The 60,948-nt window shown below is 33.5% G+C and overlaps 6 protein-coding genes across 6 annotated transcripts; 1 reads left to right on the plus strand and 5 right to left on the minus strand.

Moving 5' to 3' along the window:
* Positions 1–18,954: 18,954 nt before the first annotated feature.
* Positions 18,955–29,192, minus strand: LOC113693378 (topless-related protein 1). The gene is made up of 23 exons (XM_072053747.1): positions 29,116–29,192; positions 28,829–29,008; positions 28,633–28,746; positions 28,374–28,532; positions 28,139–28,215; positions 27,741–27,811; positions 25,915–25,999; positions 25,706–25,752; positions 25,496–25,565; positions 25,327–25,403; positions 25,162–25,257; positions 24,990–25,085; positions 24,742–24,875; positions 24,441–24,675; positions 24,151–24,315; positions 23,742–23,873; positions 21,628–21,738; positions 21,203–21,382; positions 20,769–20,897; positions 20,585–20,680; positions 20,246–20,437; positions 19,937–20,103; positions 18,955–19,196 (listed from the first exon to the last, which is right to left on the minus strand). Exons 1-23 carry the CDS (start codon positions 29,190–29,192, stop codon positions 19,025–19,027), a joined length of 2,862 nt encoding a protein of 953 aa, XP_071909848.1. The 3' UTR covers positions 18,955–19,024.
* A 1,717-nt stretch (positions 29,193–30,909) lies between these two features.
* LOC113693376 (putative lipid-binding protein AIR1B) lies at positions 30,910–31,236 on the minus strand. Its single transcript, XM_027211925.1, has one exon. The coding sequence runs from the start codon at positions 31,234–31,236 to the stop codon at positions 30,910–30,912; it is 327 nt and encodes a 108-aa protein (XP_027067726.1).
* Positions 31,237–37,887: 6,651 nt separating this feature from the next.
* On the minus strand, positions 37,888–38,214 carry LOC113691755 (putative lipid-binding protein AIR1B). Its single transcript, XM_072053748.1, has one exon. The coding sequence runs from the start codon at positions 38,212–38,214 to the stop codon at positions 37,888–37,890; it is 327 nt and encodes a 108-aa protein (XP_071909849.1).
* Positions 38,215–44,282: 6,068 nt separating this feature from the next.
* On the minus strand, positions 44,283–44,609 carry LOC113693375 (putative lipid-binding protein AIR1B). The gene has a single exon (XM_027211924.2). The coding sequence runs from the start codon at positions 44,607–44,609 to the stop codon at positions 44,283–44,285; it is 327 nt and encodes a 108-aa protein (XP_027067725.2).
* Positions 44,610–50,858: 6,249 nt separating this feature from the next.
* Positions 50,859–51,185, minus strand: LOC140008848 (putative lipid-binding protein AIR1B). The gene has a single exon (XM_072053749.1). It carries the CDS (start codon positions 51,183–51,185, stop codon positions 50,859–50,861), a length of 327 nt encoding a protein of 108 aa, XP_071909850.1.
* A 7,359-nt stretch (positions 51,186–58,544) lies between these two features.
* LOC140008849 (putative lipid-binding protein AIR1B) lies at positions 58,545–58,871 on the plus strand. The gene has a single exon (XM_072053750.1). The coding sequence runs from the start codon at positions 58,545–58,547 to the stop codon at positions 58,869–58,871; it is 327 nt and encodes a 108-aa protein (XP_071909851.1).
* Positions 58,872–60,948: the final 2,077 nt, after the last annotated feature.

Raw genomic sequence — 60,948 nt, forward strand, 5'->3', positions numbered from 1 at the left:
TGCGGTTAAAACAATCCGTGGTTAATTAGCAGCATGCGTTGGAAACATGCCTACAAAAATGGATATCTAATATCTGATTTTCTTGATCGACTAATTAGTACGTTTACGCTTGGTAAATGTCACCTGCAACTTTCCAACCAGGCTTCGCAGCACTCTCCCGTGTACCAACCAGGCTTCGCAGCACTTCCCTATCCTCTTGGACAGACTGTGAAATAGCAACGTCCTAGAAAAATCTGTCCTTTGCCTTTTGTGCTGTTGTGGCTGAGAAAGTGAGAAAACATCAAAACTATGGTGTGATTAAGTTACTCGGATGTTATTTTGGTTTCGGGATAAATTCCTTTTGCCTACAAGCGGCAAAATGGACAAATGATTGATAGACGGATCTTGTTAGATGAATAGCCGACCAGTTTAATCCAATCCAATTATAAGCATTTAATAAATGGATGCAAAGAGGTATAAGATTTAGATGGATAGTGCAAAACTATAATCCATTCATTTGACTATCTATTAGTCCTAGGACTAACGAGATTCCTGTACACTCTACTATACTCTTTTTTAATTCATACTGTACGCTGTTTTTTAGTTACAGTCCGTACAATATCTCTTTGTCCGTACAATATCTATCTCTCCTTCTCTCTCTCTCTCTCTCTTTAATTTATTCTATTCCTAGTTATTGAATTAATAATTGGTTAGAAACCACCCTCTCTCGCGCCAACGCTGTCATTTGCTTAATTTAAAAGCAATGATAAAGTACCATAACAAGTTATGTCATCTATGCTGCATTGATAGCAATGACTGGCAATATAGATAGCAGTGACTGGAAATATAGATGGTTTCGTGAAAAGAAATTGTTAAAAGTGGGATGAGCCGATGAGGGAACATGGTTGTAAGAGCTAGAGAGGGAGGGCGAAGGGGGAAAGCTAGGAGGAATGAAACAAACTTGTGTCATTCCAAAACATAAGATGAAGTGAAAAAATAAATTTTTCCCAAAACGAGAGGTAAAAGAAATAAAGTCAATGCTTATAACCTGCTGCATGGCATTCTACCCGGGCGCTCCACATGGCATTATCTAATAAACCCAAAAAAAAATTTACTCTTCACATGGCATTCTACCAGGGCGCTCCATATGGTTGGCAAATGCTGTCGGCCTTATGGTAAAACATAAAATCATACGGGATTAGATTGTCATGCATATTATGTTTATATATTTTGGCCACTTCAACCATTTTAATTTTTAAACAAGAGTAATTTCGATATTTTCATAGGTTCCGTTACGAATAATCATTTCCGTTAGTTTGACACTTTAATCCAAATTACAATTGGATTATATGTAGTTTTTGAAACTATAAGGGGTTATGTGAAAATTAACTGTCGGCCTCATGGCAACAAATTCAACTATAAAACCATTGGCGCGATCTAGTGTGATTCTATTGTTCATTGATAATGGATTTACGTGGATGACATGGATAATGCACTTAAGTCCACCAATGTAATTGGTTATAAATAGTCATCCATTTAAAAATATTATGTATTTTTTAGTCATCGAAATCTACTTAGATTTATTTGGATGGATAAATAGACATGGATTCGTCGCATTAGCGTTCGTTTTTAAAATGCTAAAATCAGGAGGAACAAAAAGGTACATACAAGGTGGACTATTATATAAGTTTGGACAAGAATATCATCATCATTTAAAAATGAATCTAAAAATTCTAGGACATTGAATTGAATTAATTCTAACTCTAACTTTCAAATTTCGTAGGTAAATAGTGTTGCTTACACTCCAAGAGTAGTTATCACACTCCACTTTGACATTTATTAAGTGAAAGAAGATTGATAAGTGCATATTTTGTGCATTTTAAGTATTTTTTATTATTTAGTTTTGGAGCGTTTAAGTTATTTTCAAGCTAATAAACTAGATTTCTAGTGAAAATTTGCATTTTTTTGGTTTCATTGTGAAACATTGCATTTGTATGGAGTGAATTAAGAAGATATTTGGATAATGGTTGATGATTTGAAGTGATATAAAGAGAATATGTAGTGCAAAATGTTCCAAAGATAAAATGCAATCAAGTATAAAGGAAGAAATATTTGACAGTTTTGACACATTTTGATATTTTGGCTATATCTTGAGTTAAAAGTATCAAATTGAGATAATTCTTGAATCGTTTTGAAGCTAAGAAATATTTCTACATTTCTTATGAAACATCAAAGTCCAATTCATGAGTTTTCGTGGTCAAAAAGTTGAAATACAGTTGGCCATTTTTGCTACCAAAAGTTAAAATATGAGATTGAGCAGCCAAAGATATTTTGATCATTTCTTAGTCTACAGGACTCCAAATCAGATGATTCTTGATACACTAAAAACTAACTCAAAGGATTGCAACCTTCATGTTTTGCACAAAAATTAGTTCAATCTCCATCATCGAAAAAATATCAGTTGAACTTGGTGTAAAAATTGACTGATCAAAAAAGTTCAAACCGGCAGGGAAGGCAATACGCGGGTACAGTACGCATCCTTAAGAATGTGTATTCTATAAATGTATGTGGAACTTGCACAGCCACTTATTTTGATTTTTCACAAAATTTTATAGCTCAATTTCAACAAGAATTTCAACTGTAGTTGTAAAGAAAAACGATGAGGGGACATGGTTGTAAGAGAGAGGGAGGGGAAAGGGGGAAAGGAGGAATGAAACAAACTTGTGACGTTCCAAAACATAAGATGAAGTAAAAAAATAAAAGTTTCGCAAAAAGAGAAGGAAAAGAATTAAAGTCAATGCTTATAACCTCCTGACATGGCATTCTACCTGGCGCAAGATTTTTTCTTTCCGTCTCTGCTGCATTTTCCTGTTTCAGTGGCACCTTTGAATCTGCTGGGAATGAGCTTTGAATGGGTTATTTGTTTGCGCGTTCAATCCAGTGTTTTATCATGTTTTTCTGGAGTCTAAAGCAAAGCTCTTTGGGTTGTTAATAAGCTGTAAAGTTACAGATTGCTTGCTGCACTTTTGTTTCTTTCTTTTGCTTTTACTTCTGGTATCCCCGACAGTTATCATCCCGGTTTTTCCTGTTTTGATTCTGCGTTAAGGTTGGAGTAGTTTGGTTTGCCTGATAAGTGGGGTGTTTGTATCTTGTGTTTTGTTGATTCGAAGTTGATGTGTTGTGAGTTGGTAACAAAGCACAGCAGATTGCGGAGAGTAGCAAAGAGAGGTGTAGGAAAATTTCCAGCAGCCTGTCCGTGTTGATGAAATAGTTGCAGCAGTTTTTGTTTCTTCCAATGTTTTGCATGTTTTTTCAGAATTTTACATGAAATCTTCCAAAGATTTGCTGCCTGTTTGGATAATAGAGAGTATGTAGCTTGTGTCTAGTTTAAAGCTATGTGTTTGGGTTTGAAATCTGAATTTGAAAGCAAGCTACGTTCAGATTTTGTTTTGGCTGCTGAAAGCTTATGGACAAAGTGTTCCAGAAATTTGCATGATATCTTCTTGGGTTTCTTGTTTGTTTGGATTATGATGGTGGTTTAGTTGCGGGCTTGGTCTAAAGTTGTGACGTTGGGTTTAAATACATCTAATCAAGGTTGTGATAAGAATCTGAGTTTATAAGAAAATTGCTGCAAAGTTGTTTGGCCGGAAACATTGCTGAAGCTGAAACCTTTTATCGTTGCCTGCATGTTATTTCAGACCTGAATATGATGTTTTTCTGAGTTGTTTGCTTGCTTGGATCATGGTTGCTCAAGCCAAAGTTGTTTGTTGCTTAATCTTAGTCGAAGTTATGTATTTGAACCAGAAAATCTGAGTCAGTTTGCAAGCAAAAAATGCAGCAGATTTCACTTTCGGTTGTAGCAGTTTTCATTCTTCAATGTTTGCATGTTCATTCTTCAATGTTTGCATGATTTCCTCCTATGTCTTTGCTGATTTGGGATGTTAAATTTATGTTTTTTCTGTCTAGTTTAAAGTTTTGGATGTTAGCTTTGGTTAAGGTATGTAGTTGGATTTGGAGTTGGCATTTGGGAGTGAATCATAAAAGAAATGCAGCTGAATTGGCGCAGAAATGAAAGGCTTCTACGTGATTTGCATGCATGGAACTTTCAAAAATTTGCACTTTGGCCCCCCAAGTCTCTCCTTGTTCCACTAGAACCCAATCAATTAAATAATTTCATCAATTTGGTCCTTGGCAATTTTAATTTGTGCAACTTCATGGCTTGTTTTGTTTCAATTAACTACCATGCTTTGTCAATTGCACTTAAGTCATGACTTTAGGGGTTTTATGACCGAATGAGCTCATGTTTGCCTATTTTCTTTAATTTCCCTAAATAAATTGGTTGTTTAACCTTTTCTTGGCTCTTGGAACCTTTAGAGTGCTTAAATGTTTCAATTGAATTCGAATGGTTGACTAAGGTTTGCAATTGGGTCTTTAGTTTGTAATTGGGTCCTTGGTGGGTCATTTTCTTGAAACTTATGCATTATTTGATTTCATTTAAATTGCAATTAGGAGAGATTTGGTGACTTTGTTATACTTTACTATTTGAGGTACCTTAACTTTTTTATTGTTTTGAAGCCATTTTTCTTTCATTTGGACACCATTCAAAGGGGCGGTATAATTTCTTTTATCCCTTTTGTTTCTCTCCTATGTGACCCAACGTGTTAAGTGAATTGCATGCCTACTTTGCTTTCCTAGCTTTTCCTTAATTCCTTTTATTTATGTCATTTACTTTTGCTTTTTATTTAAGTTATTCTTTATGGGGTATGTGTACACCTCTTGGCTTGTAATAGATAGGGCTTTGGCGAGCAATTTGGTCCATTTTCCCCTTCCACTTTTGTTTTAGTTAGTGAATGTAATAGGTTCATTAGCTTGGTTGCATGCCTACGTGTTAAGTGCTAATTTGCGTTGTTAGGGCCTTGCATCTAGTCGAGCATGCTAAATGTTATGTGCTATGTGTTTATGAGTGTTTGGCATGTCTACTCGCTTTTCATAGCCATGAATGAATGTGATGGATGAAATGTACGTTTTCCGCTAGTCCAACGCTAGTCGGAATTCATAGAATGGGCTAGTCCAACGCTAGACCCTTAGGGATTTCCCCTCGTTAGTACATGTTTGCATGTTCATTACATATCATGCATTCTTCTTAGTTTTATCATTTGGCATGCTCCTCGAACCCCTTTTCCCTCCATTTTAGGATTTTTGCATTTCATGCTAGTTATAGGGTTCATTTGCTTGAGAGTCCCCTTAAATATGGGATATATACGAGTGTGGCTTTTTCTAAGCCTTAGCACGCTTGTATTCCCTCTATAAAAGGGCAAATTGAGTCACGATTTAGGTCTCCCCGTACCCAATATGCATGAATTCCCTAGGCTCATGCATTTCTAAGTCCACTCTATCATTACACTTTCACTTTTCCTCCCATTTGCACACGTACACCTTTTATCCCTTCACTTGCACACTTTCACTTTTGTCTCATTTGCACACATGCACCTTTTTATCCCTTCACTTGCACACAAACACTTGTAAATACATTTGCACACCTCTACTTACATCCTATTATTTTTATTATTTTTTCTCACTTCACATATCATCACATTGCATACATGCATTCCATTCATTTGCATCCCACTCGCATTATTCGTGACTTCTTCAAAGGATCGTTATTGGGCTTCACAATTAATGTGATTGGCACCACTCAACCTTTGAAGAGAAATTTCCCCCAATACCCCTAGGTCTAGGGTTTGCATTCATGTAGTGCATCCAAATGTAATAAATTTTTTGGTTAAAACAAGAAAATCTTTGATTAAATCATGCAACTAGCCTTGGCTAGGTCAAAGGGGTGCCTTGGATTTTATCCTTGCCTTCCCCTTTGTCAAATGTGACTCCCGAACCTTTTTCTTTGATTACGTGGATTAGGAGTCGTTTAAAAGGGGTTTTTTACTACTTTTTCCTATTTTTCCTTTAAAAATTCATTTTTTGGTGACTTGGTACACCTTAACTCATTACCAAGTGGCGACTCCAATTTTTATTTCAAAAAACCCTTTTTAAACTATAATTATGGGTCAAATCGTCGCATTCTCAAACCCCTATTTAGACCCACTTTTCTTTTAAATCAAAATTCATTTTTCAATCACAAAAATACATTTTTTAAAACCATTTTATTTATTTTATCAAAAAATGGGGCGCGACACTTATATATACCATATATCATCCAAACAATAGAAATTTCAAGTGAACATTCAAAACCCTAACTCAAAATTCATCACTACAATCATCCAAAATTACATGAATTAAGCATCACAAGTAAGATTACAAGTTACTACTCAACTTAGACAAGACTAAGGGAAATAAATGTGATGGTCAGCCCATATACCCCTCAAAGATGCTTATAAGAGTTATCCACCACCTCCTCTTGTAAACCTCTTGCACACCAAGCTTTCCAAGTGCTCAAAGAAGGATTTATCGGTTTAGAATCTTGTTTTTTTTTTTCACTCAAATGGTTCAAACTCAAGATGAATTGAAGTTGCTTTCTCTTGCTCTCTCTCTCTCTCTTGCTCAAGGCTGGTAGGAAGAAATGAGGAGCAATTGTGTGTTTTGTGATGATAAATATGGAGGAAAATTAGGTTGGCAAGAATCCATGGATGGCCGTCACTTGTCGCCACCAAAATCCATCTCAATTTTTTTCCTTTTCCTTGTATTTTTGGGTCAAAAATTTCGGCCAAGAGAGCTAAGGATGAGGGAGATATTTTGCAACAATATCAAGGATATGTGATGGTGGGGTAAGTGGTAGTCAAGTGGGGTGTTCAATCGGTAGTGAGCGATACCCGTCGGTTCGGGCTGATTTTTCTTAAATCGCGTATACTAGGGTTTTAACTTATAGTTCACTAACTTATTATTATAACTTTTAATCACACACTTAATATCATCTAAAACTCACTTTTAATCACCAAATTAGATACACACTCCGTATCGGATAGTCACACTGCGGATAGGCGTAAAACCCTAATTTTTTTTATAACGTGAAAATGAAAGGAAAAACCCTTAATTTTATGTTCATTTACACTTATTGTGGGGTGATTGAGTAGTAAGGTTATTCTAAAGTAATATTTTTCAAATAAAAGGGGATTTTTAAGAAAAATATAAGGAATTTTGCAAGTCCTCACACTTGATATATTCATTCTCCTTGTGAATGGAAGTAAAAATGAATAAACATAGTAAAATTAATCCATCAATACTCAAGTATTATTTCGTAGAAAAAGTACCACTTTAACTCTTGGTTCTAAAAAAATGACTTAAAACCAACTAAAAGAGTCACAAAATATCGAGCATTTTAAGCACTTGTCACGTATCATATCAAGTCAGTTTTTCAAACATTATAAAGAAGATATTGTGATATTGTACATCACAAGAAACTTAGACTTTGGTGACTTGTTAGATTTCTGTGAGTCGCAAAAACTTTCCTTGTCTAACTTGAAATTGATGGTGATAGAAATAACTTTTTTTAATTATAAAAAGTACGGCTTTAGATCACAAACAATAGTATGAGATTCATTTACGAGTCATAATTGACTCTGGCACCATGTAGAGAGTGACCTTCATTTGTCACTTTGCCATGGTGCACAAAAATATTTTGGTTTACATGTGATAACATTATTCTTGGATCCCTAAACAACACAAATAAAATCTATAAAATTCTTCCACCTATAAAAACAATTCATTGCAAGAATATCGTATTCATAGATGCTTTAACTGCATGAGCAGCATAATTTTATTTCAGAAATCTAAACAACAAAAGCTTAGTGATTTATAATATTCTTGTATCCCAAAAAATAATTTGATCTAAATGATTGTCCTCAATTCCAAATTTTGATTCTTTGGTAGTCTTAAACACTCTCTCCCTTCCATAAACCCTAGAATCAGCCTTCCCTCATTTCTACCTCTAAAGGAACAAAGATGAACTCTGAGAGAAATCTTATATGTCACAGGCTATCTTGATGATAGTTTATGCCATAGATTATTTAGTTAGAAATAGGTTTTGAGACCAAGTAAGTACATTTGTTATATGTCATAGACTATTTTGCATTGTTTTATATGTGAAGGATAAAAAAATGATTTTTTTTTGAAATATGAGGGACCATTTTGGTCATTCTCCCAAAATATAAATATTTTTTTAGTTTTTTCCAAGAAATAAATGTTAATCATTCGTAGTGGTGAACAAGGAGCAGAAGAATAATGGCCTAATGAATTCGTATCCGAGATCAGCAATTGATAGATCAAATAGCAAAGAAACAACTACATCAATGCACAAAAAAGAATAAAGATATAAATACAGTAAGACCTCTGTAAATTAATACTCAAAAAATTAATAATCTCCATTAAATAATAATTTATTTAGTCCCGACTTGGGTTAACAAGCTAACTTAACAAATTTGAAAAAGTAATAACATAATAATTTTTTAAAAAAAACCTTATATAATTCTTTGGTCTCATTCATATAATAAATTAATAATTTACTAAAATTACAAATCATATTTTCCTAAAATGTGAGCCTATTGTTGTTTATTTTTTCTTGAAAAATAAATTTACCTAAATCTCATCCCTAATTTTTTTTATTTCATCTAAAAGTGCTGGACTTGAATTCCCATATTGGAATAAGAAATTTTGAAGACTTATTGAAGATTTGAGTTTTTCCTTCTGCGTAACATGGCTCCATCTGTATCACTCATAGCTTCATCATTAACAGGATTTTCAAGGATGCTAGCAACAATTTTTGTAAACCAAATGATTGTTTATTTAAGTTGTAAGTATATTCGAATGAATGAAATGATTATTTCTTTGAAATGCAAGTACACTTGATAAATTAATAAATTATTATTTTATCGATTAATTAATGCCTCTTTAAACTAATAAAATTTGTATGGTTTCAAGGTTTTTAATCCCTAGAATTGATGGACCATTAGTATACTTAAATCCTAATTGAGGTTGGTTGAAATCTGCGGATAAGGCAAGAATGCCATAGTGCTCTCCCTACTAACTTTCTGCCTACAAATATGCTTTGGCATCTTGAGAATTTTCAAAAAACCACGCCTCTAACTTGAGGAAGCGTTTTTAAAACCGCAGCCACTGATGATCGTCCTAAATTCAAGGCAATTCGCCATTATTTCTTCCCCTCCTGCCTATTGGTAAAATGCCTCTCACAATTAAACTACAATCGACAAAGATATATTTTAAAGGCGTGAACCTAAAATGTATTGTACTTTTCATTCTTTTTTTTTAATATTGATTTTTTTATTCTTTTTTCATAAATAAGGAATCACTTCCAGAAAGGCAACTTTTTAAAGTTTATTATAAGTCGGCTTCTATAAGGATGAAATTGTGCTTCGAAATGTTAGAAGTCAATGATATTTAATTCCCCTAAAATTTAACAAAACTACTTATGAGTCTCTGAGTTTATGGTTAAATTACGTTTACCCCCTATTAGTAACCACGTTTGTATCTGACATTAGATATATTGAAAACAAAAATTATCAAAATGCATTAATTGTAAACAAAATATGATAAATGAATTTGAACTATAAAATTGAGAGTAAAAGAAAAGGAAAATATTCAAAAAATGCAGAAAAACATAAATAATAATAATTTTAAAATCATTAGCTGAACCTACCTATTCCCCTAGAAGATAAAGCCAAAGAATATCTTCGCACCCGATCTTTGTATTGACAAACAAAACACTAACATTGCCTTAGTCAAACTCAAATCTTTGAGGAAAATTCCTAATATGTCATTCACCAGATGAATGTCTTTGAGGGTAGGCACAGGAGAACTATATGCTGGTTATGTCTACATTAGAATAGTGTAGAGACAGCGGTCAAGCTCGACCGGCAAATCCCGCTTCATACTCAGCTCAATCTTTTTTCGAGACGTTTTTGCGTGAATTTGAATCACTTCAGGTGCGTTAAAAAGAACCACTTCAAAACTTGCAATCTAGTCCTTCATTTCCCTTATTAACAAATAACAAGGATTGATTTTATAGGATTAATTACATTCATTTCCCTCAAAGTTTGACCAAACTACCAAAACCGACCCTATGGTTTAGCCAAATAACACTCATTCCCTTGTCATTGACGTTGACGGTATGTAAGCCCAATTACCAGAAGTCTTGAAATGACAAAAGTGACTTAATTTATAACCCAAAAAAAAACTTTATGTATTACTACAAGATTGATATATTAGAAAAAAAAAAAGAGAGAGAAGAAAGGATTACTTAAAAAAAAAAAAAAGGGTAAATTATATTTTAGCCTCCTGTGGTTTTCGCAAAAACCACATAACCCAAACCACAGGGAGTTTATATATAACTTTTTGAATCATGGGGGGTTACGTGGTTTTTGCGAAAACCACAGGAGGCTAAAATGTAATTTGCCAAAAAAAAAAGAAAGAAAGAGATAAAGATAAAGATACCAAAGATGAAAATTTTCTAGATTATATGCCCATAAAAATGAAGAAAGAGAAATGAAGAAAGAAAGATTAAGAAACAGAAACAAATGAATAGATAAATCAGCGCATGCAAAAAATAAAAGGAAATGATGAAAAAAATGAACAAAATTCAATCTGCCTCCTTATTCTCTATTCCCGCTTGTATTCCTTTACCAGGTCAAACAATCTATTCTAACAACCGCATTTTTTTTTCAGACTTCTGATATGTTCAAAACCCTCTCTTGTTTTCCCACAAGACCTCAACTAACCCCAACTCTATCGAGTCCAGATTTGACACCATCCAAACCATTTCTTCCTCGGTATATCTCCTTCGTTGTCTCTGGATTTTCTTGTGTTTCAGTTTCGAAACATAAAGAGAAACATGGCACTTAAGCTGAATAATTTCACAATATCAAATTTATTTTGGTAGGGTTTTGAGAGTCAATGAAGAAAGGAACCAAGTCTGCCAATGGATGATTTTTCGTTGGATAAATTAAAAAAGTCGTTGGCTTGGATATCAGTAGATTCATGGATTTTGTGTTATTTTGGCAGATTTTGAAGCTTGGAAGTTTCTGGATACCGTAGCTTGACAAATGGGTCTTACCAAGGTTATGATGAATTGAAGCATCTTGTTTTTTGGATTATGGTGAATTGAAGCTTTTTTGTTTTTATGTGTTTTACCAAAGATTTGGATTGTCTTTCTTCTAATTAATGAGGTATGATGACAGATGGCTGCCATGCAATTGCAAGCAAAGCCTGGTGGAATTCCGTCGAAGTATTGCTGAGAAGGTGCGATTTTAGTTAGACAAGCAAAAGGAAGAATATATTTGGATTCAATAATCATGGTGTCGCGCCCCATTTTTTGAAAAATAAAATTACAAGTTATAAAAAATGAATTTTTGATTTCTGAGTGAAAATGAGTTTTGATTTTTAGAGAATAAATAAAGAAAAAGAGTCTAAAATGGAACTTAAAAAGTGCGACGATTTTGACCCAAAATAATAGTCTAAAAAAGATTTTTAAGAAAAATAAGAGTCGCCACTTGGTATCGAGTTTAGGTGTACTAAGTCATCTAAAATTTTTTTTAATAAAAACTAAACAAAACTCTTTTTACACAACTCCAGGTCTTCGAAAAATAAAAAAAAAGAGTTCGGGAGTCACGGTTGAAAAAAAGGGAAAACAAAAATTTGATCAAAACACCCTTTCAACCTAGTCAAGTCTAGTTGCGTGATTTAGTAAAAAATTTTCTTAATTTAACCTATAAAACTTATCACATTTTGGATGTTACTATATGAATGCAAATCTAGATCTAATGAATATCGAAAGGGTCGAAATATCTCTTCAAAATTTAATTGGTGCAAATCACATTAATTGTGATGCCCAAAATGATTCTTAGAAGATGTCACGAATTTGCAAAGATGAGACTCGAAGAAAAAGAAGAATTATAATATATAAATATACGTGACATAAAAGAGAGGTATGCAACATAACGGGTACGGAGGACTAAGATTCGTGACTCAATTTTCTTTTTTATAGAAGAGATACGAGCGTGTTAAGACTAAGAAGTCATACTCGTCCATTTCTCATATTTGAAGGGTGACTTCCCTAACCTAATCAAGTAAATGAACTAACCTACTTCTAATTTCTTAAATAGAATGCAAGTCTAAATGTCATGTTTCGCACACATAGGGGGAAGTGAGATAATATATAGAGGAAATATCATGCAAGATGAGAAGAGACCCTAAAAATGAAAAATATGTATGAAATGCGATGAATGTCATGCAAAAACTGTGAATCTAGCGAAAACGGCCTAAAAGGTCTAGCATTGGACTAATCCATTTCTACAAGTCTTCACTAATGTTGGATTACTGAGAAATCGAGGAGAATGACCACAAATCGCTTTTGACTAGTGTGGTAACGTCATACATTTATTATAACTAAATAAATCATATAAAACATAATTTAAACAAGTAAACACATAAAACACATAGCGCACATAGCACGTAGGCATAATATCTAGATGCAAATGTCTTAATAAAAGTGAATAAACACGTAAACACATAAGCATGCAAACACTCAAGCAAATAAACGAAAATAAAATTCTAATTATTACATTCGGAGCCCTAACTACAATCTAAGGGGGAAATTCTAAAACATAATAACCTAACTATTACATTCATCTAACTAAATACATTTTTAGCAAAAAAATAAAACCTATCTATTACATAGACTAACTAAATACATGTTTTGAGCACCTATCTATTATAACTTGACATTTTAATGCCTCTCAAATAATCATCAAAATTAAATAAAACAAATGAAATTTAAAATGAACAAGAATGACTAATTAAAGAAAAAGCACTGAAAACATGCAATTACACATAAAATCACATTGGAGCACATAAAAGAGTTTAAAATAATAAAAGAGGTTACCTCCCTTGAAGTGATGACTAGATAGGGTGAAATTTGTTTTATTTATACTCCAAAAATCAACAAAATGGTCAAGACACTAATTTTATTATAAAAAAATAAAAATAATCATGAAATCCACCAATTAGAGCACTTAAATGAAGTATAATTATCAATTAAAGAAGAAAAGCAACTTGTATTTAAACAATCAAAACTATCATGGACCTAATTGCAAAAATTAAAAAGTCTTAAGGGTTAAATTATAATTATTATAAAGATTAGGGGTCAAAATTAAAAGAAAATAAAATTTAGGGACCTATTTAAAATTAAATTAAGAACCTATTTGAAAGAAATCAAAAGTTTTAGGATTATATCAATATAACGCAAAAGTTCAGGGACTGAAATGCAATTTCCATATCAGATCCCTTTGAAGAACAGGCCAACGAGCCGTTTTATTTATTTCTGTTGGCCAAGATTGCCCTCGGCCCATCAAAAAATCCAGAGAAAACGGACGGGTTAATCCATCTAATGGTCCAACCAAAACACCAAGGCCTTGCCTCCCAAGCCCAACAGAAGGTCGAAGGCAAAAGGAGCAGGGCAGTCCCCCATTTTGACCCCAAAATAATCCAACAAAACTAGGGCTTTTAACTTGCAAGCCCACGTTTTAAACCCAGAAAGCAAATAACCAAAATCCAAACAAAAAAATAAACCAACCCACAATCAAAACCCAATTAAATTAAATCTAATGCAATTCTCATGTAATTTTTATTAAAACCCAACAAGATAATAAAATAACTGAAAATTATCGAAATCTAATTATATCATAAAATCTAGAATTAATCTACCCAACAATAGGGGTGAGCAAATTCGGTACATACCGAATTCATAACCGAATTCAAATTCAATTTTGTAATTTAAAATCGGGTATTTGATAATTTGGTACAAATTCGGTACGTACCGAATTTACCGAATTCTAATATGGTATGAAATAAGTAATGAGATTATGAATTTGGTAATAACCGATTTTGCATTCAAATTCGATAAATGAAATAGGGTACCGCATTACCGCATTCAAATACCAAATTAGTTTATAAAATTATATAATATATAGATAAATGCTATTTAGTATTAGTATATACTACTAATATATTATTATATTATATAGGTAAATGCTATTAATAATAGTTAGGACATGGTATTATCACGTACTTATAATAATAATAATATATAATAATGTACAGCATATTTTAGTATTTGTTAATTGTTATATGACTATAATAATACAAATATATAGTAATACATAACAATATAACATAACTATAATACTTATTATTTTATACATGAGTAACATGACTAGAATTAGGTAATAATTAATACATATATGTATAATACTAAATATTAAACAATAAACATAATTAGTAATTAGAATTTAGATATTGGTAATTTGATACATCATTCATGTTTGAATTATTGAATATTTGAATGTGTAACCTGTAACTTGCAAGTATTAGTATGCTCTAAATTTACATTACATATTTAACATAAAAATTCATATTCTCTATTCACTAATCTTAAGGTTTTAAGTATAGACAAGACAACTAAACAGTGTAAGTGAATGCATATGAATTGCAAAATCAATGTATTAGTGTATTGGTTTTCACAATAACATATGTAAGTAAATAAGTTTCATTTTGATTTGAAATAAATTATAAGTTTGTAACTAATATACCTTTTTATTAATCATTGCAAATTATAAATTCATAAATTATCACTAATCATTGTACAGTCTAAGGTTTATTCTAATTTAAATTAATCACTTTTTATGTGTTCCTTAAATCATAGACTAAGGATTCTAGGTATAAGTGATCAAATAAATGCCAATTAAACCGCAAAATGATTAGAACATAAGTAATGTGTTAAATTACGAATAATTTTGGGGATCAAATTAGTAATAATTTTTAAATCATTAAGGAGCATAATGAATGTAGTATAATTTAGAAGCCCTAATTTGTAAATTAAAAATTACACAATCACTTACTTCAGGACCATAACAGGGTTATCTTATCAGTTTTTTTTTAATAAATGAATTCGGTCTAACCGAATTCATTACCATTTCCAAATTCGAAATCAGTTGCAAAATGAATTCGGTTATAGCGAATTCGAAATTGAAAGCGGTTATAACCGAATTCACAGAATTTAACTAACTGAATTACCGAATTTGTACTGTTTGCTCATCCCTACCCAACAAACTCACTGAAAGTATAAAAGGAGGATTAAAACTTAAAAGGGCAAAAATTGGTCCCAATATTCAGATTTTGGGCCATAGAGAAATTAGTTAGAAATTCGAGGGGTAAAAATGTAATATTTCAAATCTTTCATGCATCTTCTTCGCTGGTTTCTTCTTCAGCCTTACTGGGTTTTCATGTCAAAAACGGAAGAAACCAAAATCCAAACAAGCACCAAACTTTCAAGTCAAGACAACGACGTTACACAATCCTATCATCAAACTCGACCTTATTACATAAATATCACATCTTTAATCAAACATCAGAGCAAGAATCTGAGCTAAATGATGCATAAAAGGAAGAAAAAAAATATCATAGGATGAAACAACAAACACAAGTGCGTGCAAGACTTGACAGATTGGGTCAGGATTTAAGCTTATAGGGAGATGAAACAAGCAAAAGGAGCTACCTTTTGATGAGAGGATGCAATAAACTTCGAAGTAAGATGACAAAGTGAAGCTGCAAAACTTCCAGGAACCCACTTCAAGGTTGGCGTGGATGGCTGGTTTAAACCCAAATTTGATGATATTCCATCCGTTCTTTCTAGAAATGATCAACACAAAACTTCCTCTCCAAACACCGTAGATTATCCAGAAAAAATATCTTCCCAAAAAAAGCACTTATGAGTTCGGAAAATGGCTGGGAAGGTCCCTGAATCTCCAACCCTGGCTCACCTTTCTGTAAAAAAATTCTGCCCTTCTTTTCCTCTTGTTTTCCCTTTTTTTAACTGTTTTTTTCTCTCCCTTCGCTCTCTCCGCCGCCCCTCTACTGTCTCATCTGTTGTTATGCCTCTCAGACCCCGTTTTTATCTATTTATATGGAATCAAAGCTCCCTCCAACATAATGTCAATGGGTGTGATGAAAACAGATTTTTCGGGACTATTTTGAGCCGTCAGATGGCAGATTTGGGATAAAGATTGGAAGATGATCTGTCCCCCCAAAATTGAGTGGAAATGGGATAAAACATGCAGCTGCAATTTGCTGTACTATTCATCCATGGCTTCTGGTACGAAGCCATGGGAAAGGATTGGCGTGTGTGCATGTGGATTGCTTGCTTTTTTTTTTTTTTTGGCAAAAATTTTATTTGATTTTTTTTCTTTCCTTTTTGATTTTTTCTAAAAATGATTTTTTTCCAAGAGATAGAAGTGAAACAAATAAATAAAATGATAAAATTTTGGTGTCACATGAATACTTTAGGAATTGTGTCACAATTCTCTGTTGACTCTGTTACAACATACTGGTCAACGTCAGTAGAATGACAGCAGGGACGCATATGCTATAGAGTTTGAAACAGAGGGACCTTTTGTGGTTTTACCAAACCTAAGGGTCCAATTTGTAGTTTGGCCAAACCTCAACGGAGATAAATGTAATCAACCCAATTTTATATACACTGATAGTGTATACACTTTCATTATTAGATGCATGACACATAATTCAAATTTGAATTTAAAACTCAAATTTTGCATATATATCATATATCCAACTATGATAATATATACGCTGTTAGTGTATATAAAATTTACTTTATTAATAAATCCATACTAATAAATCTCATATTCCCTCCACCCTTTCCCTTTTGGGGCAACATTGCCTTCAAAGGAGCCCTAGGTTTAACTATCATTTGTTCAAGAAAAAATAGGGTAAAATATAAAAAAAAGCTTCTTATGATTTGTGAAATATTCAATTTAATTTCCTTTAGTTTGGAAACTTACACTATGTCTTCGTGTGATTTTAACTAAATTGAAAATTGGACGAAAAACATCCAATCTAACAGTTATACATAAAATGTCAATATTACCCATATATAAATGAACTCCTTATAATTTGTCGAATGTTTAATTTAATTCCTTCTGATTTAAAAAATTACATTATAGTTCATTACGATTTCGATTAAATTAAAAATTGAATGAAAAGCATTTTACAGGAAGCAAAAACTTGTGTAGACTCGGTCTATAAGCACACCGGTAGACCGAGCGGTCTAAAGTTTGCCACGTTATCCTGGCAGATTAAAAATGAAAAATCTCTAGACTAGAAATAGAAGGCTCCTCAACAGCCCCTCGTTAGACGAAAGGACGGTTGCTTGAACTCCGCCTCAGCCCTCCGCCACCATCCGCGGGTGTCCAATTAATCCTATCAAGGAGCCAATCATAGAAATTGAAGTTGCAGTATTTGAAACCCTTGAGCAGGAGTTCAAGATTGGGGAGGACAGCCTGTAGAGCATTGTTATGTGCAAATGCTAGAGCACTAGCTTGTTCAAAACAGCCAGCATGGTGGCCTTTAGGATTGAGAACTCGGAGGGCTAGCAAGCAACCCAAGGGGCATAAAGCTCAGAAATCCAAATTTTCTGGCTCTGACCATACAGCTCCTAAATTGAATAAAGCACGTGTCTACTTTCATTATTATTTCTTGTTTGTTTATTTGTTTTTTTTCTTAAGTTGGGTAATGGATGCCTAACATAAATGCTCAAATCATCCAAAATATATATGAATTTTTATTATCCAATCCAAAATTGACCCAAAACCCAACTTACCCAACCCAACCTCTTAAATTAATGGGTGGATTGTTGGGTTTTGAGCATAATTGCCATGTCTATGTAGACCCCCCAAAGCCCCGCATTCTGGTGCCACTGCTTAATACTAATCATTCAAATACCAGCTGAAGCCCAAACAGCACTTGGATCCTTCCTCATTATCTCTCAAACTTCCGCTCCATCACTGCCATTACCTAGCAGCCCTTGCTCGGGAGGAGGTAGCAGTTGCCAGCCAAGAGAGATTCATAGCCAACCGTATGACCCCTTTTTTCAGGCACTCTCTCGTTTTGAACCCAAAGTCCTCGTCGCTCTTTCTCGCCAATTTCCAACTGTCACTATCGCTTTGTTCTACTCCATGTCGCCTTCACCTCTTTCCCACAAAAACTAACGTTAGGTTTCAGATAAATTTTAAGATCTATAATTTTGAAAATAACAACAAATGTTAAATCAAAAGAAATAGAAAAAAAAATTCAAGATCTTAGGGGATTTAACGATTTTTTTTATCTTTTTTTTTTTTTTTTTTTAAATTTTGGGTTGGGAGATCTTAATACAAGGATAAGATGGAGTTTGGGCAAAAAAAAAAAAAAAGGAAGAAGAAAATTCTGGAACATTATTAAAACTAGTTATTGATTTGTATGTATATGGCTATGGCTAGTAGCCATTGTTTGGAAAGATTATGGCTAAAATGTTACTAGAAGATACCTTTGGAAAATTGACTGGTTGATATCTCATTTATTGATAACTTTGTGGACTGCTTTTTAAATATTGACTTGTTTATGTCCATACGCATTTGAAGATTTGCTGGACATTCTTTGCGATAACGGTGCTTAAAGTGAAATATCTGCATACTGGAAAGGCCTTCAAGGAGTCAAAATAATTTTGGTTTGAAAAATTCTGCCATGATGATGTGGCATTTTGTGAACCACTCGGTCTATATGTAGGGCCGCGGACCAGGTCTACACAAGTTTTTGCCTTTACGTATAATAGGACTAATATTGACATTTTACGTATAATCGTTAGATTGAATATTTTCTATTCAATTTTCAATTTAATTGAAATCACATGGAGTTATCGCGTAGGTTTTTAAATCAGAGGATATTAAATTGAACATTTATCAAACTATAGGGAGTTTTTTGATATTTTATCCAAAAAAAAAAAAAACGTAAATGGCAATGAGGAGGTTTACATCTCCATACTTCGGAAAAAGTTAATATAGGCATAAAACAATTACACATTCAGCTACATAAGCCGTTTTATTGATGTTATTGCCAAATCTCGGCTAATTATTTTGAAATCTGAAGTATGCAAACTATGTTGAACACATCATCTTTTGAGAGGATGGACTGAACTTCAATCTATGATTATCCTATTTCTTGGTCCATTGTGAAATGGTGGTAATATTGTCCACTTTCCTTCAGACTCATGAGGCTCAACAACGATTACATCGCCATTACTCAGCCCCAAGGCGAATTGGTTCGACTTCTGTGGATGAGCTGCTATCACCACTGGATATACATGATGACTGCATCCAGAGAAGCAGATTGTTATGTTCAAGATGATCCAACTAAATTGAATAAGATTGAATAATCAAGGCAAATAAATAGTGCTAAAGGGCATATTTAACGTCAGACGTAATGTGATGAAGAGGAAAGTTAAGGGGTTCATGAGCAAAAAACTACCCAGATTTTATATATGAAACTTGGTGAAAATGATTGTAAGATCGATGAGTTAGTTTTATGCGGGTATAGAGCATGAATGTAAATATTACATGCAAGTTTCCTTCTTTATTTCTTAAGTTGAAAATCATTAATTAGACCAAATGGCAAGCCCGTCCAGGCGTAAGAGACGAGTAGTATATATTTAAGCACAGCGTATCTTGTGTTCCACATTCTGTGCTACTTCGTGTCCCACTTTTTATTATATTGTTATTTCTCTTTCATAAACATCACATTTTAGTTTTTTTTTTAAGATCCAATAACTATTAATTGAATAATACACAAAAATTAACAAACTCAAAAAATCAAAATGCATAAAATAGGAGATTTTTATGAATTTTCTGCTGTATTTTTTAATTTTCTATTATATATTACTTTTTTAAAATTGTTTTATTTATTTTTTACTCAATCAATAGTTATTGGATTTTAAAAAAACTAAAAAAGAACTAAAATATAATGTTTATTAAGAAGAAAAAATAATAATATAATAAAAAGTGGGATGAAGAATGGCACCGCGATATTTAAGCTTGTAGCTAGTTATACGTACCCACTACTAGGCGGAAGGTAAGCAGAAGGATCAATCCGAAATTTTGGACTCAGATCTAAGGCGCTGAGTATCATAACAATTCCATCTCTCATGACAACAAATACCAGCTGGTTGTCGCATGAAAATGTTCCACTCGAAATCCTTGCACAGAAGTCTCTCGTGTTCCACTACAAGCAATTGAGAAAAACGTAGTCTAAAGAAATTAAAACCAGTGCATACAAAAACAAGTTGCTATATATGTATGCTTCGAGTGCTTGTGGAGAGTGAATGGGTGAAAAAAACTAAGAATGAATGGGCGAAAAAACTGACCTGTCTGATGCGGTCTAGACTTCTTGATTCATACATTGCAAGTTGAGTCTCGTGGATTGCAAGAAAGTGCAATTGATCCTTGTGAAATTGGATAACGGTCTCTGAGGTTTCTGATGGCAGCCACCACCCAACTGATATCTGCATCGAGATGCTTTTCTTTTTCTCCCACGCTATTGTATCCCAGACAATGATCTGCAACAAAAGGGAACAATATGATGGATTCAGGAATTTTGCATGTGAGATGGGTCGGATTAGGAATATTATTACTGCACATTGCAGCTAATAACAACAATTCTTATGAGGACATGAGTGTGACATATGTTTTTATTTAGAACAGACCTGAGAATCTACTGCAGCAGAGACCAGCACTTTTAATGAGTTCGAAAATGCTAAGCCGCTAACCCTTTTCAAGTGCCCAGAAAGCCTGTTCATAAGCTGTAATATGTATGGAAAATGGGTAAATTGATCGCTACGACTCTTTCATCATTTGAAAAGTTTTACACACACGATATAAGTGTTATACCTCAGAGTCTCGTACGTTGTAGATGAGAACAGTTGAATCGTCCATGCCAATAGCAACTAGGTTGTTATCTAGAGGGTAGAATGCCATGCATGTAGCTGTAGGTGGAGGCAGCAGGCAACGCCTCACTTTCTGCAGTTAACATCCAACAAATTGAACTCGAAATCAATGGGAGGGACGATTCATGTAAAATGGTGCTCTAACAATAAAATTAGCAATTTATTTTTTCCACATGTTCAAGAATGCAAATTAGATTTGCCCTTCTATAATAGTTATTAGATAGATAGGATAAAGGATATACAATGATCAGCGGGAATCACACACAGCATTTTTCTTCTGCATGACTGAAGTGTTTTGGTTAAACATTTTCTGCTGGCTTTTCCATTTCTATCAGCTCAAATTAAAAAATTTTGACAAATAAGTTATCACATGCTTACCTCAAAGTTTACAATGTTGAACAATGAAACCATCCCTCCTGATGCTGATACAAGATAAGAGTCGTTCTTGGATAATGCAAAGCATGGTGAGACTATTTGATATGGGTCATTGTTGAGGTCATTGACCATAACTGATCCAGTCTTCGGATGCCAAAGACAAGGGGGACGATTTGTTGTTGCCTGCGGCAATGAGCATATTGCTAAATAACAGAACTGTAATAATTAACTATTCCAATTCTTCCCTACTGGCGAATCTGGACAAGAGTTAAAAATTTAACTAAAAATCAACACACGAGAAAACAAAGATACACATACAGAACAAAGAGAGAGAGAGAGAGAGAGAGAGAGAGAGAGAGAGAGAGAGAGAGAGAGAGAGAGAGAGAGAGAGAGATGCAGAAGAAAACAGAACGCATCAACTGTTGTACCTGGCCATAATTGTTATACCCATTTCCTGGCCACTTCCAGAATAGATGAATGCCATCTGCTGCTAAAGCCAATATTCCGTTACCTGCGTTAGTGTATAGCAACCTACATATCTGAGATCAATAAAAGTCAATAAGTAACTTCAATTTGACCCAAAAAGGCAGAAGAAGGGAACTGCTCATACCTCCAGCTAATTTCAGTATAATAATATTTGTACGATTGTACCAGAAGAGCAGTACAAGGAGTGATCAAGTTTATCTTTCTTAGCATTACATATGAAAAAGATTATCAGTCAATGGAGAAGTTCCATTGCGCTACATAGAGTGAGGGTGCGTTTGATAAAACGAAAATTTAAAAAAAGTCTAAAATCTGAAATTTGAAATTTGAAATCTGAAATCTAAATCCATTAAGTTGTTGAATTGTAAAATATTAAATCTAATACATTTGAGTACATATCACGTTAAGTGATATGTGAATAGTTTATCACTTCATGTTGGGAGCAAGTTTTGCCTAGAAGATTCAGTATTACTTAATTAATTCAGATGTTGAATTTTTAGTTATCAAACGGTTGAAATATATTAAGATTTGAATCCATTAACTTTTTAAGTGCTGAATTGGGTTCTCAAACAGGTCTGATATTTTCTTTGTTTTACTTATCTCTTTGCTTTACTAAAGAATACGGTGTGCTCGCCGCAATTAGTGGCATATGCCAATTTTTGGAGAGGTGCCACCTGTTATTGGGTGGCCCTCTACAAAAAAAATTAAAAAAAAATCTCGTGGTGAATGCAAGAAATGTGTCGTAGTATAATTCTTTACATAGACCATAAAAGACCATACTTAGAGTTAGAATCATGACATTTTTATATTTTTATTTAATTTTGTGGTAGAAAAATAATTAAAGTATGTTATATTTTTTTATGGGTAAAATACACTTTCCTGTGATTTAGCATTTTTTCACATTATTCCCTTGAGGTTTGAAAAACTATATATAACCTCCTCATAATTTGGATTAAAGTGTCGAAATCACGAAATTTGCATTATAAAATGGAGTCAACTAAAATATCAAAAGTACCCCTTTGTGAAATTGAAAATTATTAATTAACCACATGGGCATTATATATATATTTTGAAAACTATAAGGGGATTATATGGTAAAGTACTAAACCATAAAGGGGTTATGTAGTAAAACATAAAATCATAAGGAGTTAAAGTGTCATGCATATTATATTTATATATTTTGGTCACTGAATCCATTTTAATTTTTAAACAAGGATATTTTCACATTTCCTTAGGTTTCGTCACAAAGGATCATTTCCGTCACTTTAACACTTTAATCCAGATTATGAGGAGATTATGTATAGCTTTTGAAACTATGAGAGAATATATGAAAAATTGCTAAACCACAAGAGGGTAAAGTGTGTTTTACCCTTCTTTTATTGTACACCTGGAATGACATCTACCCACTCAATTAAGTGCTTCAACCTTTGTACTTTAGTAGCAATGTTTTTTTTTGCCCCCTTCCCCCAAAGATTAAGTAACCTACATGATAATTAACCTACACATCTGTGATAATTAAAAGCCAATAAGCAACTTTTGAATCCTAAATTTAGCCCAAAAAAACAGAAGGAAAATGCATACGCCCCAACTAAGTTCAGGTCAATGAATACTAGTACGGTTATACCAGAAGAGGAGCATACCGAGTAATCAAATTTATCTTTCTTAACATCGCATGTGAGCAAGATTATCAGTCAAAGGAGAAGGAGAAATTTGATTACTACACAGAATGGAAACTTTTTTTTTTTTTAATTTTCTACTGATCATCTCTTGTGGTGGTTAATGCAAGAAAGGCATATATCATGGTATAATTTCTTACTAAGAATATAAAAGACCATATCTAGAATGAAGAAATTTCTATATTTTCATTTAATGTTTGTGGTAGGAAAATAGTCGATGTGTAGTATGCTCTTTTAATGTACGTCATTGAATTAGGTTAAAAATGAACAACTCTAGAAAATGAGATTAAAAATATAAAGCCAACTCCTAGTGGTGCCTCCAACACCAACGGTTAAGTGTAGCCCTTAATATGAACGAAGACTTATGCAACACAGAATCTTACCCTGTTTGTCTTAAATTCAGCTGTGAGCCTCAGGGATTTGCACTGCGAAACTTGCGTAGGTTTTGCATATTCCTTAGTGCTCAGTTGGTTGTTTAGCTCTGAAATTCCTAGACATTTCATGTTTTGATCATCCTGTTTTCAGACGGTTCAAGTTTACATATCAACCATGCTCGAGCAGTAAAGTTAAACAAAAGAAGAGAAAGTGAAAATCAATGTCTTGTAGATCAGAAGAGAAAAGGAAATCTAAAGAAAAATTCGCAGACCACGCCCCCATGGCCATGGGGATGTTTTCATCCTCAACTTTAATTCAGGAGGGTGTCACTGGCCTAATTGTGCACTGTTAATGTAGCAAATAGTTGCTTCTCGAAAAATAACAAAAAAAAAGAAAAGAAAGGTTTTAGTAGCTGACCTTCCCTGATGATCTGCAAGGACGTCCTGTCGAATCAACAGAGCCAGAAGGCAAAGTCTGCAGCAATTGGGTACCAATATCATTTGCCAAGATTTTGATCTTACTATCATCAGCAAAGACAGCCAAAAGAGTGCCTTCTTTGTTGAAGCAAACATAAGGCTTTGCCTTGACATAGAGAAAGAAGTTAACAAGTAAATGAAACATCATTTTTATCATCACAAATGATTGAAAATCTATAATACTCTTATAGCAAGTAAAAGCATAATTCCAAAAAGGTGTATAGATCATACAGGTAGGCCCCCATCAGCGTCAAGAGAGACTAAAATATTGACATTGTCCATGTCCCAAAATTTGAGTAAATGCTCGTCACCAGCAACCAAAAACCTGTTTCTGCATGTGCTGAATTGCACTATGGCTGCAGAAGACTTAGAGAGCCCATCGTAGCTTTGGGTTATAAAACCTTCAGTGTCTTCCCATTCAACTAAATATGAGTCTCCATCTTCGTTTGTCCCGCAAGAAAACAGCCTGACAATGTTTGGTTGATTTAGTTTCTGGAGAAACACCAAGGACAATACTATATCTAGGACTTACCTTTTACCATCAGCACTATAGGCCATTCTCATGCAAGAATGGCCAGGTGCATCAAGGGCAACCCTTGGTCCTGTGTTATCATTGTCAAACATCCACGCTTTTATCTCACCATTTGTTGATGTAGAAAATACAAACTGCAATGCATCAATTAGTAAAACCATTAGAAAAAAAGAAAAAATATACCAAATCAAGTTAAAAAAAAAAGTAGAGAAAGGAAAGTCTTTAATGGTAACAAGGAGAAACTATACATGGATATCTTCCTTCAGATGAGCGCACAGCGAGTACACAGGGGCACCATGACCTTCACATATGTATTGTTTGGAACCAGTCATACTATCCCACACCTGGCACAAACTATAAATATTATTACCTATTTCATTTAACTAGTAAAATTACTAGAGTACAATTTCATATTTGGACCTTAATGAGTTTGTCCTCTCCACACGTAATTACAAGAATTTGATCGTATGGCGAAGAGAATGCAAGATCGTGTACCCCTCCCAAGTGAGCATCGATCTTCAAAGTTAAAGTGGTTATCAGAAGGTGAACAACTTTAGAATTTAAAAGAGAACAGAATAGATATACCTCCAATTGTTTTTCGATGTAATTACCAGTAGCATGATAACAATACAACTGGACAATTTGTTTTGAGTATGCAACACCTATTATAATGGGTAAAAGAAATTATACTTTTAACAAAATAAATACTTAGAAGATAGATGGTAAAGAGGAAGTTCAACTCCTGTGTATTTACCAAAGATTGAACCATCTGGGCTCCATAAAACACGATTAACTGAAATTTTGGGATTTTGATTATAATCAATCTGAAATGAAAGGTTCAAATAGTATCAGGACGACTCCAAGATGAAGATCAATAATGATCAGTAATTAATTTATTTACCAGGAATGATGAGGAGATGGTCTCTCTCTTCCAAATCATGAACGCATTCCAAAAAAATTTTACCTCAGAGCGGACATCCCACAATTCTGTTTCACCATTGATGCTTCCAACTGAAAAATTAGAACAATAATACACATGTCAATAAAGTTGATACTTGATAGTAGAACATTAACTTAGTAAAGTAACTTAGTCGTACGACAATTGACCTAATAAGAGAGTTGCTTTCAAAGGATGAAAGTCCATGCTAGTCGGTAAGGAGCTCATGTCCATACAACGTTCAACCTTTCCAGGTAAGTCCTCAGGACAATTAACATCCAAATTCTGGCTTTGAACTGGAACATTTGTTTGTGACACAACCTAAACCAGTACAATTGCAAACCAAAAGAGCGATGATTACATGTAGAAGGAGAAAAGGCAAGGGAAAGATAATACAAGTGCTCACTAGCTAGCTTGGTAGAATAAGGTGCACGCGCGCACACACACACATACATACATATATACTAGGGGGGGAGTACCCATGTTTGATACCTATGGTTAGAGAGAATTTTTCATTGGACAAATAATAGTACATTCTGCAAAGAAATAGCCATTAAATATGACAAACATAATAATAGTACGTTCTAATTGCAACACACACTTGTACACTTTGCTTTATCAATATTTTTACAATTTTATAATTCCCAAAAGACCCATACAGATATCAGTTGAAAATTGTTCAAGAGCAGACATAAGTTGTTTCAGACAAAGAAATATTCTCCAATGGTTAGTTATAACAATGTGTTAAATACACAACATGTTAATATGTCTTTGTGTTAATTGCACAATAAAAGCCACACTTCAATTAAATGTGTCTATAATACAATTTTAGTAATTATACCAACACATAAGTTTATATGAGTTGTACTTAATGCAAAAAAGGTTACAAAATAATTCCATATTCTAGAAATACCCAGATGTTTCTATAAATCAAAACTTTAAATATACCAAAATGAGTATATTTTGGTAAATATACCTAAATACATGCTGCCCTTAATTGTACCAAAAGTTTTTAAAAAATTACACAACATTTCACATTCCCAAAAAGCCTCTATCCATGTGGTTAAAATTCGAATCCTCTTTGACCACAACTCATTATTATATAGTATAAGGATATCCTCCAATGACTAGTTATAACTATGTGTTAATTGCACAACGTGTTCATATATTTTTGTGTTAATTGAACAACAAAAGCCACACTTCAACTAAATGTGTCTATAACATCATTTTAGCAATTATACCAACAAATAAACATATATAAGTTGTACTCAATGCAAAAACGATTGCAAAATAATTTTATATTCTAGAAATACCCAGATGTATCAACAAATCAAAACTTTAAATTTACCAAAATGAGACCATTTCGGTAAATATACCCAAACACATACTATCCTCAGTTGTACCAAAAGTTTTAAAAACACTACACAACATTCCACATTCCTAAAAAGCCATATCCATGCGGTTGAAATTTAAATCCCCTTTGACCACAACTCATTCTTATATAGTATAAAGATATCCTCCAATGGCCAGTTATAGCAACGTGTTAATTGTATAACGTATTAATATGTTTTTGTGTTAATTGCACAACAAAAGCCACACTTTAACTAAATGTGTCTATAACACCATTTTAGTAATTATACCAACAAATAAGCTTATATGAGTTGTACTCGATGCAAAAATGGTTGCAAAATAATTTCATATTCCAGAAATGCCCAGATGTCTCTATAAATCAAAATTTCAAATTTACCAAAATGAGGGTATTTCGATAAATATACCTAAGCACATACTACCCTCAATTGTATGAAAAGTTTTAAAAAAACTACACAATATTTTATACTCCCAAAAAGCTCCTATTCATGCGGTTAAAATTTAAATCTCCTTTGACCACAACTTATTCTTATATAGTATAAGGATATATATATATATATATATATGCACGTATATATGTATGTATGTATGTATATATGTACAGAGAGAGAGAGAGAGATCTATTAAATGTGATTTCTCATTCACCTCATAATCACTTTAGTAATGACAAGCTTTATCAAACATTTGTAAATACCTTATCCACAGGCATCCTCGAGAATATTCTAAAGGCATTGGTGGAATCCTTGATAGCCTCCGAAGTCACAACTAAAAATGCGGTTCATGGTTAGTAAGATATTTGGAAGTGCATAATAATAAAATATTAATAAACATATGGGATCAAAAGGTACCGAGGTTGTTTTGATTTGTAGGGTTGATAGCACTGGATGAAATTTGAGAGTCAGGCAACCTAAATAGTGGAAAATTCGAATTGCCAACAAGCGGAGATTTTGATACTGAGATAGCTTGAAAGGACTGAAATTAATTATGGAGAAAAGGATTAGTTAGAAAAAAAAATGATACTCAGAGAAAGAGATAAATCCAGGCTGAGATAGGTAAATACCAATGGGATTTGGTCGTTTAGTTGACCAGTACATTTGTGATCAAACAAAAGGGAATTGATTTGGGGCACACACTCAGAACGTCCACATTGACTATGCTGCCAGTTCAAACTACATGTCATAATGAAAGAAGATCAGATTCATTGAGTAAAATGGAACTAATTTTCCAAGAATATTATTTGATGTTTAATTAAGAAAAACGACAAAGATGTTAAACATATCATTGGAAAAATTCCAAATGGAAAATGACATAAAGAGAAGACATGTACCTCTGGTTGATGAGCCGCCGTAACCGTGTGGTCTCCATGTTAGGAAGCTTTATTTTCCGGCGGAAGTGGGGATTTGCTTCAAGGAGTGCCTTAACTTCATCCATGACTCGTCTTCTAGCAGATATAATATCTCCATACGTGGAGAGCGAATGGTGTTTTCTGGAATTATAATAATAGCAGTCGTCGGTGCTGCTTAGCTGGTGGTGTCATCAATATGTATAATGTCTAAAGAATTGATTGACAAGCACAAAATCCATGCCTGAAGTCTTCCATTGTTAGGAGCCAAGCCATTTCTTTGTACAGGTGTTCATTTGATGACGCAAAACATTTCAAATCTTTCAGCAGGATGTCTAGTGCCAAAGCCAAGTCTTGCCTACAAACCAAAAACGCATGTGTTAAATTGTTTCAAAAACTGGTTTCGTTGAAATTTTAATAAACAGTCCAACATAACTTACCTGTCTAGTGCCTCAAGAAACTTTTGTTTTCTGATTTCGAAGTACATCTTTATAGAATACTCGTTGCTATCGGGTGTTGTGAAGCTCGACAAATAAGCCTCTACCTCGCTCCAATTTCCACTCAATACCAGCTCTTCAAAATAATTCATGTCGAAGTAGAAACTAGTCTCTTGCTCGAGCCTATATGGAATTCGTTCACCGTGTCAAAGGTTTAACTAAAGTCATTGCTTAATTTGCTGAATTAGAAAACCGTAGCTGAAATTAGAAAATAGGAAATTGAAACTCACATATGAGCAGTTTTGTGGAGGTTCTCGTCCTTGCAGAACTGTCGAATCAAGAAGAGGAGGTCTCTGCTGAGGGACATTGCCCTGATTAACATGTATTTTTTTTTCAAACCTTCAGATGAATGAAGCTCATTTAAGACACTGAATCACATGCAGATGAAAAACACAAGTGCATGAAAGGGATACATCGTGGATCAACTAAGACTGGTAATTAATTGAAAGAATTCATACATTTGAAGCATCCAAACATGCAAATTGTGATTGAATTTAGCACTCACCTTTCTTTGAAGACTAGAAGAGAAACCAGGAAGTAAACTCGGATCGAGCAAACTCAAATTGAACAACTTCAATTTAAGAGCTCTCTATTAATAAGCCGATTTATCCATCCAAATAAATCTAAGTAGATTTCGATGACTAAAAAATACATAATATTTTTAAATGGATGACTATTTATAACCAATTACATTGGTGGACTTAAGTGCATTATCCATGTCATCCACGTAAATCCATTATCAATGAACAATAGAATCACACTAGATCGCGCCAATGGTTTTATAGTTGAATTTGTTGCCATGAGGCCGACAGTTAATTTTCACATAACCCCTTATAGTTTCAAAAACTACATATAATCCAATTGTAATTTGGATTAAAGTGTCAAACTAACGGAAATGATTATTCGTAACGGAACCTATGAAAATATCGAAATTACGCAAATGACAGCGTTGGCGCGAGAGAGGGTGGTTTCTAACCAATTATTAATTCAATAACTAGGAATAGAATAAATTAAAGAGAGAGAGAGAGAGAGAAGGAGAGATAGATATTGTACGGACAAAGAGATATTGTACGGACTGTAACTAAAAAACAGCGTACAGTATGAATTAAAAAAGAGTATAGTAGAGTGTACAGGAATCTCGTTAGTCCTAGGACTAATAGATAGTCAAATGAATGGATTATAGTTTTGCACTATCCATCTAAATCTTATACCTCTTTGCATCCATTTATTAAATGCTTATAATTGGATTGGATTAAACTGGTCGGCTATTCATCTAACAAGATCCGTCTATCAATCATTTGTCCATTTTGCCGCTTGTAGGCAAAAGGAATTTATCCCGAAACCAAAATAACATCCGAGTAACTTAATCACACCATAGTTTTGATGTTTTCTCACTTTCTCAGCCACAACAGCACAAAAGGCAAAGGACAGATTTTTCTAGGACGTTGCTATTTCACAGTCTGTCCAAGAGGATAGGGAAGTGCTGCGAAGCCTGGTTGGTACACGGGAGAGTGCTGCGAAGCCTGGTTGGAAAGTTGCAGGTGACATTTACCAAGCGTAAACGTACTAATTAGTCGATCAAGAAAATCAGATATTAGATATCCATTTTTGTAGGCATGTTTCCAACGCATGCTGCTAATTAACCACGGATTGTTTTAACCGCAAGTAAGCATAATCTTGCCTCCCGGCTAACAACAGAAATATCCGTGCATTAATCCTCAATTTTATGCTTATAAATACGTAATGCTCCCTTACAGAGTCAGAAAATGGCGTTATGAATATAACATAAAAAAAAAAACTTATTAACTTTTCATTGATCACCACAGGGAAAGATACAAGCTTAGAGCTGACTGCTCACTCGCACATGAAAACTTTATTGGAAATTACAAACATGAAATGTGAGAGATCACCACGACAAAGTAACTCCTAACCACTGTTTAGGGCGAGGAGTTCTTTAGAAGTAAATTCATGATTGAGAAACAAAAGAAAAGCACATTCCAACAGCAGTAAGCAAGCAAATCTGTTCAGAGACATTGGTACCCTGATGGATAGTGCTTGCCACAGCCATTCACAATCGCTGTAACGGCAGCTGTGAGATCCAGGGTGAGGAGGCTCCGAGTTTTCAAGTAGGCGCAAAGGCAAGCAGCTGCGTCGAGGTCAACAAGGTTATTAAAGCAACTGCAGCATTGACTACCTACATCTATGATGGGGATCCCCAACAAAGAAAGGCACACACTCAAGTCCAGGACAGCTGTGCAAGTAGGCAGGGGCGTGGCACTGACCTGAGTGAAAAAGATAAGGTTAAAGGCAAGAAAGAGAGCTAGGGTGGTTGTGGAGGCCTTGGAACCCATATTCTCAACAGTATTGTTGGTTTAGTCAAGAAAGAAGGGCTTTTGCTGTGCAATGTTTTGGTAGAAGTTGAGGGTTTTTATAGTAGCAAGGCGGGTCAACTTTCTTGGTTTCGCTGCAATGATGGAGCTGGCGAGGGCGGTTTTTGGGTGGGGTGGGGTGGGGTGGGGTTGGGGGGTAGCTGAGGGTGGCCACGGCCCCCCAAGTTTTGAAAACCTTAATTCATAATATAAAAATATACGTGTAGAGCAAAATTGGCCTCCAAATTTATGTTTTATTGTGCTAATTATTTAACATTCAAAAAATTAAACATATAATTTGATTATCCATAGTAAATTGACCCAATTTGACATACTATAATAAAAAGACCCAATTCATAATTATCAGTGGGCTAAAAATAATTATTACTTTATTGGCTCATATACAAATATACAATTTAGCCTAATTGATTAAACTTGTTTTCACTCATCCTGTATTAACTACAAATACATAATGAATATTTTTAGTTAGGAAAATAATCAAGACAAAGGTTCCAAACAAGATGAAAGATAATTTCTTGAATGATTGCTTAATTATGTAAATAGAAAAGCAAGTTGTTGAAAAATTTAGCACTGATTCAATCATAGATAAATTTAATTCTATGAAAGAATGTAACACTCATCTTACTTTTAAGAAAAGATGCTGAAATTTCAAGGTATGTTAATACAACTTTTATCTTTTTTTAATTGAAAATATATAGATACACACACACATATACATATATTGTTTCTCTTTTGGATTGTATTGTATGATGATGAGCTTCCTGCCATGTTTCTACACAGAGAATTTGTTCGTTTAAATAATATAGGATTAAAAAGTTGGGATATTATCCCTTTACAGGTGATTTTAAAAGGGACAAATTGGTTGAGAATTATGTATGTATATGTGTGTGTGTGTGTGTGTGTATTACACATATGACATATTGGAGCATCTTCTCATAATATGCAAGTTGGATGGTTTGTGATATAAAATAATTATTCAAAGGTTGTTTCTTGCCTTAATTTTTATTTTTCTTTATAATTAAATTTAATATTTGATATTTTTAGATGTCATATATTTAAACAGATAAAAATTATTTTGAACATAATATATTAAGATAATTTTGTTAGAAAAAATCTTGATCCCCCTAGGAAAAAAATCTTGGCTCTGTCACTATTAGCTAGCTACTCAAGCATAGGTTGGCAAACCCATTGGATGAGTGAATAAGAGGTGTCGAAATTGCATGTTGCCATTAGGGTAGGTACGGATCGGGTACTCATCTCATGCACCATTTTCTAACCCTTACTTGCCCTGCATATCAACTAGTATCTGATAATTGGGCACCCGCTTAGATAAGGTCGAGTCAACAGGTACTTGTTTAGCCCCACTTATCATTTAATTTTTTTTAAAAAATAATTTTTACTAATTTAATTTTGTATATTATATATTCATCTAAGATTTAATAAAAAATTTTCTCAAAAAAAATCTTTCACTAAGAAACAAGTATTCTCAAAAGCAATCTTCCACTAAGAAACAAACATTCGAAGAGAGCACAAGAAAAAGGAAAAAACTTAAAAGAGTTCAAAATCAATGAAAATTTGAAATAGGTAGTAGCTTTTTTTTTAATATACATATTCCACATTAATTAAACTCTTTTTAAAAAAATATAAAATCATAGCCTCTACAAATAAATTTTATAAACAAACTATAGTCTCCCATTTTTTGTAATGCAATTTGTTTAATGGAATTGCTTATTTAGCTCTGAATATATTATTTTGTAATATGTGTATAAAAATAAAAATAAAAAATATATATGCAAGGCTGGTCGGGTACCTTTAGGTTTTTAATTATGTGATTCTATCCGGTCCTGTATCTAAACGGGTATCCGATTCTCTTTTGATCCAGTCAAATAATATGGATTGGATATCTTAATTTTCGGATCAGATCGGATCGGATATGGAAAATTTTTGGATTAACAGGTATTTTTGCCCACCCCTAGTTGCCTTGTTCCTCGATGATAACTCAAGATCAAGTCTAGACAAGAATTAGAGTTTATACCAACCCAATATGTAGTTTATTTAAGAGTTTGAAGTATGCATATACCACATGAAGTTAACTTTGTAGCAAAAACTTGACGAGAATGGGGCATGTATACAAGTCGAGATTGAATATAGGGTATTAAGGGTCGAATACAAAGGAAAGAATGGACAATTACCAGCACTACTAAAGGTCCTCTATTATTCAAACGATCAACAAATTAAAGGAAATAAAACTGAGCTACAATGTGCAAGAAAATAGCTATGAAAGCTCCTTAAGGTATGGTATCCGTAACTATTCATGCAAATACAATTTTTGGATCATTGAGTACTACTATCTTGGCTAATTATGGTACAATTTCTTTATGTAAGTAAAACTTATTCTCATAGTAAATCAACTATACCTATAATTAATTCATACATATTCTCATGGTTATAAAATTAATTACAAGTTTATTTCCTCTATGAAATTACATGGCCGGAACAAGTCATTAAAATTACAAAGGTGCACCTTTACTCCCGTGAATGAACTCCCTAGATTTAGTACTTTTTTGGACTAGTGTCAAATTCTAATTTAACTTTTGGTAGCAACAATGGCTAACTGGATTTTGATATTTTAGTTGACTCAATTATAAAACGCAAATTTGGTCACTTTGACATTTTAATCTAAACTATTAGGGGGTTATGTATATCTTTTAAAACCATAGGAGAGATTATGTATAAAAACATTGAACCACAAGGGACAAAGTGTAATTTGCCCAATATATATATATATATATATATATATATGTATATGTATATATTCCCTCTTTTTGAGTAATTTTTTTTGGGTATATTTCATAATGCCATGTCCTGGTCGAATGCCATGTGATGCACCCATGTAGAATGCCACGTGAAGAGTAATTTCTTTTTGGGTTTACTTCATAATGCCATGTGATGCGCCCTTGTAGAATGCCATGTGAAGAGTAATTTTTTTTGGGTTTCTTTCATAATGCCATGTGGAGCGCCCGGGTAGAATGCATGCAGCAGGTTATAAGCATTGACTTTATTTCTTTTCCCTCTCTTTTTTGAGAAAAAATCGTCACAAGTTTGTTTCATTCCTCCTTCCCCCCTTCCCCCTCCCTCTCTCTTACAACCTCGTCCCCTCATCGCATTTCTTTACAACTATAGTTGAAATTTTTGTTGAAATTGAGCCATAAAGTTTTGTGAAATATCAAAATAAGTTGATGTGCAAGTTACACATACGTTTATAGAATACACATTCTTAAGGTTGCGTACTGTACCCGCGTATTACCTCCCCTGCAGGTTTGTACTTTTCTTATCAAGTTTTTTTTGCACCAAGTTCAATTGATATTTTCTCGATGATGGAGGTTGAATTAACACTTGTGCAAAATATGAAAGTTGCTGCCCTTTGAATTAGTTTTCAATGCATCAAGAATTATCTGATTTGGAACTCCATAGACTGAGAAATGACCAAAATATTCTTGACTGCCCAATCTCCTATTTTAACTTTTGGTAGCAAATATGGCCAATTCTATTTCGACTTTTTGACCATGTAAACTCATGAATTGGATCTTGATGTTTCATAAGAAATGTAGAACTATTTCATAGGTTCAAAATGGTTCAAGAATCACCTCAATTCGATACTCATAGCTCAAGATATAGTCGAAATACCAAAAGGTGTCCAAGCTATAGAATATTTCCTTTTTTATACTTGATTGCATTTCATCTTTTCAACATTTTGCAATTCATATTTTCTTTATATCACTTCAATCATCAACAGTCATCCAAATATCTTCTTAATTTACTCCATTTGATGATTGAATTATTAAAACCTACAAAAACATAAAGTTTTCACCACTTAAATCCATACAAATACAATGTTTCACACTAAAACCAAAAACTACAAATTTTCACTAGAAATCTAGTTAATTAGCTTGAAAATAACTTAAACGCTCCAAAACAAATAATAAAAAAATACTTAAAATGTACAAAATACGCACATATCAATCTTCTTTCACTTAATAAAATGTCAAAGTGGAGTGTCATAGCTACACTTGGAGTGTAAACAACACTAGTTACCTACGAAATTTGAAAATTAGAGTTTGAATTAATTCAATTCAATGTCCTAGAATTTTTAGATTCATTTTTGAATGATGATGATATTCTAATCCAAACTCATATAATAGTCCACCTTGTACATACCTTTTTGTCCCCCCCCCCTGATTTTAGCATTTTAAAAATGAACTCTAATGCGACGAATCCATGTCTATTTATCCATCCAAATAAACCTAAGTAGATTTCGATGACTAAAAAATACATAATATTTTTAAATGGATGACTATTTATAACCACTTACATTGGTGGACTTAAGTGCATTATCCATGTCTTCCACGTAAATCCATTATCAATGAACAATAGAATCACACTAGATCATGCCAATGGTTTTATAGTTGAATTTCTTGCCATAAGGCCGACAGCATTCGCCAATCATTTTCATTTTCGGTCCCTGTCTCAACGAAATTTACATCATAAATAAACTAAAGATTCGCTTGTGTGTGTGTGTATTTGTGTGCGCGCGTGTTTTTTTTTTAAATGGAAATAAAGTGTCAAACTAACGGAAATGATCATTCGTAACGGAACCTATGAAAATGTCGAAATTACTCTTGTTTAAAAATTAAAATGGTTGAAGTGGCCAAAATATATAAACATAATATGCATGACAACCTAATCCCGTATGATTTTATGTTTTACCATATAACTCTATATGATTTAGTACTTTATCATATAACCCCTTTATAGTTTTCAAAATATATACATAAGTCCCTTGTGATTAACAAATAATTTTTAACTTTACATTGGGATATTTTTTGCATTTTAGTTGACTCCATTATGAAATACAAATTCTATCACTTTAACACTTTAATTTAAACTATTAAGGGTTATATATATCTTTTGAAACCATAGGGGGTTATGTATAAAAGTATCAAATCGCAAGGGATAAAGTGTCTACACACACACACACACACACACACACACACACATATATATATATATATATATATATTCCCTCTTTTTAAGCAATTTTTTTTGGGTTTATTTCATAATGCCATGTGAAACGCCCTGGTAGAATGCCATGTGAAGAGTAAATTTTTTTTTGGGTTTATTAGATAATGCCATGTGGAGCGCCCGGGTAGAATGCCATGCAGCAGGTTATAAGCATTGACTTTATTTCTTTTACCTCTCGTTTTGGGAAAAATTTATTTTTTCACTTCATCTTATGTTTTGGAATGACACAAGTTTGTTTCATTCCTCCTAGCTTTCCCCCTTCGCCCTCCCTCTCTAGCTCTTACAACCATGTTCCCTCATCGGCTCATCCCACTTTTAACAATTTCTTTTCACGAAACCATCTATATTTCCAGTCACTGCTATCTATATTGCCAGTCATTGCTATCAATGCAGCATAGATGACATAACTTGTTATGGTACTTTATCATTGCTTTTAAATTAAGCAAATGACAGCGTTGGCGCGAGAGAGGGTGGTTTCTAACCAATTATTAATTTAATAACTAGGAATAGAATAAATTAAAGAGAGAGAGAGAGAGAGAAGGAGAGATAGATATTGTACGGACAAAGAGATATTGTACGGACTGTAACTAAAAAACAGCGTACAGTATGAATTAAAAAAGAGTATAGTAGAGTGTACAGGAATCTCGTTAGTCCTAGGACTAATAGATAGTCAAATGAATGGATTATAGTTTTGCACTATCCATCTAAATCTTATACCTCTTTGCATCCATTTATTAAATGCTTATAATTGGATTGGATTAAACTGGTCGGCTATTCATCTAACAAGATCCGTCTATCAATCATTTGTCCATTTTGCCGCTTGTAGGCAAAAGGAATTTATCCCGAAACCAAAATAACATCCGAGTAACTTAATCACACCATAGTTTTGATGTTTTCTCACTTTCTCAGCCACAACAGCACAAAAGGCAAAGGACAGATTTTTCTAGGACGTTGCTATTTCACAGTCTGTCCAAGAGGATAGGGAAGTGCTGCGAAGCCTGGTTGGTACACGGGAGAGTGCTGCGAAGCCTGGTTGGAAAGTTGCAGGTGACATTTACCAAGCGTAAACGTACTAATTAGTCGATCAAGAAAATCAGATATTAGATATCCATTTTTGTAGGCATGTTTCCAACGCATGCTGCTAATTAACCACGGATTGTTTTAACCGCAAGTAAGCATAATCTTGCCTCCCGGCTAACAACAGAAATATCCGTGCATTAATCCTCAATTTTATGCTTATAAATACGTAATGCTCCCTTACAGAGTCAGAAAATGGCGTTATGAATATAACATAAAAAAAAAAACTTATTAACTTTTCATTGATCACCACAGGGAAAGATACAAGCTTAGAGCTGACTGCTCACTCGCACATGAAAACTTTATTGGAAATTACAAACATGAAATGTGAGAGATCACCACGACAAAGTAACTCCTAACCACTGTTTAGGGCGAGGAGTTCTTTAGAAGTAAATTCATGATTGAGAAACAAAAGAAAAGCACATTCCAACAGCAGTAAGCAAGCAAATCTGTTCAGAGACATTGGTACCCTGATGGATAGTGCTTGCCACAGCCATTCACAATCGCTGTAACGGCAGCTGTGAGATCCAGGGTGAGGAGGCTCCGAGTTTTCAAGTAGGCGCAAAGGCAAGCAGCTGCGTCGAGGTCAACAAGGTTATTAAAGCAACTGCAGCATTGACTACCTATATCTATGATGGGGATCCCCAACAAAGAAAGGCACACACTCAAGTCCAGGACAGCTGTGCAAGTAGGCAGGGGCGTGGCACTGACCTGAGTGAAAAAGATAAGGTTAAAGGCAAGAAAGAGAGCTAGGGTGGTTGTGGAGGCCTTGGAACCCATATTCTCAAAAGTATTGTTGGTTTAGTCAAGAAAGAAGGGCTTTTGCTGTGCAATGTTTTGGTAGAAGTTGAGGGTTTTTATAGTAGCAAGGCGGGTCAACTTTCTTGGTTTCGCTGCAATGATGGAGCTGGCGAGGGCGGTTTTTGGGTGGGGTGGGGTGGGGTGGGGTTGGGGGGTAGCTGAGGGTGGCCACGGCCCCCCAAGTTTTGAAAACCTTAATTCATAATATAAAAATATACGTGTAGAGCAAAATTGGCCTCCAAATTTATGTTTTATTGTGCTAATTATTTAACATTCAAAAAATTAAACATATAATTTGATTATCCATAGTAAATTGACCCAATTTGACATACTATAATAAAAAGACCCAATTCATAATTATCAGTGGGCTAAAAATAATTATTACTTTATTGGCTCATATACAAATATACAATTTAGCCTAATTGATTAAACTTGTTTTCACTCATCCTGTATTAACTACAATTACAGAATGGATATTTTTAATTATGAAAATAGTCAAGACAAAGGTCCAAAACAAAATGAAAGATAATTTCTTGAACGATTACTTAACTGTGTGCATAGAAAAGAAAGTTATTGAAAAATTTAGCATTGATTCAATTATAGATAAATTTAATTCTATGAAAGAACATAACACTCATTTTACTTTTAAGAAGAAGATGTTAAAATTTTAAGGTACGTTAATATAACTTTTATCTTTTCTAATTGAAAATACACACACACACACACATATACATACATACATATATATATATGTGTGTATGTGTGTGTGTGTGTGTATTACATATATGACAAATTGGAGCATCTCCTCATAATATGCAAGTTGGGCGGTTTGTGACAAAATATTTAATCAATGGTTATTTCTTGTCTTAATTTTTATTTTCTTTATAACTAAATTTAATATTTGATATTTTTAGATGTCATATGTTTAAATAGATGAAAATTATTTTGAACATAACATATTAAGATAATTTTGTTAGGAAAAATTTTGATCCCGTAGGAAAAAAAAACTTGGCTCTGTCACTATTAGCTGGCAACTCTAGCATAGGTTGGCAAACCCATTGGATGAGTGAATAAGATGTGTCAAAATTGCATGTTGCCATTACGAGTGGGTATGGATGGGGTACTCATCTCATGCACCATTTTCTAACCCTTACTTGCCCCACATATCAACGAGTATCAGATAATTGGGCACCCGTTGAGACAAGGTCGAGTCAACAGGTGCCCATCTAGCCCCACTTATCATTAATTTTTTTAAAAAAAAATGATTTATACTAATTTAATTTTGTATATTACATATTCATTTAAGATTTAATAAAAAAAATTTCTCAAAAAAATCTTCCACTAAGAAACAAACATTCGAAGAGAAGACAAAAAAAAAGGAAAAAACTTAAAAGAACTCAAAATCAATGAAAATTTGAAATAAGTAGTAGTTTTTTTTTTAACATACATATTCCACATCAATTAAACTTTTTTTAAAAAAAATATAAAATCATAGCCTCTACAAATAAATTTTAAAAACAAACTATAGTCTCCCATTTTTTGTAATGCAATTTGTTTAATGGAATTACTTATTTAGCTCTGAAAATATTATTTTGTAATATGTGTATAAAAATAAAAAATAAAAAATATATATGCAAGGCTGGTTGGGTACCTTCGGGTTTTTAATTATGTGATTCTATCCCGTCTTGTATCTAAACAGGTATCCGATTCTCTTTTGATCCGGTCAAATAATATATATTGGATATCCTAATTTTCGGATCAGATTAGATCGGATATGATAAATTTTTGGATTAACAGGTATTTTTGCTCACCCCTAGTTGCCATGTTCCTCGATGATAACTCAAGATCAAGTCTAGACAGGAATTAGAGTTTATCCCAACCCAATATGTAGGTTATTTAAGAGTTTGAAGTATGCATATTCCACATGAGGTTAACTTTGTAGCAAAAACTTGATGAGAATGCGGCATGCATATAACAATTTAGCTTATTCTACAGCTAAATTTTACATTCATAAAATTCTAAATATCTCATACGTGATTTTTTACAAGTATATAAGTCGAGATTGAATATAGGATATTAAGGGCCGAACCCATAGGAAAAAATGGACAATTACCAGCACGACTAAAACTCCTCAATTATTTAAACGATCAACAAATTGAAGGAAATAAAACTGAGCTAGAATGTGCAAGAAAATAGCTATGAAAGCTCTTTAGGCTATGGTATCCCTAACTATTCATGCAAATACAATTTTTGGATCATTGAGTACTATTATCTTGGTTAGTTATAGTATAATTTCTTTATGCAGGTAAAACTTATTCTCATAGTAAATCAACTATACCTATAATTAAGTCATACCTACTCTCATGGTTATAAAATTAATTACAAGTTCATTTCCTCTATAAAATTACATGGAACAAGTCATTAAAGTTACAAATGTGCACCATTACTCCCATGAATAAACTCCCTAGATTTAGCATTTCTTTGAACTAGTGTCAAATTTTAATTTAACTTTTGGTAGCAAAAATGGCCAACTGTATTTTGACATTTTAGTTGACTCAATTATGAAATGCAAATTTCGTAACTTTAACATTTTTATCTAAACTATTAGGGGGTTATGTATACCTTTTGAAAGCATAGGAGGGATTATGTATAAAAGCACTGAACCACAGGGGGCAAAGTGTAATTTGCCCTATATATATATATATATATATATATATATATATATATATTCCCACTTTTTGAGTAATTTTTTTTGGGTATATTTCATAATGCCATGTGAAGCGCCCTGGTCGAATGCCATGTGATGCGTCCATATAGAATGCCACGTGAAGAGCAATTTTTTTTTTGGGTTTACTTCATACTGCCATGTGAGGCGCCCAGGTAGAATGCCATGTCAGGAGGTTATAAGCATTGACTTTAATTCTTTTCCTTCTCTTTTTGCGAAACTTTTATTTTTTTACTTCATCTTATGTTTTGGAACGTCACAAGTTTGTTTCATTCCTCCTTTCCCCCTTTCCCCTCCCTCTCTCTTACAACCATGTCCCCTCATCGTTTTTCTTTACAACTACAGTTGAAATTCTTGTTGAAATTGAGCTATAAAATTTTGTGAAAAATCAAAATAAGTGGCTGTGCAAGTTCCACATACATTTATAGAATACACATTCTTAAGGATGCGTACTGTACCCGCGTATTGCCTTCCCTGCCGGTTTGAACTTTTTTGATCAGTCAATTTTTACACCAAGTTCAACTGATATTTTTTCGATGATGGAGATTGAACTAATTTTTGTGCAAAACATGAAGGTTGCAATCCTTTGAGTTAGTTTTTAGTGTATCAAGAATCATCTGATTTGGAGTCCTGTAGACTAAGAAATGATCAAAATATCTTTGGCTGCTCAATCTCATATTTTAACTTTTGGTAGCAAAAATGGCCAACTGTATTTCAACTTTTTGACCACGAAAACTCATGAATTGGACTTTGATGTTTCATAAGAAATGTAGAAATATTTCTTAGCTTCAAAACGATTCAAGAATTATCTCAATTTGATACTTTTAACTCAAGATATAGCCAAAATATCAAAATGTGTCAAAACTGTCAAATATTTCTTCCTTTATACTTGATTGCATTTTATCTTTGGAACATTTTGCACTACATATTCTCTTTATATCACTTCAAATCATCAACCATTATCCAAATATCTTCTTAATTCACTCCATACAAATGCAATGTTTCACAATGAAACCAAAAAAATGCAAATTTTCACTAGAAATCTAGTTTATTAGCTTGAAAATAACTTAAACGCTCCAAAACTAAATAATAAAAAATACTTAAAATGCACAAAATATGCACTTATCAATCTTCTTTCACTTAATAAATGTCAAAGTGGAGTGTGATAACTACTCTTGGAGTGTAAGCAACACTATTTACCTACGAAATTTGAAAGTTAGAGTTAGAATTAATTCAATTCAATGTCCTAGAATTTTTAGATTCATTTTTAAATGATGATGATATTCTTGTCCAAACTTATATAATAGTCCACCTTGTATGTACCTTTTTGTTCCTCCTGATTTTAGCATTTTAAAAACGAACGCTAATGCGACGAATCCATGTCTATTTATCCATCCAAATAAATCTAAGTAGATTTCGATGACTAAAAAATACATAATATTTTTAAATGGATGACTATTTATAACCAATTACATTGGTGGACTTAAGTGCATTATCCATGTCATCCACGTAAATCCATTATCAATGAACAATAGAATCACACTAGATCGCGCCAATGGTTTTATAGTTGAATTTGTTGCCATGAGGCCGACAGTTAATTTTCACATAACCCCTTATAGTTTCAAAAACTACATATAATCCAATTGTAATTTGGATTAAAGTGTCAAACTAACGGAAATGATTATTCGTAACGGAACCTATGAAAATATCGAAATTACTCTTGTTTAAAAATTAAAATGGTTGAAGTGGCCAAAATATATAAACATAATATGCATGACAATCTAATCCCGTATGATTTTATGTTTTACCATAAGGCCGACAGCATTTGCCAACCATATGGAGCGCCCTGGTAGAATGCCATGTGAAGAGTAAATTTTTTTTTGGGTTTATTAGATAATGCCATGTGGAGCGCCCGGGTAGAATGCCATGCAGCAGGTTATAAGCATTGACTTTATTTCTTTTACCTCTCGTTTTGGGAAAAATTTATTTTTTCACTTCATCTTATGTTTTGGAATGACACAAGTTTGTTTCATTCCTCCTAGCTTTCCCCCTTCGCCCTCCCTCTCTAGCTCTTACAACCATGTTCCCTCATCGGCTCATCCCACTTTTAACAATTTCTTTTCACGAAACCATCTATATTTCCAGTCACTGCTATCTATATTGCCAGTCATTGCTATCAATGCAGCATAGATGACATAACTTGTTATGGTACTTTATCATTGCTTTTAAATTAAGCAAATGACAGCGTTGGCGCGAGAGAGGGTGGTTTCTAACCAATTATTAATTCAATAACTAGGAATAGAATAAATTAAAGAGAGAGAGAGAGAGAGAAGGAGAGATAGATATTGTACGGACAAAGAGATATTGTACGGACTGTAACTAAAAAACAGCGTACAGTATGAATTAAAAAAGAGTATAGTAGAGTGTACAGGAATCTCGTTAGTCCTAGGACTAATAGATAGTCAAATGAATGGATTATAGTTTTGCACTATCCATCTAAATCTTATACCTCTTTGCATCCATTTATTAAATGCTTATAATTGGATTGGATTAAACTGGTCGGCTATTCATCTAACAAGATCCGTCTATCAATCATTTGTCCATTTTGCCGCTTGTAGGCAAAAGGAATTTATCCCGAAACCAAAATAACATCCGAGTAACTTAATCACACCATAGTTTTGATGTTTTCTCACTTTCTCAGCCACAACAGCACAAAAGGCAAAGGACAGATTTTTCTAGGACGTTGCTATTTCACAGTCTGTCCAAGAGGATAGGGAAGTGCTGCGAAGCCTGGTTGGTACACGGGAGAGTGCTGCGAAGCCTGGTTGGAAAGTTGCAGGTGACATTTACCAAGCGTAAACGTACTAATTAGTCGATCAAGAAAATCAGATATTAGATATCCATTTTTGTAGGCATGTTTCCAACGCATGCTGCTAATTAACCACGGATTGTTTTAACCGCAAGTAAGCATAATCTTGCCTCCCGGCTAACAACAGAAATATCCGTGCATTAATCCTCAATTTTATGCTTATAAATACGTAATGCTCCCTTACAGAGTCAGAAAATGGCGTTATGAATATAACATAAAAAAAAAAACTTATTAACTTTTCATTGATCACCACAGGGAAAGATACAAGCTTAGAGCTGACTGCTCACTCGCACATGAAAACTTTATTGGAAATTACAAACATGAAATGTGAGAGATCACCACGACAAAGTAACTCCTAACCACTGTTTAGGGCGAGGAGTTCTTTAGAAGTAAATTCATGATTGAGAAACAAAAGAAAAGCACATTCCAACAGCAGTAAGCAAGCAAATCTGTTCAGAGACATTGGTACCCTGATGGATAGTGCTTGCCACAGCCATTCACAATCGCTGTAACGGCAGCTGTGAGATCCAGGGTGAGGAGGCTCCGAGTTTTCAAGTAGGCGCAAAGGCAAGCAGCTGCGTCGAGGTCAACAAGGTTATTAAAGCAACTGCAGCATTGACTACCTACATCTATGATGGGGATCCCCAACAAAGAAAGGCACACACTCAAGTCCAGGACAGCTGTGCAAGTAGGCAGGGGCGTGGCACTGACCTGAGTGAAAAAGATAAGGTTAAAGGCAAGAAAGAGAGCTAGGGTGGTTGTGGAGGCCTTGGAACCCATATTCTCAACAGTATTGTTGGTTTAGTCAAGAAAGAAGGGCTTTTGCTGTGCAATGTTTTGGTAGAAGTTGAGGGTTTTTATAGTAGCAAGGCGGGTCAACTTTCTTGGTTTCGCTGCAATGATGGAGCTGGCGAGGGCGGTTTTTGGGTGGGGTGGGGTGGGGTTGGGGGGTAGCTGAGGGTGGCCACGGCCCCCCAAGTTTTGAAAACCTTAATTCATAATATAAAAATATACGTGTAGAGCAAAATTGGCCTCCAAATTTATGTTTTATTGTGCTAATTATTTAACATTCAAAAAATTAAACATATAATTTGATTATCCATAGTAAATTGACCCAATTTGACATACTATAATAAAAAGACCCAATTCATAATTATCAGTGGGCTAAAAATAATTATTACTTTATTGGCTCATATACAAATATACAATTTAGCCTAATTGATTAAACTTGTTTTCACTCATCCTGTATTAACTACAAATACATAATGAATATTTTTAGTTAGGAAAATAATCAAGACAAAGGTTCCAAACAAGATGAAAGATAATTTCTTGAATGATTGCTTAATTATGTAAATAGAAAAGCAAGTTGTTGAAAAATTTAGCACTGATTCAATCATAAATAAATTTAATTCTATGAAAGAATGTAACACTCATCTTACTTTTAAGAAAAGATGCTGAAATTTCAAGGTATGTTAATACAACTTTTATCTTTTTTTAATTGAAAATATATAGATACACACACACATATACATATATTGTTTCTCTTTTGGATTGTATTGTATGATGATGAGCTTCCTGCCATGTTTCTACACAGAGAATTTGTTCGTTTAAATAATATAGGATTAAAAAGTTGGGATATTATCCCTTTACAGGTGATTTTAAAAGGGACAAATTGGTTGAGAATTATGTATGTATATGTGTGTGTGTGTGTGTGTATTACACATATGACATATTGGAGCATCTTCTCATAATATGCAAGTTGGATGGTTTGTGATATAAAATAATTATTCAAAGGTTGTTTCTTGCCTTAATTTTTATTTTTCTTTATAATTAAATTTAATATTTGATATTTTTAGATGTCATATATTTAAACAGATAAAAATTATTTTGAACATAATATATTAAGATAATTTTGTTAGAAAAAATCTTGATCCCCCTAGGAAAAAAATCTTGGCTCTGTCACTATTAGCTAGCTACTCAAGCATAGGTTGGCAAACCCATTGGATGAGTGAATAAGAGGTGTCGAAATTGCATGTTGCCATTAGGGTAGGTACGGATCGGGTACTCATCTCATGCACCATTTTCTAACCCTTACTTGCCCTGCATATCAACTAGTATCTGATAATTGGGCACCCGCTTAGATAAGGTCGAGTCAACAGGTACTTGTTTAGCCCCACTTATCATTTAATTTTTTTTAAAAAATAATTTTTACTAATTTAATTTTGTATATTATATATTCATCTAAGATTTAATAAAAAATTTTCTCAAAAAAAATCTTTCACTAAGAAACAAGTATTCTCAAAAGCAATCTTCCACTAAGAAACAAACATTCGAAGAGAGCACAAGAAAAAGGAAAAAACTTAAAAGAGTTCAAAATCAATGAAAATTTGAAATAGGTAGTAGCTTTTTTTTTAATATACATATTCCACATTAATTAAACTCTTTTTAAAAAAATATAAAATCATAGCCTCTACAAATAAATTTTATAAACAAACTATAGTCTCCCATTTTTTGTAATGCAATTTGTTTAATGGAATTGCTTATTTAGCTCTGAATATATTATTTTGTAATATGTGTATAAAAATAAAAATAAAAAATATATATGCAAGGCTGGTCGGGTACCTTTAGGTTTTTAATTATGTGATTCTATCCGGTCCTGTATCTAAACGGGTATCCGATTCTCTTTTGATCCAGTCAAATAATATGGATTGGATATCTTAATTTTCGGATCAGATCGGATCGGATATGGAAAATTTTTGGATTAACAGGTATTTTTGCCCACCCCTAGTTGCCTTGTTCCTCGATGATAACTCAAGATCAAGTCTAGACAAGAATTAGAGTTTATACCAACCCAATATGTAGTTTATTTAAGAGTTTGAAGTATGCATATACCACATGAAGTTAACTTTGTAGCAAAAACTTGACGAGAATGGGGCATGTATACAAGTCGAGATTGAATATAGGGTATTAAGGGTCGAATACAAAGGAAAGAATGGACAATTACCAGCACTACTAAAGGTCCTCTATTATTCAAACGATCAACAAATTAAAGGAAATAAAACTGAGCTACAATGTGCAAGAAAATAGCTATGAAAGCTCCTTAAGGTATGGTATCCGTAACTATTCATGCAAATACAATTTTTGGATCATTGAGTACTACTATCTTGGCTAATTATGGTACAATTTCTTTATGTAAGTAAAACTTATTCTCATAGTAAATCAACTATACCTATAATTAATTCATACATATTCTCATGGTTATAAAATTAATTACAAGTTTATTTCCTCTATGAAATTACATGGCCGGAACAAGTCATTAAAATTACAAAGGTGCACCTTTACTCCCGTGAATGAACTCCCTAGATTTAGTACTTTTTTGGACTAGTGTCAAATTCTAATTTAACTTTTGGTAGCAACAATGGCTAACTGGATTTTGATATTTTAGTTGACTCAATTATAAAACGCAAATTTGGTCACTTTGACATTTTAATCTAAACTATTAGGGGGTTATGTATATCTTTTAAAACCATAGGAGAGATTATGTATAAAAACATTGAACCACAAGGGACAAAGTGTAATTTGCCCAATATATATATATATATATATATATGTATATGTATATATTCCCTCTTTTTGAGTAATTTTTTTTGGGTATATTTCATAATGCCATGTCCTGGTCGAATGCCATGTGATGCACCCATGTAGAATGCCACGTGAAGAGTAATTTCTTTTTGGGTTTACTTCATAATGCCATGTGATGCGCCCTTGTAGAATGCCATGTGAAGAGTAATTTTTTTTGGGTTTCTTTCATAATGCCATGTGGAGCGCCCGGGTAGAATGCATGCAGCAGGTTATAAGCATTGACTTTATTTCTTTTCCCTCTCTTTTTTGAGAAAAAATCGTCACAAGTTTGTTTCATTCCTCCTTCCCCCCTTCCCCCTCCCTCTCTCTTACAACCTCGTCCCCTCATCGCATTTCTTTACAACTATAGTTGAAATTTTTGTTGAAATTGAGCCATAAAGTTTTGTGAAATATCAAAAGAAGTTGATGTGCAAGTTACACATACGTTTATAGAATACACATTCTTAAGGTTGCGTACTGTACCCGCGTATTACCTCCCCTGCAGGTTTGTACTTTTCTTATCAAGTTTTTTTTGCACCAAGTTCAATTGATATTTTCTCGATGATGGAGGTTGAATTAACACTTGTGCAAAATATGAAAGTTGCTGCCCTTTGAATTAGTTTTCAATGCATCAAGAATTATCTGATTTGGAACTCCATAGACTGAGAAATGACCAAAATATTCTTGACTGCCCAATCTCCTATTTTAACTTTTGGTAGCAAATATGGCCAATTCTATTTCGACTTTTTGACCATGTAAACTCATGAATTGGATCTTGATGTTTCATAAGAAATGTAGAACTATTTCATAGGTTCAAAATGGTTCAAGAATCACCTCAATTCGATACTCATAGCTCAAGATATAGTCGAAATACCAAAAGGTGTCCAAGCTATAGAATATTTCCTTTTTTATACTTGATTGCATTTCATCTTTTCAACATTTTGCAATTCATATTTTCTTTATATCACTTCAATCATCAACAGTCATCCAAATATCTTCTTAATTTACTCCATTTGATGATTGAATTATTAAAACCTACAAAAACATAAAGTTTTCACCACTTAAATCCATACAAATACAATGTTTCACACTAAAACCAAAAACTACAAATTTTCACTAGAAATCTAGTTAATTAGCTTGAAAATAACTTAAACGCTCCAAAACAAATAATAAAAAAATACTTAAAATGTACAAAATACGCACATATCAATCTTCTTTCACTTAATAAAATGTCAAAGTGGAGTGTCATAGCTACACTTGGAGTGTAAACAACACTAGTTACCTACGAAATTTGAAAATTAGAGTTTGAATTAATTCAATTCAATGTCCTAGAATTTTTAGATTCATTTTTGAATGATGATGATATTCTAATCCAAACTCATATAATAGTCCACCTTGTACATACCTTTTTGTCCCCCCCCCCTGATTTTAGCATTTTAAAAATGAACTCTAATGCGACGAATCCATGTCTATTTATCCATCCAAATAAACCTAAGTAGATTTCGATGACTAAAAAATACATAATATTTTTAAATGGATGACTATTTATAACCAATTACATTGGTGGACTTAAGTGCATTATCCATGTCATCCACGTAAATCCATTATCAATGAACAATAGAATCACACTAGATCGCGCCAATGGTTTTATAGTTGAATTTGTTGCCATGAGGCCGACAGTTAATTTTCACATAACCCCTTATAGTTTCAAAAACTACATATAATCCAATTGTAATTTGGATTAAAGTGTCAAACTAACGGAAATGATTATTCGTAACGGAACCTATGAAAATATCGAAATTACTCTTGTTTAAAAATTAAAATGGTTGAAGTGGCCAAAATATATAAACATAATATGCATGACAATCTAATCCCGTATGATTTTATGTTTTACCATAAGGCCGACAGCATTTGCCAACCATATGGAGCGCCCTGGTAGAATGCCATGTGAAGAGTAAATTTTTTTTTGGGTTTATTAGATAATGCCATGTGGAGCGCCCGGGTAGAATGCCATGCAGCAGGTTATAAGCATTGACTTTATTTCTTTTACCTCTCGTTTTGGGAAAAATTTATTTTTTCACTTCATCTTATGTTTTGGAATGACACAAGTTTGTTTCATTCCTCCTAGCTTTCCCCCTTCGCCCTCCCTCTCTAGCTCTTACAACCATGTTCCCTCATCGGCTCATCCCACTTTTAACAATTTCTTTTCACGAAACCATCTATATTTCCAGTCACTGCTATCTATATTGCCAGTCATTGCTATCAATGCAGCATAGATGACATAACTTGTTATGGTACTTTATCATTGCTTTTAAATTAAGCAAATGACAGCGTTGGCGCGAGAGAGGGTGGTTTCTAACCAATTATTAATTCAATAACTAGGAATAGAATAAATTAAAGAGAGAGAGAGAGAGAGAAGGAGAGATAGATATTGTACGGACAAAGAGATATTGTACGGACTGTAACTAAAAAACAGCGTACAGTATGAATTAAAAAAGAGTATAGTAGAGTGTACAGGAATCTCGTTAGTCCTAGGACTAATAGATAGTCAAATGAATGGATTATAGTTTTGCACTATCCATCTAAATCTTATACCTCTTTGCATCCATTTATTAAATGCTTATAATTGGATTGGATTAAACTGGTCGGCTATTCATCTAACAAGATCCGTCTATCAATCATTTGTCCATTTTGCCGCTTGTAGGCAAAAGGAATTTATCCCGAAACCAAAATAACATCCGAGTAACTTAATCACACCATAGTTTTGATGTTTTCTCACTTTCTCAGCCACAACAGCACAAAAGGCAAAGGACAGATTTTTCTAGGACGTTGCTATTTCACAGTCTGTCCAAGAGGATAGGGAAGTGCTGCGAAGCCTGGTTGGTACACGGGAGAGTGCTGCGAAGCCTGGTTGGAAAGTTGCAGGTGACATTTACCAAGCGTAAACGTACTAATTAGTCGATCAAGAAAATCAGATATTAGATATCCATTTTTGTAGGCATGTTTCCAACGCATGCTGCTAATTAACCACGGATTGTTTTAACCGCAAGTAAGCATAATCTTGCCTCCCGGCTAACAACAGAAATATCCGTGCATTAATCCTCAATTTTATGCTTATAAATACGTAATGCTCCCTTACAGAGTCAGAAAATGGCGTTATGAATATAACATAAAAAAAAAAACTTATTAACTTTTCATTGATCACCACAGGGAAAGATACAAGCTTAGAGCTGACTGCTCACTCGCACATGAAAACTTTATTGGAAATTACAAACATGAAATGTGAGAGATCACCACGACAAAGTAACTCCTAACCACTGTTTAGGGCGAGGAGTTCTTTAGAAGTAAATTCATGATTGAGAAACAAAAGAAAAGCACATTCCAACAGCAGTAAGCAAGCAAATCTGTTCAGAGACATTGGTACCCTGATGGATAGTGCTTGCCACAGCCATTCACAATCGCTGTAACGGCAGCTGTGAGATCCAGGGTGAGGAGGCTCCGAGTTTTCAAGTAGGCGCAAAGGCAAGCAGCTGCGTCGAGGTCAACAAGGTTATTAAAGCAACTGCAGCATTGACTACCTATATCTATGATGGGGATCCCCAACAAAGAAAGGCACACACTCAAGTCCAGGACAGCTGTGCAAGTAGGCAGGGGCGTGGCACTGACCTGAGTGAAAAAGATAAGGTTAAAGGCAAGAAAGAGAGCTAGGGTGGTTGTGGAGGCCTTGGAACCCATATTCTCAAAAGTATTGTTGGTTTAGTCAAGAAAGAAGGGCTTTTGCTGTGCAATGTTTTGGTAGAAGTTGAGGGTTTTTATAGTAGCAAGGCGGGTCAACTTTCTTGGTTTCGCTGCAATGATGGAGCTGGCGAGGGCGGTTTTTGGGTGGGGTGGGGTGGGGTGGGGTTGGGGGGTAGCTGAGGGTGGCCACGGCCCCCCAAGTTTTGAAAACCTTAATTCATAATATAAAAATATACGTGTAGAGCAAAATTGGCCTCCAAATTTATGTTTTATTGTGCTAATTATTTAACATTCAAAAAATTAAACATATAATTTGATTATCCATAGTAAATTGACCCAATTTGACATACTATAATAAAAAGACCCAATTCATAATTATCAGTGGGCTAAAAATAATTATTACTTTATTGGCTCATATACAAATATACAATTTAGCCTAATTGATTAAACTTGTTTTCACTCATCCTGTATTAACTACAATTACAGAATGGATATTTTTAATTATGAAAATAGTCAAGACAAAGGTCCAAAACAAAATGAAAGATAATTTCTTGAACGATTACTTAACTGTGTGCATAGAAAAGAAAGTTATTGAAAAATTTAGCATTGATTCAATTATAGATAAATTTAATTCTATGAAAGAACATAACACTCATTTTACTTTTAAGAAGAAGATGTTAAAATTTTAAGGTACGTTAATATAACTTTTATCTTTTCTAATTGAAAATACACACACACACACACATATACATACATACATATATATATATGTGTGTATGTGTGTGTGTGTGTGTATTACATATATGACAAATTGGAGCATCTCCTCATAATATGCAAGTTGGGCGGTTTGTGACAAAATATTTAATCAATGGTTATTTCTTGTCTTAATTTTTATTTTCTTTATAACTAAATTTAATATTTGATATTTTTAGATGTCATATGTTTAAATAGATGAAAATTATTTTGAACATAACATATTAAGATAATTTTGTTAGGAAAAATTTTGATCCCGTAGGAAAAAAAAACTTGGCTCTGTCACTATTAGCTGGCAACTCTAGCATAGGTTGGCAAACCCATTGGATGAGTGAATAAGATGTGTCAAAATTGCATGTTGCCATTACGAGTGGGTATGGATGGGGTACTCATCTCATGCACCATTTTCTAACCCTTACTTGCCCCACATATCAACGAGTATCAGATAATTGGGCACCCGTTGAGACAAGGTCGAGTCAACAGGTGCCCATCTAGCCCCACTTATCATTAATTTTTTTAAAAAAAATGATTTATACTAATTTAATTTTGTATATTACATATTCATTTAAGATTTAATAAAAAAAATTTCTCAAAAAAATCTTCCACTAAGAAACAAACATTCGAAGAGAAGACAAAAAAAAAGGAAAAAACTTAAAAGAACTCAAAATCAATGAAAATTTGAAATAAGTAGTAGTTTTTTTTTTAACATACATATTCCACATCAATTAAACTTTTTTTAAAAAAAATATAAAATCATAGCCTCTACAAATAAATTTTAAAAACAAACTATAGTCTCCCATTTTTTGTAATGCAATTTGTTTAATGGAATTACTTATTTAGCTCTGAAAATATTATTTTGTAATATGTGTATAAAAATAAAAAATAAAAAATATATATGCAAGGCTGGTTGGGTACCTTCGGGTTTTTAATTATGTGATTCTATCCCGTCTTGTATCTAAACAGGTATCCGATTCTCTTTTGATCCGGTCAAATAATATATATTGGATATCCTAATTTTCGGATCAGATTAGATCGGATATGATAAATTTTTGGATTAACAGGTATTTTTGCTCACCCCTAGTTGCCATGTTCCTCGATGATAACTCAAGATCAAGTCTAGACAGGAATTAGAGTTTATCCCAACCCAATATGTAGGTTATTTAAGAGTTTGAAGTATGCATATTCCACATGAGGTTAACTTTGTAGCAAAAACTTGATGAGAATGCGGCATGCATATAACAATTTAGCTTATTCTACAGCTAAATTTTACATTCATAAAATTCTAAATATCTCATACGTGATTTTTTACAAGTATATAAGTCGAGATTGAATATAGGATATTAAGGGCCGAACCCATAGGAAAAAATGGACAATTACCAGCACGACTAAAACTCCTCAATTATTTAAACGATCAACAAATTGAAGGAAATAAAACTGAGCTAGAATGTGCAAGAAAATAGCTATGAAAGCTCTTTAGGCTATGGTATCCCTAACTATTCATGCAAATACAATTTTTGGATCATTGAGTACTATTATCTTGGTTAGTTATAGTATAATTTCTTTATGCAGGTAAAACTTATTCTCATAGTAAATCAACTATACCTATAATTAAGTCATACCTACTCTCATGGTTATAAAATTAATTACAAGTTCATTTCCTCTATAAAATTACATGGAACAAGTCATTAAAGTTACAAATGTGCACCATTACTCCCATGAATAAACTCCCTAGATTTAGCATTTCTTTGAACTAGTGTCAAATTTTAATTTAACTTTTGGTAGCAAAAATGGCCAACTGTATTTTGACATTTTAGTTGACTCAATTATGAAATGCAAATTTCGTAACTTTAACATTTTTATCTAAACTATTAGGGGGTTATGTATACCTTTTGAAAGCATAGGAGGGATTATGTATAAAAGCACTGAACCACAGGGGGCAAAGTGTAATTTGCCCTATATATATATATATATATATATATATATATATATATATTCCCACTTTTTGAGTAATTTTTTTTGGGTATATTTCATAATGCCATGTGAAGCGCCCTGGTCGAATGCCATGTGATGCGTCCATATAGAATGCCACGTGAAGAGCAATTTTTTTTTTGGGTTTACTTCATACTGCCATGTGAGGCGCCCAGGTAGAATGCCATGTCAGGAGGTTATAAGCATTGACTTTAATTCTTTTCCTTCTCTTTTTGCGAAACTTTTATTTTTTTACTTCATCTTATGTTTTGGAACGTCACAAGTTTGTTTCATTCCTCCTTTCCCCCTTTCCCCTCCCTCTCTCTTACAACCATGTCCCCTCATCGTTTTTCTTTACAACTACAGTTGAAATTCTTGTTGAAATTGAGCTATAAAATTTTGTGAAAAATCAAAATAAGTGGCTGTGCAAGTTCCACATACATTTATAGAATACACATTCTTAAGGATGCGTACTGTACCCGCGTATTGCCTTCCCTGCCGGTTTGAACTTTTTTGATCAGTCAATTTTTACACCAAGTTCAACTGATATTTTTTCGATGATGGAGATTGAACTAATTTTTGTGCAAAACATGAAGGTTGCAATCCTTTGAGTTAGTTTTTAGTGTATCAAGAATCATCTGATTTGGAGTCCTGTAGACTAAGAAATGATCAAAATATCTTTGGCTGCTCAATCTCATATTTTAACTTTTGGTAGCAAAAATGGCCAACTGTATTTCTGAAAACTTTATGTTTTTGTAGGTTTTAATAATTCAATCATCAAATGGAGTAAATTAAGAAGATATTTGGATGACTGTTGATGATTGAAGTGATATAAAGAAAATATGAATTGCAAAATGTTGAAAAGATGAAATGCAATCAAGTATAAAAAAGGAAATATTCTATAGCTTGGACACCTTTTGGTATTTCGACTATATCTTGAGCTATGAGTATCGAATTGAGGTGATTCTTGAACCATTTTGAACCTATGAAATAGTTCTACATTTCTTATGAAACATCAAGATCCAATTCATGAGTTTACATGGTCAAAAAGTCGAAATAGAATTGGCCATATTTGCTACCAAAAGTTAAAATAGGAGATTGGGCAGTCAAGAATATTTTGGTCATTTCTCAGTCTATGGAGTTCCAAATCAGATAATTCTTGATGCATTGAAAACTAATTCAAAGGGCAGCAACTTTCATATTTTGCACAAGTGTTAATTCAACCTCCATCATCGAGAAAATATCAATTGAACTTGGTGCAAAAAAAACTTGATAAGAAAAGTACAAACCTGCAGGGGAGGTAATACGCGGGTACAGTACGCAACCTTAAGAATGTGTATTCTATAAACGTATGTGTAACTTGCACATCAACTTATTTTGATATTTCACAAAACTTTATGGCTCAATTTCAACAAAAATTTCAACTATAGTTGTAAAGAAATGCGATGAGGGGACGAGGTTGTAAGAGAGAGGGAGGGGGAAGGGGGGAAGGAGGAATGAAACAAACTTGTGACGATTTTTTCTCAAAAAAGAGAGGGAAAAGAAATAAAGTCAATGCTTATAACCTGCTGCATGCATTCTACCCGGGCGCTCCACATGGCATTATGAAAGAAACCCAAAAAAAATTACTCTTCACATGGCATTCTACAAGGGCGCATCACATGGCATTATGAAGTAAACCCAAAAAGAAATTACTCTTCACGTGGCATTCTACATGGGTGCATCACATGGCATTCGACCAGGACATGGCATTATGAAATATACCCAAAAAAAATTACTCAAAAAGAGGGAATATATACATATACATATATATATATATATATATATATTGGGCAAATTACACTTTGTCCCTTGTGGTTCAATGTTTTTATACATAATCTCTCCTATGGTTTTAAAAGATATACATAACCCCCTAATAGTTTAGATTAAAATGTCAAAGTGACCAAATTTGCGTTTTATAATTGAGTCAACTAAAATATCAAAATCCAGTTAGCCATTGTTGCTACCAAAAGTTAAATTAGAATTTGACACTAGTCCAAAAAAGTACTAAATCTAGGGAGTTCATTCACGGGAGTAAAGGTGCACCTTTGTAATTTTAATGACTTGTTCCGGCCATGTAATTTCATAGAGGAAATAAACTTGTAATTAATTTTATAACCATGAGAATATGTATGAATTAATTATAGGTATAGTTGATTTACTATGAGAATAAGTTTTACTTACATAAAGAAATTGTACCATAATTAGCCAAGATAGTAGTACTCAATGATCCAAAAATTGTATTTGCATGAATAGTTACGGATACCATACCTTAAGGAGCTTTCATAGCTATTTTCTTGCACATTGTAGCTCAGTTTTATTTCCTTTAATTTGTTGATCGTTTGAATAATAGAGGACCTTTAGTAGTGCTGGTAATTGTCCATTCTTTCCTTTGTATTCGACCCTTAATACCCTATATTCAATCTCGACTTGTATACATGCCCCATTCTCGTCAAGTTTTTGCTACAAAGTTAACTTCATGTGGTATATGCATACTTCAAACTCTTAAATAAACTACATATTGGGTTGGTATAAACTCTAATTCTTGTCTAGACTTGATCTTGAGTTATCATCGAGGAACAAGGCAACTAGGGGTGGGCAAAAATACCTGTTAATCCAAAAATTTTCCATATCCGATCCGATCTGATCCGAAAATTAAGATATCCAATCCATATTATTTGACTGGATCAAAAGAGAATCGGATACCCGTTTAGATACAGGACCGGATAGAATCACATAATTAAAAACCTAAAGGTACCCGACCAGCCTTGCATATATATTTTTTATTTTTATTTTTATACACATATTACAAAATAATATATTCAGAGCTAAATAAGCAATTCCATTAAACAAATTGCATTACAAAAAATGGGAGACTATAGTTTGTTTATAAAATTTATTTGTAGAGGCTATGATTTTATATTTTTTTAAAAAGAGTTTAATTAATGTGGAATATGTATATTAAAAAAAAAGCTACTACCTATTTCAAATTTTCATTGATTTTGAACTCTTTTAAGTTTTTTCCTTTTTCTTGTGCTCTCTTCGAATGTTTGTTTCTTAGTGGAAGATTGCTTTTGAGAATACTTGTTTCTTAGTGAAAGATTTTTTTTGAGAAAATTTTTTATTAAATCTTAGATGAATATATAATATACAAAATTAAATTAGTAAAAATTATTTTTTAAAAAAAATTAAATGATAAGTGGGGCTAAACAAGTACCTGTTGACTCGACCTTATCTAAGCGGGTGCCCAATTATCAGATACTAGTTGATATGCAGGGCAAGTAAGGGTTAGAAAATGGTGCATGAGATGAGTACCCGATCCGTACCTACCCTAATGGCAACATGCAATTTCGACACCTCTTATTCACTCATCCAATGGGTTTGCCAACCTATGCTTGAGTAGCTAGCTAATAGTGACAGAGCCAAGATTTTTTTCCTAGGGGGATCAAGATTTTTTCTAACAAAATTATCTTAATATATTATGTTCAAAATAATTTTTATCTGTTTAAATATATGACATCTAAAAATATCAAATATTAAATTTAATTATAAAGAAAAATAAAAATTAAGGCAAGAAACAACCTTTGAATAATTATTTTATATCACAAACCATCCAACTTGCATATTATGAGAAGATGCTCCAATATGTCATATGTGTAATACACACACACACACACACATATACATACATAATTCTCAACCAATTTGTCCCTTTTAAAATCACCTGTAAAGGGATAATATCCCAACTTTTTAATCCTATATTATTTAAACGAACAAATTCTCTGTGTAGAAACATGGCAGGAAGCTCATCATCATACAATACAATCCAAAAGAGAAACAATATATGTATATGTGTGTGTGTATCTATATATTTTCAATTAAAAAAAGATAAAAGTTGTATTAACATACCTTGAAATTTCAGCATCTTTTCTTAAAAGTAAGATGAGTGTTACATTCTTTCATAGAATTAAATTTATTTATGATTGAATCAGTGCTAAATTTTTCAACAACTTGCTTTTCTATTTACATAATTAAGCAATCATTCAAGAAATTATCTTTCATCTTGTTTGGAACCTTTGTCTTGATTATTTTCCTAACTAAAAATATTCATTATGTATTTGTAGTTAATACAGGATGAGTGAAAACAAGTTTAATCAATTAGGCTAAATTGTATATTTGTATATGAGCCAATAAAGTAATAATTATTTTTAGCCCACTGATAATTATGAATTGGGTCTTTTTATTATAGTATGTCAAATTGGGTCAATTTACTATGGATAATCAAATTATATGTTTAATTTTTTGAATGTTAAATAATTAGCACAATAAAACATAAATTTGGAGGCCAATTTTGCTCTACACGTATATTTTTATATTATGAATTAAGGTTTTCAAAACTTGGGGGGCCGTGGCCACCCTCAGCTACCCCCCAACCCCACCCCACCCCACCCAAAAACCGCCCTCGCCAGCTCCATCATTGCAGCGAAACCAAGAAAGTTGACCCGCCTTGCTACTATAAAAACCCTCAACTTCTACCAAAACATTGCACAGCAAAAGCCCTTCTTTCTTGACTAAACCAACAATACTGTTGAGAATATGGGTTCCAAGGCCTCCACAACCACCCTAGCTCTCTTTCTTGCCTTTAACCTTATCTTTTTCACTCAGGTCAGTGCCACGCCCCTGCCTACTTGCACAGCTGTCCTGGACTTGAGTGTGTGCCTTTCTTTGTTGGGGATCCCCATCATAGATGTAGGTAGTCAATGCTGCAGTTGCTTTAATAACCTTGTTGACCTCGACGCAGCTGCTTGCCTTTGCGCCTACTTGAAAACTCGGAGCCTCCTCACCCTGGATCTCACAGCTGCCGTTACAGCGATTGTGAATGGCTGTGGCAAGCACTATCCATCAGGGTACCAATGTCTCTGAACAGATTTGCTTGCTTACTGCTGTTGGAATGTGCTTTTCTTTTGTTTCTCAATCATGAATTTACTTCTAAAGAACTCCTCGCCCTAAACAGTGGTTAGGAGTTACTTTGTCGTGGTGATCTCTCACATTTCATGTTTGTAATTTCCAATAAAGTTTTCATGTGCGAGTGAGCAGTCAGCTCTAAGCTTGTATCTTTCCCTGTGGTGATCAATGAAAAGTTAATAAGTTTTTTTTTTTATGTTATATTCATAACGCCATTTTCTGACTCTGTAAGGGAGCATTACGTATTTATAAGCATAAAATTGAGGATTAATGCACGGATATTTCTGTTGTTAGCCGGGAGGCAAGATTATGCTTACTTGCGGTTAAAACAATCCGTGGTTAATTAGCAGCATGCGTTGGAAACATGCCTACAAAAATGGATATCTAATATCTGATTTTCTTGATCGACTAATTAGTACGTTTACGCTTGGTAAATGTCACCTGCAACTTTCCAACCAGGCTTCGCAGCACTCTCCCGTGTACCAACCAGGCTTCGCAGCACTTCCCTATCCTCTTGGACAGACTGTGAAATAGCAACGTCCTAGAAAAATCTGTCCTTTGCCTTTTGTGCTGTTGTGGCTGAGAAAGTGAGAAAACATCAAAACTATGGTGTGATTAAGTTACTCGGATGTTATTTTGGTTTCGGGATAAATTCCTTTTGCCTACAAGCGGCAAAATGGACAAATGATTGATAGACGGATCTTGTTAGATGAATAGCCGACCAGTTTAATCCAATCCAATTATAAGCATTTAATAAATGGATGCAAAGAGGTATAAGATTTAGATGGATAGTGCAAAACTATAATCCATTCATTTGACTATCTATTAGTCCTAGGACTAACGAGATTCCTGTACACTCTACTATACTCTTTTTTAATTCATACTGTACGCTGTTTTTTAGTTACAGTCCGTACAATATCTCTTTGTCCGTACAATATCTATCTCTCCTTCTCTCTCTCTCTCTCTCTTTAATTTATTCTATTCCTAGTTATTGAATTAATAATTGGTTAGAAACCACCCTCTCTCGCGCCAACGCTGTCATTTGCTTAATTTAAAAGCAATGATAAAGTACCATAACAAGTTATGTCATCTATGCTGCATTGATAGCAATGACTGGCAATATAGATAGCAGTGACTGGAAATATAGATGGTTTCGTGAAAAGAAATTGTTAAAAGTGGGATGAGCCGATGAGGGAACATGGTTGTAAGAGCTAGAGAGGGAGGGCGAAGGGGGAAAGCTAGGAGGAATGAAACAAACTTGTGTCATTCCAAAACATAAGATGAAGTGAAAAAATAAATTTTTCCCAAAACGAGAGGTAAAAGAAATAAAGTCAATGCTTATAACCTGCTGCATGGCATTCTACCCGGGCGCTCCACATGGCATTATCTAATAAACCCAAAAAAAAATTTACTCTTCACATGGCATTCTACCAGGGCGCTCCATATGGTTGGCAAATGCTGTCGGCCTTATGGTAAAACATAAAATCATACGGGATTAGATTGTCATGCATATTATGTTTATATATTTTGGCCACTTCAACCATTTTAATTTTTAAACAAGAGTAATTTCGATATTTTCATAGGTTCCGTTACGAATAATCATTTCCGTTAGTTTGACACTTTAATCCAAATTACAATTGGATTATATGTAGTTTTTGAAACTATAAGGGGTTATGTGAAAATTAACTGTCGGCCTCATGGCAACAAATTCAACTATAAAACCATTGGCGCGATCTAGTGTGATTCTATTGTTCATTGATAATGGATTTACGTGGATGACATGGATAATGCACTTAAGTCCACCAATGTAATTGGTTATAAATAGTCATCCATTTAAAAATATTATGTATTTTTTAGTCATCGAAATCTACTTAGATTTATTTGGATGGATAAATAGACATGGATTCGTCGCATTAGCGTTCGTTTTTAAAATGCTAAAATCAGGAGGAACAAAAAGGTACATACAAGGTGGACTATTATATAAGTTTGGACAAGAATATCATCATCATTTAAAAATGAATCTAAAAATTCTAGG

The sequence above is a fragment of the Coffea arabica genome, chromosome 6c (assembly GCF_036785885.1).
Source record: "Coffea arabica cultivar ET-39 chromosome 6c, Coffea Arabica ET-39 HiFi, whole genome shotgun sequence".
Classification (NCBI taxonomy): domain Eukaryota; kingdom Viridiplantae; phylum Streptophyta; class Magnoliopsida; order Gentianales; family Rubiaceae; genus Coffea; species Coffea arabica.

Bases quoted from the DNA above. Each gene is read 5' to 3' on its own strand.
- LOC113693378 (XM_072053747.1), bottom strand. From the start codon at position 29,192: ATGTCCCTCAGCAGAGACCTCCTCTTCTTGATTCGACAGTTCTGCAAG. The intron at 27,812-28,138 runs GTACTGGTCAAC...CCGCATTTTTAG, and splicing joins CCTTTTGTTTGATCACAAAT to TTGTGACTTCGGAGGCTATC. The intron at 24,876-24,989 runs GTATAGTTTCTC...GATGCATTGCAG, and splicing joins ATCTGAAGGAAGATATCCAT to TTTGTATTTTCTACATCAAC.
- LOC113693376 (XM_027211925.1), bottom strand. From the start codon at position 31,236: ATGGGTTCCAAGGCCTCCACAACCACCCTAGCTCTCTTTCTTGCCTTT.
- LOC113691755 (XM_072053748.1), bottom strand. From the start codon at position 38,214: ATGGGTTCCAAGGCCTCCACAACCACCCTAGCTCTCTTTCTTGCCTTT.
- LOC113693375 (XM_027211924.2), bottom strand. From the start codon at position 44,609: ATGGGTTCCAAGGCCTCCACAACCACCCTAGCTCTCTTTCTTGCCTTT.
- LOC140008848 (XM_072053749.1), bottom strand. From the start codon at position 51,185: ATGGGTTCCAAGGCCTCCACAACCACCCTAGCTCTCTTTCTTGCCTTT.
- LOC140008849 (XM_072053750.1), top strand. From the start codon at position 58,545: ATGGGTTCCAAGGCCTCCACAACCACCCTAGCTCTCTTTCTTGCCTTT.